The sequence below is a fragment of the Canis lupus genome, chromosome 15 (assembly GCF_003254725.2).
Source record: "Canis lupus dingo isolate Sandy chromosome 15, ASM325472v2, whole genome shotgun sequence".
Lineage (NCBI taxonomy): Eukaryota > Metazoa > Chordata > Mammalia > Carnivora > Canidae > Canis > Canis lupus.
Genome location: NC_064257.1, coordinates 37,450,245 through 37,522,333, shown reverse-complemented (window position 1 = coordinate 37,522,333; position 72,089 = coordinate 37,450,245). Strand labels below are relative to the sequence as shown.

Genomic DNA, 72,089 nt, shown 5'->3' with positions numbered 1-72,089 from the left:
TTTTTCTTTTTTCCCTTTTTTCTTTCTTTCCCTCTATAAAAAATAAGATTTACTTCTCTTTAAAAATTTGGCTGATATGATCTCCTGGTGGGAGAGAAACTTGTGCTTACCAGCCAAATGATAAAATGACACATAAAAACAATGATGTTGATGAGCCTGGGTGGCTTAGTCGGTTAAACATCTACCTTTGGGTCAGGTCATGATCTTGGGGTCCTGGGATTGAGCCCCATGTCAGACTCCCTGCTCAGTGGGGGGCCTGCTTCTGGCTCTTCTTCTGGCTTGTGTTGGCTCATGCTCACTGTTGTGATCTCTCTCTCCCCCATAAGTAAATAAATAAAATCTTAGAAAACACACACACACACACACACACAACCAAATAATGTCAAGTGTTGCTAGGGGATTAGCATTAATTAACCTTGTATACCCCCTCATGCTCCTATGCAAACATACAATGAGTAATGAGTGGGACTCTTGTTCTCCTTCCAAGGAAACTCTGCTTATCCTTTTTTGTTTCTAAGAAATGTTTTTTTTCCCCCTCATCCTAATCATGTGGTTTGGATAGAAATGGTCATATTCTTATGGATCCCATCAACTTGTCCTCTACTCTTATTTAGGATAAATATGTAATCTGTGTTAGGCCAACTGGAACACTTCCCAGCTTTTAGACTTTGGGATGAGAGAAAGTGAGATGTAATGCCTGATTACCTTGGTGGCCATGTTTTCTGAGAGAAGGAAATATGTGAAAAAAAAAAAAAAAGAAGGAAATATGTGTGCAGGAAGGAGAGGTGAGAGATAAACAAAGTGTTTTGGCATCTTTTGGGTCCGTTGTCCTTGAAGCCATTTGCTCCCAGACCTTCCTGTGGGAACATGGGTTAAACGGTTACGCTCTGTTTAAAACTAGTTGAAATTGAGGTTCTGTCCCATGCAACCTGTATTGTTATCTATTGCTGAATAATAAATCACCACAAAAATTGGTGGCTTAAGACAACAGTGCATGTTTATCATCTTATTACTCAGTTTCTGAGGATCAGGAATTCAGGAGCGGCTTGGCCAGGTAGTCTTGCCTTGGGATTGATTAATTCATTCAGATGCTGGTTGGCGTGGCAGTCACCTGAAGGCTGGCTGGAGCTGGAGGATCTGTTTCCAAGGTGGCTCAGTCACATGGTGGGACACTGGAACTGGCTGTCAGTGGCAGGTTTCACGTCCTCTTCATGAGGACCTCTCCACAGGGCTGTTTGTGCCATTACAACATGGCAGATGGCTAACCCTCAAAAAAAGTAATCCAGGAGGCCAAGGTGGAAGAGGCAAATGTCTGTTATGACCTAGCCTTGGAAGCCACACACTGTCACTTCTGCAGTGTTCTGTTGTTCATATAGGTAGGCCCTGATCCAGCATGGGTGGGAAATATTCAAGGACATGAGCACCAAGAGGTGAAGGCAACTGGGGGTTGTCTTGGGGGCTAGAGGAGTCCTGATTGGTTTATTATAGTGACAGATGACTACCTCAAGGTTAGGTTTTGTACTATATGAGTATTCCGGTCACTATGATTCTCAAGGTAATTACCATTATTTATCACCTATCATCTTTCTGGAGGTTAAATTCACATCTTTCTCTCTCTTTTCACTGCATATATAATATACAAATGATTCACGAACAGAGGAGTTCCCTTTTTGTCTAAATAGAGTTTTCATTGGTGGTATGTTCCTTACTAGGTGTGTGTGGGCAGGGAGGTGTGAGCTGATGACATGGAGAAGTTTGAGAATAAACTGCCAAGCTCCAAGTTGTGCCATTTTCCCAGTTCATAGATGGTACAGTTAGGATAAGAGGGACGCAATTAACATATCTGGCTTCTAGTTCTGAATTTGCGTCCACTAGCTGCATGACCTTGGTCTCTTAACCTTGATGAGGCTCTTTCTCCATGTTTAAAAACGGGATCGATATTTTTATCTTGTAGTGAAGTTCTAAGGACTCTGCCATATAATGCTTTAAAACAATGAGATTCTCTTTGTGGTTTCAGAAAGGTACCCTGGTATCGGCTTGGGAATCAGAAATCACACTTGGGTTCTGGCTTAGCCACTTGTTGGCCACATGCTTTTATGAGGAATTATTTATCCCCTCTGAGTTTCAATCTCCTCTTCTGTAAACCCTGAGTTAATAATAATGACACCAGCTTCATGCAGGTATGGAGTTCAGCTGAAAAACTGCTGCCTGTCAAAGTTTAGGAAGCAACTGTTGCTATGCTTATGTTTCCATTACAGAAGGATTGGAATACAAATTTACTGTATCTTTTATCTCAAAGTCAGCATGGCTAAGTAATTTATTTAATGAGTAAATATGTATTGTAAGTAAGTATATGGCAGGTGTGAGCTAAGTGCTATGTATACAACAACAAACAAGACATTGCTATACCTGACCCTTTAGAGGTCAGAGCTTGTGGGGGAATGACAGACAGTCCAGAAATGACAAAGCACTGTGAAAAATGGTGTGGGTGGGCAAGTGGGTGCTCTGGGAGCACATGGGAATGAACAGACTTGTAGGGTCATGGAAGGCTTTCATGAGGAAGTAAAGTCTCAAGTAAGATCTGAAAGTTGAGTTGGGATTAGTTAGATGAGGGAAGCAGGTGAGAGTTTGGAGGAAGAGAGGCCCAGATGGAAGAAAGAACCTACCTAAAGAATGAGAGGTAAGAGAACACAGGATGGTCAGAAAATCATTGACTGTAGCTGGAGCCAAGAGACAGAAGCAGAGCCATTTGGTTTTTTGTTTGTTTGTTTAAGATTTTATTTATTTATTCATAAGAGACACACAGAGGCAGAGACACAGGCAGAGGGAGAAGCAGGCTCCTTATAGGGAGCCCGATGTGGGACTCGATCCCAGGACCCGGGATCACACCCGGATCCAAAGACAGATGCTCAATCCCTGAGCCACCCAGGCATCCCGAGGTACAGCCATTTGTGAGCTAGAGTTGCTCGATCATAAAGAACTTTCTAGTAGGCATACTAAGACTTTGCCCTGGATTTTGTCTTGAGGGAAATGAAGATTCCCTGAAGGATTTCAAAGCATGAGGGAAATGAAGATTCCCTGAAGGATTTCAAAGCAAGAAAGAGACCTCACTCCATATTTCTCAAAGAGGCTGCTAGTGGTATTTTGGGTGAACCAATCCTCTATTATGCAGATCATTCCACCTGGGGTTGCAGATTACTGGCTCCCCAAAGATGTCCATGTCCTAATTCCCATCACCTGTGAACATGTTACATTACATGGCAAAAGAGGCCTTGTGGACAGGATTCAAGTAATGGATGTTAGGATAGGGAGGTTCTCCTGGATTACTTAGATTGAGTGGGCCCAGTCTAATCACATGGGCCCTTAGAGTGGAAGAGGAAGACAGAAGAATCAGGGAAAGATGTGGTAGGAGACAGAGGGCATGAGAAGTATTCAGTCTACCACTACTTTCTTTGAAGAAGAAGGGGTCATGAGCCAAGGCATGTGGGAGACTTCCAGAAGCAGCAATGATCTCTGTTGATCCAGCAAGGAACCTGGACCTTCAGTTCTGCAATCCAATGGAGCTAAGTTTGCCTATAACCTTATTGAGCTTGGAAGGGGAGCTTGCTTCCTCTCAGGAGTGCAGCCCTGCCAAAGCCTTGGTTTCAGCCCGGTTAGACCTCTGGTAGACTTCGGACCCATATAATAACTGTGAGATAATAAGTGGGTGTTGCTTAAAGCTGCTGTTTGTGGCTCCTCACCACTGCTGTGATAGGAAATGAGAACACTAGGTTTCGCAGTCTCCCTGGCTCCTACCTCCTGTAATGCCAGCATGCTCCACACCCCCATGGAGTGACAACCCCCATTGCTCTCACACATTTCCAAATGCCTGCTGCTGCTGGGGGCACGGGTGGGGGTGGAATGGCTGGCCCCTGGTTGCGAATCACTGCTATGGAGAATTATGGGTGGGAAGAAGGCTGGGTGGAAGGCAGAGGAAGCAGTTAGGAGGTTGTGAAATCTAAGCTGAGGAATGAAATGGCCCGAAGGAACATAGTGGGAACATTCATGGGCATAGGGATGGGGATAACTTGAGATAATTAGGAGACAGAAGCAACAGGACTCATCAGTGGTGGTTTGATTAGCACTGGGGATGAGCGATCTCCTCTGTCCCCCTTCTCCCCTTCCACCACCATGCTTCCACTCCCACCAGCACCACATGCATCTAAAAGCAAAGAGCATTTTTGCAGAAACCTGACCTCCCCTCCAGTGAGCGAGAGGACACACTCTTGAAGCCATCAGCAATTTGTACCAGGATCGGCCACAGAAGGGAAATGACAGCGGAGCTATTGCAAACCCAAAAGGCCCCTTATGGCTAGAGGCACCCAGTTGGTGGAGCACAGTAATTGCTTGAACACTTTTCAGCTACTCCATGCTGCAGTTGACAATAGGAAATGAGGAGAGATTTTATACTTCCCAACAGAAGCAAGTCACGCATTCCAAATGGCTGGAATACAGTTTGAACCAGGGTGTTTGGCTAAGCTGACCAAACTGCTGTGTGCGGTTTGAAAGCATTTTACCCCAGAGATTTTTATTTATCCTTTGGCCACAAGAATCTGCGCCCCTTATTTACACCCAGTTACCCAACTCCTTGTATGGAATCCCTTCTGTGTGAAATACTTAGTGTGGTTTCTGCTTTCCTGTCTGGAATGTGAGGCAGGGCAAAGCAGGGCACACCACACAGCACACAGCACACACACAAGCCTATTTCAAACAGTGAGTTTGTTCTCACTCAAGATGACGCAGCCCACTGGCTCCCCAGCCCTACTCCGGTTTGTGCGGAGTTCTCTATCCTAGTGACTGGAAGGACAACCCTGCATAATTAGCCCCTAATCTTGGGAAGAGGAACACAGCAGAGCATGTAACCGGTTACCCAAAACAAATGCCAGTGTCATGGGAACCTTTGAAAGTTGGATCTCAAGGGGGAACTGAAAATTTCCCTCGCATTTGCATTTTCCCCCTACACTCTTGAAAACAGTCACGGTGACATCAATGAAACATCAAGTCGAAAAATGATTCAACATAATTCATGGGTCACAGCAGAGAATCTCGGAGTTCTTTGTGCTCTTTCATGCACAGGGATTGATGAATCCCGCAGGTTTTCTTGGCATTGGCACTTTAGGTAAGGTGTTCCACATGTAATATTCAGACTAATTGGCAAATATGTGATTCACACATGAAGGTTTTGCCTTTCAAAGTCCAATGAAAGTTGACCATAGTCTCCTGTCCCCAGTGGAACCGAAGTGGGTCATGTCATGGGGTAGTTTGGTTCTGTGTCTGATTAAGCAAAGCATTTCCCCTTTCTGCCTCTTGATGGACGTCCGTTTAAGTGGAGTCACTTCTTTTTCTTTCTTTTAAGATTTAATTCATTAATCTTATTTATTTTTAGATTTATTTGAGAGAACACAAGCAGGGGGAGGGCAGAGGAAGAGGGAGAAGCAGACTCCTCCGCTGAGCAGGGAGCCGGATATGGGGCTCAATCCCAGGACCCCAGGATCGTGACCTGAGCTGAAGGCAGATGCTTCACCCACTGAGCCACCCAGGCACCCTGTCAATTCTGTTCTTAAAAACAAAGTTATTTAATATTCAAACCACAATAACAATGTCAAGTTTCAGCTCTGAAGCAGGAAAACCCAGGGCTGATGCTTCTGGCTGCCCTTCCCTTCCCTTGCTTGTGAGTCATTTTCAATTCCAAGAGTTCCTCTTTGTTCTCTGCCCAGGCACGGAGAAAAAAAACCAAGGACAGAAAGCAGGCCTCCTTGTCACATGGTTTTGGTGTCATTTTCCTCATGCTGATGACTTATCGGTATGTGTGATTTTATAATTATAGCTGTTTATTTGATTTGATAGGCACACTGGTTTGGGAGCTAAAGGGATGGTTTATGTCAAGATGCTCTAACGTTGGTTAGCAATTATCTTTTGAATATTTAGGAATGGTGACAGCCATCTCTCCATTCCTGAATATATTTCTAGCATTGTCAGGGCTCCTGTCCCAGGAATGGAGGGAAAAGGCTCCCGTACAAGATGAGATAGCTAATAAAACTATAGTGGTGGGATTTTTTTTTCCTATAAAAGAAAATCCATAAGTGACAAAATATCTCACCAAGTCATTTTTCCTCCCTAGTGTCTTGCATTGTACATGTGCTTGGCACGAGCACGAATTAAGCTTACAGATTCTGTAAAACAGTTCATCCTGCTCTGAATCTAATGCCAGTAATTTTTCAAGGAAGTCAGCAAAATGTAGCCCAAGAAGGGAAACACTTCCATTATTTTATTTAAACTCCATTGTTTTTATTCAATTTACTACTGAACTGTGACTAAATCATTCTGTCTTCATATTTAATTTGTAACTTTGTGGTATCGTCCCACCACCCCCACCCCAAATGAGGTCAAGTCCTAAATCCTTGTACCCTAACATCCCAGCTGTACAGTCACATAAGAGGTTTGTTTCAGTAAAAATGATTATGGGTGTCTATAATAGAATTGTAATAACTCAATACTGTTTTATAAATTTTTGATTCACTCTGCATTTTTTATTCGACAGCTTGCCAAGTTCCAGTTTTTATCTGATCATCTTTGCATCAATAATACATGAAGCTGAGATCTTCTGAAAAGAGGATACTTCCCACCCGCCCCCCCACGCCCCCGCCTCACTGAATGCTTTGCTTTTGCCAGCAAAAACTTTGATTTGGATTTAATAATCCGTAGTCCTTTTGGTTTGATCACACTTCGCAGGAAACCCCAAAAAGAGCCGTGTGGCCACATCTCCACCGACGTGGAATCAATTGCTCCTCCTTAATAAATGCAGTCGTTGAACAGCTGATCCATACTATTGCTTGTTATGTGCCATTGATTAGAGGTTTGACAGAGTTGAGGTTTGAATGGCCCCAGGTTTCCCTATTCAGAGCCTCTCAACCAAAAAATGACAATCAACAAAACCTGTGCCACAGAAAAATGATGTTTCTGATTGGAATTCCTTGTCACCGCCATCGTCGTGCATTGTCACACTCTGCTCTTAAGTGATTGCAGTGGTGCTGCTGCTCTCAGGCTGCCCTCGCTCCAGCTGTTCACATTAGAGACCCCTGTGTGAGTCACAAGTCTACACAGCACCCACCTCCCAGCATTGTTGTAAATAATCAGCATCAGGAAAAGGAACTGAGTAGGAACTGGGAGTGTCCTCTAGCATCGTATCTTTATCTGTTATCTTATTTTCTGTCTCTAAGGAATGCAACCAAAGGCCTTTCAAAATTCAGCATTTCTGTTTCAAATAAATAATGAAATGCTGGTAAGTCAGCAAATTGTTCACCCAATGTGGTCAGGCAATTAAGTCAGAATCTCTGGGGGTGCAATGGGGGCATCTGGTGTTTTTCAAGGCTCTTTGGGTCACGTGGATGCGTAGCCAAGGTTGAGGATCAGTGCGCTCTAACCTGAAAGCTTGCCCCTCAGTGTTATCTGGGTGCTGGCCTCATGGGCTAGTTAGAAATTTGGAAATCTACTGAACCACCCAGACCCACTGAACCAGGTCTATTGAATCAGAATCTGCATGTTAGCAAATCTCCCAGGTGATTTGTAGGCACATTGAAGGTTAAGAAGAATTGACCTAAACGGATATTATTTTAAGAAACATCCCTCCATTAAGCAAGCCAATTACTAAACAGATTGGCCTCTTTCAGGGTTTGTGAAAGAAGTGGGGTGTAACCGTGGGGTCTGTTGTCAGGCAGTTCTGGGTTTGAACCCTGGTTATCCCAGTTCTTAGCTTATCCCAGACTCATCTTAGGATGAGTCTCTCTAAGCTTCAGTTTGCTTATCTGTGTCAGGATACTCATAACAGTACCCACCTCTATAGGGCTATTGAGAAAATGAGTTGAAAGATTTCAGGTAAAGTGCTTAAGACAATGCCAGGTGTGTTGTAAGCAAGTGATATATTTTAGTAGTTAATACTAATACCAATAAAGTAATACTCTTCAGAGACTCTGCAATTGCTCAGGTATTTAAATGCAGATAATAATTCTTTTTTATTTATCTCTTTACCCTTAAAGCCAAGTGGGGCTCTTCTGAAAGTCAGCCCTAACGTCTACCCTTGCATTTGCAGCCCCTACTTGATCCCATTCATCATTTACAGAAGGGACAACAGGAAGGTTAATGGATGCCTAGGAAAACGATGCAGTGGTGAGCTTGACCAGAAGGCGGTTCCTAATGCCCGAGTCTGGGGGACTTCAGCTCCATTTTCTTTGGAAGCCACTGCCATTGTGTGTGAAAGGACTCACAAAGCAGGCTTCCATGTGGGGCGAACTCTGTTCACCTACATTTGGCCTGATTTGGAAAGCTTTCTTGGCTTTCTCCCATCCAATCCAAACAGGGATGGGAGATTTTATTAAAATGACTTGGGCCCAGCCTGCTCTGTGCTCTGAACCATTGAAGAGAGCCAAAAATGTCCCCCGGTGTCCATAGAAACATTGTTCTTATTTTTCAAAATTAATCCAGCTGAATTTGCAAGGCTGCCTCACCTCCATCAGAGCTGCAGACGGCCAGGACAAAGAGCTGTTTTGATGTTCCCAGCTGGGAACCCTGCCCTCAGCAAATACAGTTGATATAAATAAATGGTCTCTTGCCTGCCTACATTCATGCCCATCTGTTTGGAGGGCGTGGTGCCCAATCAGAAGTTGCCTAGACGCTCACCATGGGCACCGGTGCCAAGGAAGGACGATTTCATGGCAGACTGCCTGATGCTGGGAGTGCCATCTTTTTAGTAGTGGGTTCTCATCCTGTACCAGAACGGGAGCACTGGCACTGCGTGTTTCCTTACTGTTGGTCACACCTGTTGACAAGGTGGTGCCAAACTAAAAAAAGAGGGAGAGAAAGAAAGCTGCTGTGTAGGAACATCTTTGGGCTCCCAGGGCCTGGCACACATACTAAGACAGATTCTAATTAAGTAGAGAAAGTCTCTGCCCATGGATGTTCTGATGGGGCACAAGATTGGCAAGTCAAACTCTCCTTGGCTCTACCCCAGGGGCAGAGGGCAAGCTGCTCTCAGCTGGCAACTCTACCCCCACCTAATAGAGGGCATATAATAGATCACTGGTCTTTGAGGACATCAGGAGCCCAGCAAACCAGGGGAATAAATCGTGCTCAGCCCAACCCACCATCCCTTCACTCCACTCCCAATTTTCACCCACCCACTGGCAATGATAGACCTGATGAACACAACTCACAGGCTGTAAAAACCTGGGAGCTGATTTTATTTTGCGTTGGCTGAGTTTGAGAAAGGAAATGAAGCCAGTCAGGAGAAAGCAGGATGTGGGGACATTTTTATGCTGATAAAGGTAAGTAAATTCCCTTTGAGTTTGTTAAGCATGATTGGAAACAAATGCGCCTACTCAGGTCCCCAGAGGACCACAGGGGGTGGGAATCAGGAGAGAATCTTACAGCAAAAGTTAGGAAATTACTACTCTGTGGACTCTGTGGACCTCCTATGGACTAAACGCAGTGCTTCTCAGTCAGAATACTGTGGAGAAAGGGGGTGAGCAATCTCTATTGATGAGAAATTTGGGCATGCTACTTTGTCCTGTGGAAGGAAAACAAGTCGAGAAACTGCTGCCTGCAAGAGTTAAAGCAACATGCCTTATTTACACTTATAAGGGCATTTGTTACCAGTTTTTGGTTTCAATCCTGAATTTGCACGGTCTTATTTAACTGGGAAGTCTATCAGTTAGACCTGTGGCTGAATCTTGAGGTAGGCCGACAGTGGTCCTCCAAGATGTCTGTGTGCTAAATCCCCAGAACCTGGGAATATGTTACCCGATAGGACGAAAAGGACCTAGCGGTTGTGATTAATTTAAGCATCTTGAAATGTGGGAGATTATCCTGGATTATCTGAGTGGGTCTGATGTTATCACAAGGATCCTTATCAGAGCAGAAGGCAGTGTGATGAGGGCAGCAGAGATTGGGTGATGTGTTTTGAAAATGAAAGAAAGGGGCCCAAAGCCAAGGAATATACACAACCATCAGATGTTGAAAAAAGCAGGAAAGCCAGTTCTCTTCTCAGAACTTCCAGAAGGAGCCAGCTCTGTACACACCTTGATTTTAGCCCAGCAAGACGGATTGGTGGAGATGACAATTCCTCCAGAATTGTAAGAGGATAAATGTGATTTCTTTGAAGCCACTAAGTTTGTGGTAACTCGTTACAACAGCATTAGGACACTAATGCAATCCTCAGCCCTAGCGGCAGACTCAGGGTGGCCCAAGGTGAAAGGCCCCAGGCTACACAAAGCTTGGAGCAACACAGTCAATGGGTCCTCTGATAGAACCAACTAATTCAGTTAGTTGTTTATCCCTGTGACTCACTGATGTTTTATTCTCCCTCTTGAATACAAAAGACCATAATCAAATTCAATTGTTTTTGTTTTGGGTTATTGGCATTGCACAGTTCTCTGCTGAGTCTCAGGTCACACTCTTAAACTGACAACGTTTGGCCTACCACGCAAGAACACCACTCAGATTAACATAAGCACAGATAACGCCACCCTTCGTCACAAGCCTTCAGATCCCAAAGGTTGGGATTTAGAGCCTCAATTTAGATTTATGTTTGACTAATATTATATCCCTACTATGAGCCAGGTAGTCACATATTGACATTTGGAATCTCTCTCCAAGCAACACAGTGGGTTACCTTTGCAGCTACTGGACGTACACGCAGTGTGAAATAGCCATTATTGCTAGACGTTAATACATAACTTATTCCTCTCAGCAACTAACCTAATGCTGTAGGGCACCTGCTGTCACTGAATGTAAGCAGCAGGTGCCTGTCCATATACCCGTCCATCATTCCGTCTCAGCAGCTGGAATGTTCATCATTTGCCTGCCTGCAGTGGCCATGATGTGCAGAAAGCAGACACTGGGAAAACTCAGACTTTGCCTATGGCTAAATTATACTTCGGCCAAATTTAATATATTTTTGTAACTCACAGTGGGCCTACTTTGCTTTTGTTTCTTCTTGGGCACAATATAACACACAGCGTACATAGTAAGTCTGGACAATAAGTAAATAATTTGAGCTCTTTCCTGGACTAAGGCACACACTCCAAACTAACAAGGATCCTACGAAAAAGAAGATGTAGTAATTTAACCGTTTAACTTTTCCTTTAAGAAAATTAAAAACTTCTAAATTGTTTTTTTCAAAAAATTTTTGAGAAACTGACAATCTGCCAGTATTCTAATGTTTATCTCTATTGAATAAAGTTAAATTACATCTTTTCCAAATTCGTTGAGTTGGATCTAGGATTCCTATCAACTGGTCTATTTCAAAATGCATTTCCAGTATTTGGCATTCTGGAAAAATTACCCCCATCACTTCTTACTCTAATAGTTGGACCTTATTGTGCCAAAGTTTTCTTTTAACAATAAAAGTAAAAAAAAATATTTTTCTTGATCTATCATCTTTTTCTCAATGCTGTTTTCTTTTTCTATTTTGCTTACAAACTGAGTTAGTGATAATTCAGTTTTCTGTTGTGATGAGAGTCTCAGTTTTGGGGATGCCTGTCAGAGTGAAAGGAAAGCATCTCTGTAGAATTCTATAGACCTGAGAAAAAATAATTTATTGAGCATCTGGTTGCCCTGCTATCTTCCTTTTATTTCTTTTTGCCCTCCTCCCCCTCTTTCTCTTCCTTCCTCTCTCCTACAAAGTTGGCATCATATTTCCGAAATTGGAAATTTAAAGATGAACAAAATGAAGACTCCATTCTTAAATACTTAGGGCTTAATAAATAGTAGCAATATAGTGCAACTGTTTTGTTATGGAAGGGTGCAAGAGATACAATGAGGGTATGAGGAGGGAGAGATCATCTGTGCCGGGAGGCATCAGGGTAGGCTTCATAGAGGAGGGAACACTTAGAAGTTTGAGTAGGAATTCTGCAAGTGAACAGAATTGGGGGTTTATTAGTTTTCTATCTCTATGTAACAAATTGCCACTTTGTCATGGCTTAAAACAACAAACATTTTTTTTTTAATTTTTTTTATTTTTTATTTTTTATTTATGATAGTCACAGAGAGAGAGAGAGAGGCAGAGACACAGGCAGAGGGAGAAGCAGGCTCCATGCACTGGGAGCCCGATGTGGGATTCGATCCCGGGTCTCCAGGATCGCGCCCTGGGCCAAAGGCAGGCGCCAAACCGCTGCGCCACCCAGGGATCCCAACAACAAACATTTTTATCTCATAGTTGCTATGGACCAGGATCAGGGCATGGGTTAGTTTGTTTCTCTGCTCAAGATCACACAACACTATACTGAGGATGTCAGGTGGGCTGCATTCTCATCTAGAGGCTTGACTGGAGAATAATCTATTTTTTAAGCTCATTCGGGTTGTTGACAGCTTTCATTTCCTCATGGTGGTCTGACTAAGGGCCCCATAGTTTTGCTGGCTATCAGACAAAGGCTATCCTCAGGTCCTAAAAGATACCTGTAGTTTTTAGGGGCTGCCAGAAGTTCCAAGTCATGTGGTCTTCTCCTACATGACTTTTTACTCTGTTAAGCCAATAAGGACAGTCCATAGTCTAGTCTGCTGAGAGAATCATATATGATATAAGAAAATCATGAAAGGACATCCCATCACCTTTGACATTCTGTTGGCTAGAAGCAAATCACAAATCACAGGTCTCACCTGCACCTAGGGAAAGGGGATTATACAAAGGCATGGACAGAAGGAGGGCCTCACTGGGGGTCATTCTAGGGTTTGTCCACCACATGGGGTGATTAGAGGAATGGGAGGAACAGGTAGATAAGAGAGTGTGTAGGGAGTGAACAATGGTTCTGTATAGCTGCAATGGGATGGAGGAGTGAAGGAAGAGGGACTTGAGATAAGACTCAAGGCAAGTATAATCATTGCTAACATTTAGATAATGCTTACTCCATGCCGGAGTACTTTACATTTGTTAAATCATTTAATCCTTACAAAAACCCCATGGGGTAGATGTTGTCACCATTAATAGATGAAAAAACTCAGCAAAGTTAGGTAACCTAAGATTGTATAGCTTGCAAATGGTGGAACTGGATTCCAAGCGTCTGGCTCCTGAGTCTGTGTCTTTAACCAGTACACAACCTGGTCTCTCAGCAAGTATGGACAAGGAGGGAGGAGAAGATCATGAAGGGTCTTGATAAGGAATTTGAATCAGTTCCAGGAAGCAGTGAGGAAACACCACAGAGTTTTGAATCAAGGCTATGCATGCTCGGACTGACACACTGTCAACAGTACAGAGGAGGCACTGGTACAGGTGAAAGAACGCACCTGGTACAGGTGAAGGAAGATGAGTTACTAGATGATTCCCTGGATAAAAAGGGTGTGGGGCTGGGGAGGAGGGAACAGATAAGAGATCTCTGGAAAACGTACATGATCTGACTCAGTGACCAGTTGTGAGGGCTAGGCATGCAGTAGTGGAATTGAAGAAGAGGAGTGTGTCTCAGGTAACTTCCAGGTTCCTTGTCTGAATGATTTGGTGTGTGATGGAGCAGGAGACTCGTGCATTAAGTTCAAAGTTATTGGGCAGAGCAGGGACTATATTCTTCTTGTTCAGTGTTGCATCCTTTGGACCCAGCGTAGGTCTTTGCCGGTTATAAAAGCAAACATTTGCACAGTGCTTACACCATGCCATGCATTGTTCTAAGATCTTTGCTTACACTAAGTTGTTTAATCCTTACAACACCTCTATGAGATATGAGATATTATCACCCATATTTTACAAAAAGGGAAATTGAGGTATACCATGGTTAAGTAACTTGACCAAGTTCACACAGTTGCTAAGTATCACAGCTGGAACTTGAATTCAGGTGGGCTCTGTCCAGAGTCCATGCACTTCACCACCACAGAATGTCACATCCAAAACAGAATGCTCAATAGTATTTGTTACATGTTGTTGTGTTACTTCATGAACAAAGAACAAATACCTAAAATATGACATGATAAATTTGTCAGTAACCAAAATGGCCTTTGTATGTCTCCATGATCACATTTAGGAACTTGTATTCTAAGGATGTGTATCTTTCTTTCCTACTACTGTTGAGCTGCTCACATGTAAGGGCTGGGTTCTATTCTAGACATTTTCACTGTGTCTTGTGCAGTGCACTCAATAACCATTTGTGGAGTGAATTACTTTCTTGCATATTATATGTATAATTTATAATTTTTAAAATGTATTTACTACATGATCTCATTCAATATTGAAATCAACTAGAGCAGGTAGGAGCAGGGAGGTCCTGTTGTTCCCATTTTATAGCCATGGACGTTGAGACAGAGGAGAGTGACCATATGGAACCCCAAAGTTCAATTCTTTCTCACTATAACTTAAATCTTGGCTGGGATAATGGGGATCAGTGAAAATGCCAAATTCTCAGCTGAAATACTCAATATAATGGTAGTGATTCTTTGCAATTTTTCTCTTCATATCAGGGAATCAATAAGGACATGAGGACATGGGGTACACTAAAAAGTAAAAGGACACCGGAAAGTATTAGGACTGGCATTAAGTGATTAATTAATTAATTAAATGGCCATCAGAGTATAGTCTAAAGTATAGTCTAATTTATTAAATAAATTAATTAAAAATAAAAAGCTAGGGGAACAGACTGTGACTTCCACCTTTGCTTCAGCACATGCCCATTTCTGTCACTCTGACCTCTTATCCACTTACTAGTTCAAAATAAATTTAAGAAAATAACCCTCATCAACAATGTGGCTTTCAAACTACTCCACAGGTAGGACTAACAGCCTCTGTTTTTCCTTTCAAAATTCACCTTATTCATCCCTTAATCTATACCAATTGTCTCATTTCCTTCCATTATTCAAAGAGCATCTTTTTCCCCTGTTCTCTTCCTCTAAGATAACATCCTAAGAAATAAGATATGTGCCTTTCCCCCAATTTTTTTCTTTTTTGCTTCTCTGTCTCCTCCACAACCTTCTATTTTCTTCTCACATAGGATGATACCAACTTCTGCTTTAAGAATCAGTTCGGGAGTTCCTTTGGGGTAGGTGAACTCCTAAGAAGGCCCTCCATGGCCCATGCCTCAGTATTCATGCTCTTCTGTAATCACCCCTTGAGAATGGGCTGTACCTAGTGACTTGCCCAGCACCATCAAAAGTAATGGGATGATGATGATGGTGATGATGATGATTATGGCAGAAACAGTGGGGTGTCACTTCCATGGTAATTATGATGTTCCTCTTGCAAGTAGGCTCTCTCTTCTGTCTTCTTGGCTGGCGTATTTTGATGAAGCAAGCTGCTATGCTGGAGAGGTCCACATGGCCAGGAACCAAGGGCAGCTTTCAGCCAACAGTGAAGAATTAATGCCCTTATTATAAGAGTGCACACAGAAATGAATTCTGCCAATGATCACCGAGCTTGGAAGTGGATCTTTTCCCCAGTAGAGCTTTCAGATGAGACTGCATACCTGGACCAGCACTTGAAAGAAACCATTGAAACAGAGAACCCAGCTAAACCATGCCCAGATTTCTGCCCCACTGAAGTGATGTGATTATACATGTGTGCTGTTTTAAGCCACTAAGTTTTGGAGTAATTTGTTACAGCAATAAATTAACAGCTCCCTTCGAAGGAGCTTCCCCACACCCTAGGCACCTCTCCTTTATGCTGCCATCTGTATAGCTCTATTCTTGTACTTAGAACACGGTATTCTAATTATGTTTGTCTTTGTTTCCTGCTCTGCACGAGCTCATTGAGGGCAGTGACCTGATTTATCTCCTAGCACCGCACCTGGTTCAACAATAATTGTGTGTTAAGTAATGAACATATATTCAATAGCCCTCTTTGCTTCCATTGCTCTCCCACCAATCACCTGCAATTGGTGCCATTAGGGCAAGAGAAGATGGTTCAGCTCCAACCATCTCAGGTAACGGCTGTAATTCTTCCCGTGCCCCTGATCTCTTTGTCCCTTGGAGCTACATATCCAGGCAAAAATGAGAAGAACAGATTTGCAATATGTCATCTTTTATCATCTTCTAGGCTATCCTATGAACTGGATGTCAGGATCCAATGTACAATGAGGAAATTAATGTTTTGTATGGAGTTGCACAGCTGTTAAGCAGCAGAGTCAAACTTAGTATCTAACTGTGTCTGATTTTTAATTCAATGCAAATTTCTATTCATAGTGATGCCATGCTGCATGATCCCAGACAAAGTTTCCTGCACACTAGGATAAACTGGCTAAATGAGAATAACAACAAAGATAATGCTGTGTAAAAATAGTTATTGAGTTCTTGCTCTATGACAGGCATTGTTCTAAGAACTTTAAATGTATTTACTCATGAAATTTTTACAAAAGCTATGAGGTAGGTATTTTAAGATATGTGGCAATTACAACTGATGAAGAATATAAAGTTTGTATATTCTTCTCAACAAATGAACTGGAGGCTCGCATAATGCTCTGTGCTCCCGCTTGAGAAGATCTTCCAATTAAGCTTTCTTCTCTCAAAATAAACTTGTTTTACAGCTCCTTCCCATTTTAAGATAAGAAAACTGAGACAAGAAAGTGTTAAATAAGTTGCCAGGGTCATATGCTTAAGTGGCAGAGTGGGGATTCAACTCAGGTGGTCCGGGTCTGGTAATCAGCCTGGTTTTAGGGGACATGATTCATCTCAGGTAATTTTGACTTGCTCCTATAAGAGAGTAGAATGACAGAGCACTATTCACATGTATTGGAATCCTAGGTTCCCAAGATAAAATTAATTTGGAGATCCATTTCTCTTTTGTTAATGAGCATCAATTTTTCTCTGGAGAGAGGACCCCTCCTGTTATAGATCCTCACTGCAATGTAGGAGCTCTAATTAAGTCTATGCAAAGTACATAAAAAGGGAAATAATGAGAGTCTGCAATTCAGAAAGACATGACTCTGGTAGCAACCTTGAACACAATTTGGCCAGATTTTGTCCCTTCCTTTTAGCTTCCTATGGCTGTGAGCGATGGGAAGGAGATGCAAAACATAAGTTAATTTTTGAGAGAAAGCTTAATTGGAAGATTTTCTCAAGCAGGGGCACAGAGCATTGTGTGAGCCTCCAGTTCATTTGTTGAGATGAATTTATAAATTTCATTTTATTGTTTTCATCAGTTGTAATTGCCACATAAAAAGTCAAACAGTTCTGTAAGACTTATGAAAAAGATCAGCTCCCTGCCCTGTTTCCAGCCCTTGCCCTCCTCTGCCCCAGGCTACCTCTTTAAAGCCTTTTCAGCTGTCTGTCTTGATATTTACCTACATATTTTCAAATAACTTGCTCATACTGCTACCTCTTGATTATTTCAGTTTTAGACATCATTCGGGAGAAGGATTTGTCACTGGCATTTTATATGTCAAGTTAGCATTTCCTTTTCAGACATTTCCTCAAGAATAAAGAAAATAAGGCAAAGGGGTAATAGTCTCTCCACATAAAAATACATACAAATTTGTACAAAACACCTTGAGATAGCTGGGGCGGGGAGATAGAACAGCCGTAGGAGACAATGTAAGAGCAGTAAACAAGTAGTTGGGGGAAATATCCATCACTAGTTTTGAATAAAAAACAAAAACCAAAGCAAGCTCGAGGTGCCATTTGAAATTTAATATATTAACAAAAAGAAAGTTTCATGAAACATCCAGTGCTGGTGATTGTTGTAAGTCGAAACTCTCACATGTTTTTGATGGAATATTTTTGAAAATCAATATGACAATATGTACCAAGTGCCAGAAAAATGGTGATACTGTTTGACCCAATAATCTACTCCTGGAAATGTATCCTAAGGAAATAATATAAGAGAAGCAAAAACCTGTGTGTACCAACATGTTCGTTGTAGTATTGTTTATAAGAAAGAATTAGAACAAAAGAGACCCCCCCCACACACACAGAGCCAGTTTAAATACAGCGCTCCATACATTAATATAAATCACTAGCTGGATTACTATCCACCTGTTAAAAGTGATAAACTTGAAGGCTTTATGAAGACATGAAAAATATTTATGACATCTTGTTAACTGCACAAAGCTAAACACAAAATAGCATATGCTCTCTGATTTTCATCATGTATAAACAAGTACACATATTCACAAGAGTGGTTGTGGGATGAGGGATGTGAGTACTGGAGAGGGATGAACTGATTCGAAGTCTAGGCCTTCCATTTACAAACTGTTCCTTGGGCTTTAAAAAATGCTTCTCTTTACCTTGTTTGTTACATCTATAAAATTGTAGAAAATATCAACTTTTTCTAGTGTTGGTGTAAACATTAGAGAAATATGTGATTGGTAACTAATATCATACCCAACATACAGAGCAAGGGCTCAATAGATGGTTATAAGTATTGCTAACATGTGGACCATATTCAGGAGGCTGGGGGAGCAATGTTAGGGACTTGGAACCATGAGTGCTCTTGTGCCCCTTAGAAAATTTTAAATATTAATGTTTGTGTATATATATATATATATATATATATACACACACACACACACACAAACTCAAATATTTATATATATATAATACATGGATCTATATACATTTGTAAATTATATGTTTGTGTGTGTATATACACACATATATAATTGCTATATGAACATTTTTAATTCAACGGAATCACACGGAATGTCTTGGTCAGTAACGAAGGCCCAGGATTCTGAAGGTGTCCTAATGAAATGATCCCAGAGTGGTGAGAACGCAAGGGCGAGAGCCTTGGTCTGTTCCACCTCTGTTCTCTTTTTATCGCCCTTGGCTCTCCCGGCTCTTTGTTCTCCTGTGGGCCATTGCTGCTGGAACTGGTGCATTCCTGCTAAATGGCATTTTAACCCTGGTATTCCCACAACTCTCTGCTATTTCCTTAACTGACATTTGCATGGCAGATGGCGCAAATGGCCTAGCAAATATATACTGGGTCAGTGTTAAAAAACTGCCAGATTGATGGCTTTGTTGGCTCTGTGCCTCTACACAGAGACATGACTGGAAATTGCACAGAGACTCAATTTTCCAGACCAACTTGTGGGCTTTCTGTTCCTCCCTTGCTATGGGCGATCAGTAGGACAGGTGAAGATGGCACTGGTCTGATTGGCTTCACTTTTAAATAGACACTGATGTGGGCAGATGGGTTGGCACACAACGTGCTGGACTGGGAGCTAAATCTTTCTACTTCTAATCCTGCCTACATCAGATTTGCTCAGGAATGGAAGCCAAATCTTAACCTGTTAATTTCCAGAGTGTTCCATAGGATAACACTGAGCTTCCTTTGAGAAGTCTCATGAAGGCTGATTTAGGAAGATAGAACATTTCATCTAAGCGGTTAAAGACTGGTTTACTTAAACCTTCTTTGTCCTTAACCACCTTCGGGGAAGAATAAGCCACTGTCTTGGCTTGTACCTCTTCTTTGGCCCTTAGGATTTTCATCTCTGTAGCACAAATATTTCTGTGTTTGTGATCTTCCCAACTAGACTCTAAGTCCTTTGAGGACAGACTAAATCTCACATATGGTTGTCTTCCTTATGGCGTCTGATAGGATCTCTTGCCAATGGTACTTTTCAGTGCCTCATAAAAAGCTTTGTGAAATAAGTGCTGCTGGGCTGGTTCATAATGCTAGGACAGTAGGCGGTTAGAGGAACCCCTGCCCTGGGTCTCCTGTGCCTATAGCCCTATTATTGGAGTAAAGAGTCCAAGGTTTTATTATCTCAATAGCTGACAGTGAACATGACGTGATAGGCAAGATTCCACCTGGACGCCTCCCTCCTCCACACCTACTAGATCATATTCTTCATACACGTGACTCCTGAATTTCTTATGCCAATGGCTCCAAGCCCATTTCCAGGACCCACAAGTCTCCCAAGGAAAGACAATCCGAGTGTTTGTATCCTTAGACCTGGAGGGTAGCCCAAGGGGCAGCAGTTTGCGGTGGTGGGGGGGGGAGGTAGAGCTGGAGCCTGGAAATGAGACCCAGGAGGCAAAGGAAGGGGGTGTTGGGGCCTGGAAGCAACGGTGGTGAATAGCAGGTGTGCGCTGTGTTGATGATACTCCCCACGCTGCCATGTTCAGGTACAGCTCCTGGTGATCCAAGAGTCTAAATCGGAAGCTGGCCTTCAACTTTTCATACTAAGATAGAACTGTATGACAAGATATATTTTTCAAAGCAGACAGGTAGAATGTACTTTATTTCACATGTGTTAGTCTGATATATAACTTTTAAAAATACAGATGTATAGTAGTAGGCTTCTTCCATTTGTATTCTCACTCCTGAGCCTTGCAAATTTTAAGGGCAGGCTCATGTCAATGAATTCAACTCGCAAACTAGTATTGAGATGGAAAGGTGATGTCGATCCCTACATTTTATCAACTTATTTAACTTTGCTATAGATAGGTACCTTTGAATGTAACAAATAACAAAAAAAAAAAAAAAAGGGTAAAAGACCACCACTCTAGGCATATTTTACTTTCCTTATATGAACTTGAAACCACATGGAGTTGATCCTGCTTCTTTCAATATTGGGAAGTTAGGGAAGAACCTGAATGTCAGAATAGCTTGAAAAACAATACAACTTTGTTACATATAATCACCCAAACTGATGACCAACCAGATATTGAGAAATTGAAGTCCTACAGGTCTCCTTTTGTAAAAAGATGATTAGCTCATTAATGGCTCTGAATGAAATGAAATGGCTCTTAAAGCCCTTGAAAACAATATTTTCTAAAAGAGATTAAACATTTCATCTGTGTTTTTTATAGAGCTTATTTGCTTATGTCATTTCACACCTGACCTTTAGTTTTCTAGGATGAGGTGAACTTCGGCCTCATTCTAGTAAGAATGATGACCAATTCCAAGATGAGCAGGGCCCAACTGGCAGAGTGTTATGGTGCTGATTAGGGTCTGAGCACATGACAGGGTAGGTAGGATTCCAGACCCAATGTCAAGCATCCAGTTCCTCCTCTGGGATACCTTTGGGAGAGCACAATCATCAAGATAATGATTATTACAATTTATAGAAACATTTTATTGTTCCTTTTCAAATGATTTTTAAAAATCCCACTATAAGCAGGAAGAAATTAAATTCAGAGGGAAAACAAGAACTTTATAGGCCATCTGCTCAGACTTTCAAATTTAAATTTTATACATAAGAGCACATTAGCTGTGGGGAAAGAATGTGATCACATTTTGTAGCTGTCTGAGCAATGAAGAAATTTCCCTCGTTGGGCTTTCTGCATGGAAATAAAAGGAACCGTTTTGCTGGAGAAAATGAAATGGCTTCGGTATGGGGGAAATTTGCTATTCACCATTTTATATTTATGGAGTGCTGAACTTACACCATCCTTTATAAAATATGAAGTAACAGTCCATGCCTCAGGGGTCCAACAGGTGACGGTAGACAAACAGTATTGGAGAGCACCTCGCAAAGAGAAACCCGAGCCCCTGACAGCCTGTTAGTGGTGGTGAGTAACAGGTTGGATGGGCGGGGGGGGGGGGGGGGGGAATTCAGCACGACAGGGGGCCCACCTGTGGGAAGGGGGACACACATGCAGGAGGGAGGGGAGGCCGCTCCTGGGCAGCCCTCCTCCTGTGCCCAGGGCCTTCACCTTATCGCCTGGTCCTAGTGGCCTGTGCCTTTAGGAAAGTGCTTTCTCACATGGGAATGGAGAATGGGAGGATGCAGTTGACAGCATGAGAGAGTCAAGGATCCCAGGGAGCCTAAGAGTGGGTGACAGCAACACTGCTTGCAGTGGCTGCTGACCCTGGGAGCTGCAGCTGGTCGCTTCCCTAGGAATGGTCAGGACAGCATTTGATTAGGTCAGGCTACTCCTGCTGCCTCAAACTCACCTGTCTGATGCTCTGTGACAAGGGGAAGAGAGGTCGTGGCGAACACCAGGACAATTAGTGTGCACCGTTGCTTTTTTCACTGCCTGCCTTCTTATCCAGGCTGTGATCACCAGAGAAACCTCCATCCTCATTTGGTCAGATGAAGCCTGGCAAACAAACCCCTGCTTTGTTTTGTTGTCAACAGATAAAAGAGGCACAGTGAACATCCATCCAAACCGATGGAAGGAATGTTGACCCTGGTAGGCAACATGGTCTTTTGCAGCCGACCTTAAGAGCGGATACCTTAAAGCACCTAATTTAGAGAGGTATGTGAGATCATTAAAAAAAAAAAAATACTAATTAAGGAAAACCAGCTACAGGAAAAACTGTGAACTGAGGGTCATGAAAAACAAATTAAATTCATCTGAGTTGGTGCTATTTTAGAGAAGCCTAGAAAGGCTTAAATTAATCTGATGATAAATGAATGAAAGGAACATAGAACTCAAAAGGAATGACAAGCACTGAATATCAAACTTTGTTCTATCATAAGATCTTAAGAGCAAAATAGCAGAGTGGCTCAGAGGCCAGCCTCAGTAGTCAGACCACCTGTGTTTGCATTTTAGGTTTCCTGTCTTCTCGCTGTGTGACCTTGGATACATTCATTACCCTCTCTGTGCTTTTAGTCGCTCATCTGTAAAATAGGGCTAATAATGGTACTCAGTTCACATAATTTTGAGGAGGGTTAAGTGAGATAACACATAAAAAGTATGTAACAGTGTGCCAGGGATACTGAAAAATGCTTCCTAAATATTAGCAGTTTTTTTTTGAAAGATTCTTTTATTCATGAGAGACACACAGAGAGAGGCAGAGACACAGGCAGAGGGAGAAGCAGATGCGGGATTTGATCCCAGGACCCCAGGATCAGGTCCTGAGCAGAAGGCAGACACTCAACCACTGAGCCACCCAGGTGCCCAAATATTAGTGATTTTAATCCAATGATTTTCAAGCTCTGCATCAGAGTCCTAAGATTCTACAAGTCTGATTCAGGAACATGTGTAAGTTTAAGCAGGGAAGGATAAGCAGGGCAAACTTGGCTTCCATCTTCAACCACCATAGTTGCTCAGCTTTTGTATATTTTGTTTTAATTTCCATTTGCCATCCTATTTGAACAAAATCCTGATAGTTAAAACAAAACAGGTCATTATAATTCCCCTGTGATCGGTCTGCTTTCCTGGTTGGGTCAGGAATCTTGTCCCTATCTGTCAGTCATCCTGCCTCTTCTTGAACCTCTGCAGATAATGGGCTTTCACCAACCCCTGGGTCTTTACAGTACAGGGTTGTTCAGATGATTAGAACGTTCTTTTCCATGTTGACTTACCTGATTTCCACCCTCAGCTTCTAGTTTTGCTCTTTAAATATGGCCGAATTCTCTTCAGAAAGGATCCCTTTGGATATTGAAAACATAAACTATTATACCCTTTGAGATCGTCAGTTGCCAGAAGCAGAAATTGGCTCTGGCAAACCTAAAAAGGAGATAAATTTCGTGGTGAGCCAGTAGGCCTGCTCATGGAATTGAAGAGACCTTTGAGAACCAGGCGTAGAAGAAAAGACAGGAGTCTGGGTCTTTCTGGAGGTGTTGGTGGCATGACCCACTTAGGTTTTCCCTTCCCACATTCTTCCGGCTAGCTATTCCGCCAAAGATGTGACTTTGCTTCTCCCCGCCCACCAGTTTGCCAGGCTGTCTCCAACAGGGGGGCCTGGAAAGGCCCCACGCACCTGGCATGTGTTCTCCTGAGCTCAGGGACTCCTGGGATTCTTTCATCTAGTGATCATCCTTCCAGTCATACTGCAGCATTGATTTACTTTCCAAGGCACCCAGGACTGAAGGCCTGTATTGAGCTTTCAATCAATTAAAGCCTCAGGAGTAAGGCTTCCAGATTTACTAATAAAACGTACAATGCCCAGTTTAAATTTAAATTTCAGACAAATGAGTATTATTTAGTATGAGTATGCCCCACATATTTTATCTGGCAATCCCACTTATTGTTTGTTTGTTTTTGAATAGAATTGGCTGTGGAACCAATGCTTGTTTGTCTCCTGCCCTTTATTTTAAAAGCTAGGCTTAGGAATTTACATTTATCTCAATTACATTCCATTGCATTCATTTCACGTTCTCTTTCCACCTTGTCAGAAGTTTTAAATCTTGATGCTATGAAGTCAGTGCAATCACTCTACTTCTCAACCTTGAGTCCCTAATTGGACACTGTGACCAGATAGGGAAGGAGAGCAGAAGTCCATGGAGGGAAAGGTAAAGAGAGTGATGGAGGGGAGAAAGGATGGATGGATGCTGGTAGTAGGGACAGAGCCAGTCAGAAAGAAGGCCTCAGCGTAGGAAACATTCTAGGGAAATTGGAAGAAGAGAAAGAAACATAAATAGAAAGGACAGGTATCAATTGTAGTTCAATGGATTGCAGGCAATGACTCAATTTAAGCAAAAACAAAAACAGAGCAATTATGTGAACCCAGGAGAGTCTTGCAAACCCAATGGGAGGCTTGAATAATGGGCAGGAATCACAGAAGCAGAGCAAGGGCTGTGAGGTAGAAACAGACTGGACTCAAAGCCATTGGGTTGTTGTCGGGCTGGTGAGGGACCTCCTCCAGGCTCCACAGCCTTGGGTCATAGTCAAGTTCTGGCAAAGAGCATCCCACTGGTCGACCTTAAGTCATAGCCATCCCACAGCAGTGCTGAGCGGAAGAGGACTTTGGCCAAGCCCTTTGGTCTCTGTGGTGGAAGTCTTAACACAGTCTCAAAAAGGGAGGCTGTGTCTTCTCTCAGTGTCACCCGTCTCTGTGAACACGGCACATTCCAAATCTGGTGTCATCCTTACCCTTCCCAACCTTTGATCCTTCATAGTAAAGACACCTACAGATCCAGTTGAGTTTCCTCCTTAATGTCTCTTTAATCTGTTGACTTCCTTCCATCTCTTCACCTCCGCTAGCCTAACCCATCACTAAGATCTCTAAGAAAGATTTCAGGGAGGAGTATAGTGATGAACTGTGGTAAAGAGGAACGTTAGAACGCGAGAGGGTGAGAGATACTGAGAAGATGATGCGGTTAACCTAATGTAGATCTTAGGGAGATTAAAGCAGAATTGGAGTTGAAATACTAAAGGGAGAGAGCGAGAGAGACATTGGGCAGCAGAATTCGCTCTGAACCCCCAACCCCAGACTTTTCTCCACTCTTCAGCCAGAAGAATCTTTCTGAAATGCAAATTTGAACATGACATTACCCCCACCCCCAACATCTCTCAGCTTGGAATATTTCAATGGCTTTCCATTGCCCTTAGAAAAAGATGGAGATCTTAAATCTAGCCTACAAGGTCTTAAATAGCCTGACCCCTAGATAGTCCTCTCCAAACTCTGTATGTGGGGTTGGGGGTGAGGATGTGTGGTAGTGTGTGTGGTAGTGTGTGTGTGTGTGTATGTGTGTGCACGTGTATGTGACAGAGTGGTTTCCAGTGGCAATGTCCACAGCAAAAGTGACTGTTAGGTAAGAATCAACTTCAAGGCTTAAGGTTAAGTCCAGCCTTCATAGAACCACTAGGGTACGTATAGCCGTGATCCTTGTACACATGTTTACTTAACTAGAGGCAAGTGTCTCGACCAGATGATGGCCCATATTTCTTTCCAGCTCCTTCTGTGATCTTTTAACTGACTACCTAGAAGTATTCTGGCCACTAGAGGGCCTCATTGTTTTTTTTCCCCTTGAAAGGCACTCAATAGATATGAACTGCAAACATTCACTGCATTCCAGCTGCTTCTGTGGTGTATGACCTGTGCAAACATTTTGACTATTTTGCTGAAAATATTTTGAAAATATTTTTATTATCATTGGGTAGTTTTACACTGAAAGTAGTTAACAATAAAAAACGAAAGTTTTCTTCTCTTCTGCCTAGAAACACCCACTTTTGACCTAACTTATGTCATCACACCGTGCCACTTTCTCCTCCCCTTAATTGTTGTGATCAATGGACCCCCCAGAATACTCTCACTTTGTTCCTTGAATATTTTAACTCATCACTCCTCATGCTCTTTAAAGCCCCTCTTGGCAAAATTATTGGAAACTTCAAAATTCACACAGTTCCCAAATCCTGGCCTCTTAGCTCTTTGACTTCTTCTCTGGTGATTATGTCTTTGAACATACCTCAGTCACCAGGGTTGTGTCCAGATCTTTCATCACCAATAATTGCATGTACTCCATAATCTTCATTTCTATCTTTCATCTTTGACTGCTGCCCAACATCTCTTGCTCTCTCCCTTTAGTATTTCAACTCCAATACTGCTTTAATCTCCCTAAGATCTACATTAGGTTAACCGCATCATCTTCTCAGTATCTCTCACCCTCTCATGTTCTAACGTTCCTCTTTACCACAGTTCATCACTGAAATCTCCTCCCTGAAATCTTTCTTAGAAAGACAGATATCATTGTGTGGGGCACTTTGATGGTGGGAGCACACAGTAGATATCTTCTGAATGTCTCTGTGTTCTCAGTCCAATAGCAAAGAAGACATAGGTGAGAGTGAAGGAAGGGAGGAGGTTTGTAAGTATGAGGGGGATCAAGATGGCTTGAAAGGGGCTTCTCAAACTTCAATGTGCATGGAGCTCACCCAGGGATCTTGTTAAAATGAAGATTTTGATTCATTAAGTCTGGAGTGGGGCCTGAAATTCTGCATTTCAAATAAGATCTCAGGTGATGCAGATGCCATTTGTCCATGGACTGCACTTTGAGCGGCAAGGTTCTAGGATAAGGTTTCTTAATCTTAGTGCTCCTGCCATATTGAACTAGATAATTATTTATTGTGGAGGTCTGTCCCGAACATTGTAGGATGTTTAGCAGCATTCCCTTTTATAGTTTGGCTCTGAGCCCATATATTCTCTGTCATATTCAACTGGAAATGCCCAACCTGGCCAGATCCTACTCTCTGCTCCATGCCTGCACCTGTATAGTTGAATATGACTGGGGAAAAGACACAATCATAGCATAAATCCATAAGCATTAAGCAGACCCTTAATGCTGCTCATTGTCCTTACTACATTTTCTTAATCTAGTTAGACACTTCTTTTCCTACAATAGTGGTTGTTAAGCAAGATTGATTTTACTCCCTCAGTAGATACTTGCAATGTCTGGAGACTTGTTTTTAAATTTTAGTTCCAGTATAGTTAATATACAGCATTATATTAGTTTCAGGTGTACAGTGTAGTTGTTCAACAATTATATATATTATTTAGTGCTGTAAGATAAAGGTACTCTTAATTCTCTTCACCTATTTCACCCATCTCCCTGCCTACCACCCCTCTGGTAGCCATCAATTTGTTCTCTATAGTTAAGAGTTTATTTTTTGGTTTGTCTCTTTTTTTTTCCTTTTTTGTTTGTTAAATTCTACATATGAGTGAAATCATATATTTGTCTTTCTATGACTAACTCCATGGATATTGTTGCAAATGGCAAGATTTCATTTTTTTATCACTGAATAATATTGTATATATAGACCACAACTTCTTTATCCATTCATCTATCAGTGGACACTTGGCCTGCCTCCATAACTTGGCTATTGTAAATAATACTGCAATGAACATAGGGATGCATCTATTTTTTTGAGTCAATGTTTTTGTATTTTGGGGGGTAAATACCAGTAGTGTGATTACTACATTGTAGGCTAGTTCTATTTTTAACTTTTTGAGGAAACTCCATACTGTTTTCCCTAATGGTTGGACCAGTTTGCATCCCCACCAACAGTGCTAGAGGGTTCCCCTTTCTCTACATCCTTGCCAACACTTTTTTTTTTTTTTTGCATTTTAAAATTTTGGCCATTCTGACAGGTCTGAGGTAATATCTCATTGTATTTTTTGAGTTTCATTTTTCTGATGATGAATGATGCTGAACATCCTTTCATGTGTCTGTTGGCTATACGTATGGCTTCTTTGGAGAAATGTCTGTTCATGTCTTCTGCTGTCTGGAGACATTTTGGCTCATCAGAACTGGAGAAGCATATGTTATTGGTATATCATAGATAGGGGTCAGGAATGCTGCTAAGCTAGTAGTGATCATATTGGGTCACTGTAATGATTACATAAAATAACTGGTTGACAAGGTGATCAAAATGTGAGGAACACTGTCAGGGTGTGCTTGTTTCTTTGTACTGACAATTATAGATGCTATCTAATTTAATCTCTACCATATCACTATGAAGTAATATCCTCATTTTATTGGGAACTGAGGCTCAGAAAGATTGAGGGCCTTTTCTAAGCTAGTGAATGCAGAATTAGAATGAAAACCCATTTCTGGCTGGCTATTTCCATAACCCTGTATTTCCACAAGAAACATTACCTTTTCCCCGATTAACACAGAGCCAGGCCTGCGCATGAGGAATCATTAAGAACCAATACTTACATATTCAGCTCGGCTCTATCAGAAGAGACAGTGAATCAAATGGAGGAAAAATGTCACACTGGCAACAAGAAAGAAACAACGATACTCTAGCTTAGTTTGAACCATGAGCCATCTTGCTTAATGATTCAACTACATGGATATACTTCACTAATTTACTCCAGCCTTTTCCTAACCGAGTGGGAAATAGCTGCCTTTTACATTTTCTGCTCCTGTTTTGTTTAATCCAACCTGAGTTTGTTGATACCTTAAGTGACTTATTAGTTAATTGGCACCTTGCTGGTAGTACAGATAATTGGTCCCTAGCCAGTTCTAGAGGCTGGGGAGAGATGGGCGAAATCTTCTGGAAGTGTCCATTGTGGCTGGGTGGGAATGTTGCCCCTAACCACCTCAGCAGCAGACTAGGGATTCCATGATCTTGCCCCCTGTAGGCCAGTGAGCTGGAGCTCCTTGCCAGATTTTTGTCTTTCAACATTGGACTCAATTCCTGCTGTGTGGCTGTCCATATCTCACTTTTACCAGCCAGGGTATCATTTCTGAGCTATGGTCCTCATTCGTAGTTAGCTGGTGAGTAACTTTCTCTGAGTCAGTGAACTTAGTGCAAAGGCCATATCAGGCATGCCCTGGTATAAGCCTAGTTCCATGAATTACCACTGGATGACTTGGGACGAGGGACAGAGTTCTGTTTTCTGCAAAGCGGGGACAGTAACACCTGTGCTACAATATTCCCGTAAAGAGCTTGCTGAGCTTCAGCCCAGTGCTTAATGCGTACTCCTCCCTGAGGGCTTGATGCTGTGCTAACCCCTTCCTAAGGGTGACTTCAGTTAATTCCCACTCACAATGTCCCTAAGAGGTAAAATAACATTAAAGTCCTCATTTTATAGACAGGGAAAGTGGTCAGAGAGAGAGAGAGCACTTGAATAACATGCATGCAGTCACACAGCTAGGAGATAGTAGCAACAGGTTTCAAACTCCAGCAGATGAACTGCAGAGCCCATGTTAGCCAGTAATGTTCAGAGTGAGCAGTTAATAGGAGGTGACTGTGTTGTCATCTTTGATGATGATGTTACTGTTTTAACTTTCTTATGGGGCTCCCTTCTCAACTTTCCAACTTCCTTGGGGTCTGTGTCTATATAAGAGGATGTTCCTTTGTATTTTTGCTCAACAGATATCTCTTAAAAACAGACTCTGTGCCATACAGTGTCTCACCTAAGACAAGTAAACCAGAAGATACGGTTCCTGAATTCCTGGAATAGTTCAGTGGGAGAAGATCCATTGCACAAAACGTGCCAGATGATGAATTAATTGAAAGTGTGATGAAGAAGTCAAGAGAGCTAGCAAAGTTGGTAACAAGGGAGCTCTAACCTTGGCAGGGGTATGGGACCAGGAAGGCCTCTTGGGTCAGAAGAATTCTCTTCCTCTTTCCTGGAAGCTTGTAGTGGAGGACGTTAGTTTTTTTGTTTGTTTGTTTTTTGTTTTTGTTTTTGTTTTTGAGGAGATCCAGAACAGACTAATCAGAGTTATTTTTATGCTAACTTTCTTATTAAAAACAAAAGGAACAAAACAATTTATGGGTTTTAAAAATCATATGACAGACCATTAAGAAAATCGAGTTAATGAAGTAGGTTAAATATGAGCATATGACAAAATTTCTTTCTTTTCTTATTGGAGAGAGAGGGAGAGAGAATTTTAAGCAGGCTCCACACCCAGCTTGGAGCATAATGCAGTGCTCAACTTCACAACCCTGAAATCGTGACCTGAGCCAAAAAAAAAGAGTCAGATACTTAACAGATTGAGCCACCCAGGGGCCCCATACGATAAAGTTTCTTAGAAATTTTCTCCACAGGAGTTTCCTTTTGCTTTGGAAACACTCATCGTCCCTCCATTTATGTGAAATTTCATCCCATCTACTCGAGTTGCCCTGCCCTCATAAGTTTGGGAATTGGGGAAGAGATGCTTTGTGTACAACCACTATGGGCCTTTTGCCTCCAGCTGTTCCCAAATCCTAGACTGTTCCTTCAAAACGCAGGCTTTATGCTTTTGAGGGCTTTCTTCCAACATACATTTTATCATCCTAGATCTGTTTTTTAAAATTTACATTTACTCAAGATGTTAAAATACTTAACTCAGGGGGATCAGTTGTTTCCCTGTAAAATGTTGTAGCTCTGTATATTATATTTCCACTTAAAAATATGCAGAAGGATTTGTAAAATATTTAGGCTAAAAGATAACACAAACCTAATTTATCACATGCTATAAATAATAATGAAGCAGTTTTCTAATTAGACATTGTTTCCCCAAATAAAGACATACCACAGCAGATTATTTCTGTAGCCCCTTTTAAAAAAAAAAAAAAACCAGTTCATCAGCACATCTGAAATCCATATACCAAATTGGCAGAAAATCAAGATACTAATTTTATATGGGAGAGGAAAACCCCTAGAGATTTCCATTTAAATATGTGCATCCTGGATCCATTTCAGGTTCTGATTTGAAATCAGGGGTTCGATATTTTATGGCAGATTATAGGCAGAATCCAGAGAATTAGATGAGACATTTTCTGACTTGTATTATCTCCTTGATGAACCAAAGCCTTGCTTTCAGATTCATTTTCAGTCTGATTTCCCTGTTGGATACGTAATGGATGCCATGGTGAGAAGCCGGCAGGAAAACTCCAGGGAAGAGGTCAGAAACGATGCTATCAGAAAGAGAAATGCCATGGGACAAGGACTAAAAATTGGAAACAATGAGAGAGGGAGGGTGTGTGTGTGAGAGAGAGAGGGAGAGGGAGAGAGAGAGAGAGAGAGAAAAGAGAGGGCTATATCTATATCTACATCTATATCTATATTGAGAGAGAGCATTTGCATGCAAAGAAGAAAAATATAAGAAATAATACATGGAGTACTGCCACTAACATGATCATTCTGGTTCCTCTTATTTAAACTCTCTTTAAGCCTTCGCTTGTAATTAATAAGAACTGTTATTTAAAAAATTTCAGAAGGACTTCTGTTTAGTGTTGAAACATAAAAGAAAAATATTGGCCTTTCATCATCTCCAAGAGAAAAAAAAAGAAACCCACACGATTTATGTATATACTTTGGAATCAAAGCCCCTTTTAAGTCTCTTGGAGCTGATCATAAATAGAAGCCAAGTCTGATCTCCTCAAATAATAAAATAGTGGAAAAAAAGATAATGCACCCTACAATTTAAGCATTTGGACCACATCATTAAATGTGGTTCAAGTAAGTGCCATTAAATTAGTTCTAAGAATGCAATGCATTGGAATTTGTGTGGTTGGGCTGTGTTTCTCTATAGAAGCAACTGCTGATGAGAAAGTAGTCACAGGGAGACTCTGTATGGTTGCTTTCCCAAGAATGGTTTCCTTTGGATGGATGCTGTTGGCTATTGGCTATTCTTCCTCTAAAGGGGAATTGACAGGGACGCCTGGGTGGCTCAGCAGTGGAGCATCTGCTTTTGGCTCAAGGTATGATCCCGTGGTCCCAGGATCGAGTCCCACGTCGGGTTCCCTGCATGGAGCCTGCTTCTCTTTCTGCCTGTGTCTCTGCCTCTCTCTCTGCATCTCTCATGAATAAATAAGTAAAATCTTAAAAAAATAAAGAGAAATTGACAACTTTATTTTTCAAGTGGAGGAAACATGAATTATACAGATATTAGTGCTAGTACTCAGTTAAGCAGGTTACTTACTAGACAGTACAGTTTTTTTTTTTTTTTTTTTAGACAGTACAGTTTTGATGGAGGTGCAAGTTTATCCTGAGAAGGAGAAATCAGCTATACATTTGGTGATGAAAGTGGGCTGAATTTTTCCCCAGAAAGGTCAATTCAGATGCACAACCTGAAGCATGGAGCCAACATGTGGTGGAGAGCCTGCTGAAACTTAATACGTTTTCCCACTGAAGTACATTTGGGAGGTAGGGGGAGGGAGTTCAAATAGAGATAAACAGCAATCTAAGACCAGGGAAGCATCCTTAGAGACAATCATTTTTTAGACAGAAAACAGAAAGGCTTATGTATACAGCTGATATTTACATGAATTCCTCCCACTGATGCCTGGGACTTTGGAAGACAGACCAAGAGATAGGGGGGAAGCAGCTGTCTGTGCAGATGTTGTCAACAAATAGGATTTGGAATTCTCATCTTTTATGCAAAAGCCCATAACCAGCGACTTTTACCTGGGGAAGATGGGCATCAAACTGATCTCTAAATGCTGGTGTATTCAGGGCTTATTTCTGAGCTTCTTTTTTCATCTGTCTTTTCTCGCTAGGTGCCCTCACCCAGTCTCCGGCATGTAAATGCAATCTATGCTGATTTAATGTTTGTAAAGTGATGAGAGCCATGCCTTGTTCATAGTAAACACCATAGAAGTGTCAGCTATCTTTATTTATTAGAGCTAATTGCCTACTATTTCCATTTGGATGTTTGATAGGTATTTCCAAATTAAGTCCAAAATGGAATGGCGGGTTTTACTGTTCCCCCAAACCAATCTCCCCCGTGTTGTTTTTCCACCCCTGTAATAGCAGCTTGACCCAGTGACTCAGGCCAAATGCTCAGGAACTGTAGTTGATTACCCTTTTTCTTTTATTCTTCATATCCAATTCATCAGCAAGTCATTCCAGCTAAACCTCTGAAATAGAAAACAAATCTGTCCACCCCTCTCCATCTTCACTGCCACTCTTATTGAATAAGCCTCTCCCTGTCTCTTGCCTGGAGGACTGCAGAAACCTTTTACCCATTCTTTTTTGCTTCTAGTCTTCCATTATGGTCCATTCTGCATACAGTATCCAGAAGGATCTCTTTGAAACATGAATAGGGGTTAGGCTTATGACTCACCAATGACTTGGCATAAAATTAAGTCTCCCTCTGTTCTAGTCCATTTGGGCTGCTGCAACAAAACGACTGTAGATGGGGTGGCATGAACACCAAAACAACAAACAGTTCTGGAGTCTCGAAGTCCAAGGTCAAGGAACTAGTCTGTTTGGTGTCCGGTGAGAGCCCACTTCCTGTTCATAGACAGCTGTCTTCTTAATGTGTCCTCATAAGGCAGAAAGAGCGAGGGAGATCTCTAAGGTCCCTTTATCAGGGCACTAGCCCCATTCATGATGATTCATGATCTATTCACCCTCCCCCCAAAGCCCCACTTCCTAATACCATCATCCTGGGAATTAAAATTTCAACTTACACATTTTGGGAGGATACAAACATCCAGTCTAAGCCACCTTTCCATGAATTACAAAGGCCAAGCCTTGCCGCTCCCCACCTCCTCCATACATCCTATCTCTTGCTCATTGTACTCCAATTAAACTGGACTTCTTTTGTTCTTTTCATTTGTTCCCTGCATTGTTTCTCCCCCCACCATCTTCCACCCCTGTCTCTCATTAACAATGGATTTTTTTCCCTCAAAATTCAGGTTGCAGCTACGTGTGGTGTTGAAGGATTTCCCTGACCATTCAACTCATTCTAAACAAGCTCCCACCCCCCTTACTCAGGATGGGTCTGTCTCTGCACACATCACCAACTGAACTCCTCTCCTTCCTGTGCGTGTCCTACTGGCACACTGGTCATTTCCACCCACTGTTAGTGCAGGCTTCTGGAGTCCTGTTCGCTGCATCTTAGATGCTTTGGATAGTCCTAGAATAATGAAGAGACTCAAAGAATATGAATAAATACAAAATTATCCAGGAATCTGATCAGTGGGAGGGGCTAGAAACTGGAAGCTTGTTTAGGGAGAGCAGCAGCATGTATGATACGTAAGAATAATACAACTACAAGAGGAGGGATTTACTTAGAACAGGGGTGAGAAGCTCCTTGTAAACTCAAGCTCTTCACGTGCCGACTAGATCTCTCCCCTTTCCTACTCAAGGACAACATTCCAGAAGTTGCTCTTTTTCTATAAAAATCATACCCTTTTTTGGGGGGGGGGTGTTCTCCTGGATCATTTCCATCATCATACAAAGATGTGATTTTTCTTCCTTTCTTAAAACAAAAGTCAGAAATGACAAAGGAAACCAAAGCCCCAACTTTGGTTGGCAGTTTCCTCTGCCTATTTCTCTGCTCCCCATTAGGACAGAGTTTACAGAAAGGGATGCCTATTTTTCCTGCTCCAACCTCTCCTTTCCAACTCCTCTTGGCACCGCCTCCAATTAGGCTCTCACAGCTTACTTCCAAGGTGTGCATGGCTGCCAATGGCCTCCATGTAACTAGGCTTTGGTCCATGCCTGACGTTTCCCATCAGTAATTCTCACTCTGTCCTCAATTTTTCATGTGACTTCCATACTTCTTATTCTCTTGGCCACGTTTTTTTCTTCCCTGACAGCTTCTTCTCAGTCCTCTTTGCTGGTGTCTCCTCATCTCCCTCAACTATAAGTATTCAAGTACCTCAGGGCTCAGAGCTCGGCAGCTTCTTTTTCTATCTTTACTTACTTCCTTGGTGACCTCATAGAGCTTCATACTTTCAACTTCCATCTAAATGCTTACAACTCCCAGATTTCTATCTCTAGTCTGGACATTTCCTAAGTCTTGCCTATTCATCATCTCCCACAACATTAAAATGCCTGAAACAAAACCCCTGATTTTTTTTTTTCAATCAAATCTCCTCCTTGGGAGGACTCTTTATGATTCCCCAGAGTGGAAGACAAAACCTGGGGACCTTGGATCCATACTGGACAACCCCTTCCTCTATCCCCGAGATGCTACTTTTAAAATGAACCCAGAATCTGACAGTGTCTCTCCATTACTCTCCTGGTGAAAGCATTGTGTTTTGCCTGAATTATTTCAATATCTTCCTAATTGTTTTGCCTGTTTCCTTTCTGTCCTATTAGAATCTATTTTTAGCATGGCAATCTGAAAGATCTTTTTAAAACCTAAGTCATCCAAAGTCAGTCCTCTGCTCAGAGCAATGTTTGCCTTCTTGCTCAGAGTAAAAGCTAACTTTCCAATAGACCATAAGGTTCCTGGGAGCTTCATACATTGCCTACAATGGCACCTGGCACATGGTAGGTATTTAATAAATACTTAATAATTCAATAAATTAAAAAATAGACTCCTCAGAAAGAGAGGCAGAGCAATACAGTACAGCAATGATATCTTAAATTCACTTAGAAACTCCCAGTGAGGGTAAAATACATGTAGAATTTCTTGGCAAATGATTCTCCCTTTTGTGGTCTTTTCCCCATCGCCTTGATTTCCTGTTTCCTACTTCTCTCCTACTCATTTATTCCACTCCAGCAACACTGTCCTTCTTGCTGTTTTTCAAATGTGTTGGATATATCCTTGTTTTGGAGATTTAGTACTTGTTGCTTCCTTTGCTTGGAACTATCTACCCCAAATATCTGCATGACTTACTCCTTCACCTCCTCAAATTCTTTGCTCAAATGAATCTTTTTTGGTAACCTTTTTCTTGACCATCCTTTTAAATATTTTAATTTTACACTCATGACAGCCTCCTCTTCCCTAAAGTATTATTTCCATGCGACAGGTCCCTGTCTCATATTCTATAATTTTATACTTTTATTTGGGTAAATGTAAACTCCTTGAGGGATTTTGGTCTGTTTGGTTCTCTGCTGAATCTTCAACACTTCCATTAATGCCAGACATCGAGGAGGCTCTCAGTAGATGTGTGTTGAATGGATGAATGCGGTATAAATAAATGAACCCTGATGTGAAGGAACTAAAACCTTGGTTGGACAAAGAGTTTGAAAGACAGATAACTCAGGTACTGCAAATAACTCTTTTTTTTTTTTTTTTTTTTTTTTTTGCACATAACTCAGATTATTTCTCATGGCTGTGGAGAACTTGCAAGTCAGGTCACTGAACTGCTATTGATTGTTGTTGAGGAATGAAGAAATAAAAGGATGTGCCAGAGAACGATGGACATTAAGAAAAAAAAAAGTATTCTTATTTTCAAAACAGGGTAAAGCATAGATTCAGCAGACTAATATACTCCGAACAGGATTTTGGAATTGATCATTATATTCTGTGCCTAGGCACTAGAGGAAGTTTACCACCAAGATTGAATAAGAGTATACCAAGAACAAGTCATGTTGGCTAAATTAATTTCTTATTTGCTTTGTTGAAAACTAGAATGCCAGAGAAGCATGAGAGATAGAGTATATTTACATTTTAGTAAGTCACTAATGAAAAATCTCCCATTTTGGGGGAAATAAAATGGGGAAAAGTAAGCTACACCTGACATAAATCGATAGATTAATAATTTGTTTGACAATTAGTGGTTTCTATCAGCCTGGATAGAAATTCCACCCCCAAATTTTAATCAGTTCTCCATATTTTGCATGCTCCGTAAGCATGCTCCGTCCTCTCCTTTTCTCCTTGAAGCAGAGATCAGTGGTGTCCTGTGGCTCTCTCCCTAGTCCTAATCAACATATTTGACTCACTTGGAAGGAATGGCAAAATACACTGGACGACAGAATCTGGATCCAATCCAGTCTAGTCTGATTTGGAGAACAAGTTTGCCCCTGCCAAACTTAAACAAGTTGCCTGTGCTGGTGATATGGAACAGATATAGCTTAGTAGTAGCCCATGTGAAAAGCATTAGAGGTTTGATTAGGTAGGGTGGAAGTGAAGTCACTACAAGTAGGTCCCAGAGAGGATAGTCCAGACTGCTGGGGCAGCTTGCTCAGTGTGCCATGGCTCTGCCATCCTTGGAGGATGCTGTCCTTACCTGTATGGGTAAAATGGCTCCGTTTTATGTCAGTGTCCTAAACTATGGAAAGAAGAATATCTTGGGAAAGTGACTTCCTTTTTTAAAATAATTTTTAATTTACATGTGGTAAATTTCTTTTTGGGGGTGTGTGTTGTCCTATGAGTTTTAACATAGATACATACGTACATATATACATACATAAATACTTACATAGATAAAGATTTTTTAACCATCTCTCTTGATTCTCTGAGTAGAGATCACGGGCTTCTTCTGGTGTTTCCTTTTTGTGGTTCCATTTTTGGGCTGCTCCAGAGACCAAACTATCATATATCAGAGGTACATACAAACAAAGAAAAAACAACAACAACAACACTGCAGGATTGCTTTGGAGCCCGGAACTTCTTATCCAGTTCTCCTGTTCTTACTCACTTTTTAGAGTCCTCCAACAGTTGCTTCATGTATTTTGCCCAAGCTTTTTAGACTTTGTAAGTGGAGAGATGGTATGGGGTGTGCTTACTCCATCCTAACAAGAATTGAACCCTGTGATTTCCTCTTAAACTACGGTGACAGGACACTCTTCACTTCCACTCATACTCTGTTGGTAAGAACTTAATACCAGAGCCACACCCACCCAGTGGCAAGAGTGGCTGGAAAATGCATCCCCCAGCTTAAGGTAATGTACAAACTAAAACTCTTTTACCAAGAAGGAAAGAACAGCTTTTAGAAAACACTGGCAGTCTGCCACAGGGATGATAGTGAAAAATATATTCAGTGTGGCTTGAAAGAGTAAGATGGCTAAGAGGAGCTCATGCTACATGTTTATGAATTTGAAATAGCAGGTTAGAATGAGACTCTGCTTGCCTTCCTCAGTTCTATCTTGGACTCCAAAATAATAGATATCTGAAACTGAAGTGAGGGCTAGACAAGTCAATGTATGCAGAATTGCAAAGGAAATAGCTAAAGACTGGATTGGAATCTGGAGGGGAGTAAATGTGGGCAAGAAATTTTTCAGCAAAAGCTGCAACCTTTATCTTCAGCCTGCCAAGGGGAGCTTCCATGGAGCCACTTGGAGAGCTTCAGTATACACTCATTGCAACTGTTAGGGGGCAGGGGGAGGTTGGTGCCTGACTCATACCTGAGGTTAGAGGTGGCTGCCTAAGACTCGCTGATGCACCTAAGTTTGTTGAGATGAAGAGCGGACCATAGGTGGGCCATACAGAAAAGAGAACTGATGTGAGGCTATCTTGAATCCTGTCTAATGTGTCCACCTGGAAGAGAGGAATGACCTCAGCAGCAAGAACATGGAGGAGAATGTTGGGTTCTGGGAAGTGGCTCAAACAATGATCATTGAGACAATAAGCTGAAGGAGAAATATTTGTGGAAAGGTCCAGAGATTTTTCAGGAAAATGGTCTCGAGGGATAGAATTCTTTCTCACCCAAAGTACACAAAACACCCACAAAAGTAAAGAGAAAGCTTTCAACATCTGCCAAACATAGAGACAGCAAAGCCAGGTTTATGATTCAAGATCTTTTGTTTCATCTTATTTATTCTAACTTTGGAAAGGGCAGAAATTAGCTAGCAGGTGCAGAAACAGATAAGAAGCCACCCACCACCCACTATAAGCATATGAAATCCCCTCCCTTTTCACGCAGCACGCAGGCTTCCAGCCTGAAGCTGACCGAAGCTACAGAAGTAGAAAAGATATAATGGTTAGATCAAATTGATGATTTTGATTAAGTGGGCATTTTAATTACTGAATGAATGGAGTCTATGTTTATTATTTAAAGTGATTTTAGGAATGTCTGTTACTTAAGAATAAGAAAAATATCATGCTTTTCTTTACTATATATGATTACATTTTAAAGGGAAGGTAGGAGACAAAATAATGTTGCATCTTGATAACACTACAAATTATATCTTGTGAATATATCATAAGTATGGAGTATTTCAGATGCAAGAGAATAGAATCTGGTCTTATTTTCTCACAGAAGAATTTTGAGCATTTGTAGGCACTGTACATCAAGAGGAGCACAGAAAGGAACCCTTTACATCAAGTGACCATGGTAGTAGTGGGATTCAGAAGGATCATGTTCCTATTTTCCCAAACTGAAGGCCTATCATGAGGAAGAAAGATTAAACTTGCTCAGGAGTTTAACACATCAACTGGGTGGTAACTTCATAGAGTCATATATTTAATATGACTAAGACTTCTTTAGTGTTATGGGGCCCCACAGATAGATGGGTTGCCTTGAGAGATAGGAGCTTTGCATCACTGGAGATACACAAGTTTCATCAGATGATGGTGTGGCAAGGTTGCTCGTAGAGGGAATGCAAACACTGGGAGGGGTGGTTGAGACTATAGGTTCTATAATCTGTCCAACTGTGCTCATACTGGGTAGAAATTGTAATATTGAGTCTCAAACACTTTGAGTCAAATTTATAATTACATTTATTCTCTCCTGTAACAAGAATCTACTCTGTTCTGATCACTTCTGTCTATTTGAATCTCACAGGAAATCATCCAAGTGGAAAAAAACTCCAACAAGTTTTTTAAAATCATGAATCCATAACTGAAAAATCTCTTGAATAATGACAGTTTAGCTCAGTCCAAATGATAATTAAATTTGTGATTTATTTTATACCTAAAAAAAAAAAAAAAAAAAAAGCGCATTCTGGCTCCCCTGTCTCCCACCCTCTTTCATTGTTGCTTCCTCTGTCAATCACCTTCTCTCAGTTTCCCACTAGCTCTTTATAGCTCAATCCACAGAGAAAACAATCTCTGTTCCAACGTGTCCATGCCATTGTCTGGATATATCTCTCTGGAGTCCAGTGAAGGAAGCACAGCTGTTCCTGTTTAAAGATGCAACATGGGGTTCCATGTGCTTGCCTGTTCTCTTCAAGAGTTATTTATGTCAATGGCGCTTACACTTTTCTCAGATTCCACAATTGCAGGAAGCACATGGTGGGTGCTCAGTAAATAGGGAAACAATGATCGCCTTTTCACCTCTTATTTTGAGGTGCTACTGAGATACACCAGATTGGTGTCACAAAGAAAGTTGGATAGCTTTGAGGGGTGCTGGGCATTGCTTCCATTCTAAAATATTTACTGACCATATGGAACAGAGAGATAAAGCAAACGAGATCCCTGCGATCAATGTACTGGTAATCTAGTTGGGAAGATAAAATATGAGAAAATAGTCACAATAAAAGATATGAGTGTGCTAAATGTTGTCGGTAGGCTATTTGGCTTACAGATTTGGGGAGGACCTTGGAGATTAGTGACTTCATACTCTTCTGTTTACAATTGGATAAACTGAAGCCTTCCCAAGTCTCCTGCTGTCTTGACAATCCTATGTCCACATTACTTGAAGTTCTATCCCTTAACGTGATACTTATAGCTTACGTTCCCCGCAGCCATTGTCTTCTCCTTGCAGATGTCATTTTGTTGTTTGGTTAGAAGTGTGTCCAGTCTGAGGGTTGAAGCATGATTGGTTTCGGCCATAACTACCCTTCCTCTATGCCAATGATTGATATAGGGATGAAAGTGTGACGATAGGATTTAAGGGAAATTAGCTGAAGTTTTCTGAAAAAGCTTCTCATTTTCATTGAAAAAAAAAATAGGCAGGTGAAGAGAAGGTTCATTTTTGCTTCTTTCCATTTGCTTCAAGTGTAGATGCTAATGTCTAAGGATGTGACACCTAGAGTTGGGACAGACATATTTGCACCATAAGGGAGACATTTCTACACATGGTAGATGGCAGATTGGTGGAATCAAAGGAAGCTGGGGCCAACCTCTGTCTAAACTTCTTATTAGATAACAATAAATGTCCCTTTGGTTTAATTCTGTGTTTTGCTTTTATTCATAACCATAAACATTGTGAAATTTTATCTTCAGTAATTCTTCTGCTGCTGTCTTTCCGCCTCATTCACTTTATTAGAACCTCTGGAACCTGGATTCCATTGTCTCTATGCCTACCTGGAACCCTGGCTCTCACCAGAGGGTACTGAGTCTGTTGCAGCCATTTGAGAGAACTGTCATTCTCCATTCTCCAAATATCACCAGGATCAGAGAGGTATAGATGCCATTACCTTAGATGCCCATTGCCTTGGTAGGCCATTAATTCACTGCTATTATGAGAAAAACCCCTCTTCTGAGGAGGAGGCAAGAGGAAACAGATTGTGATTATACCTGATTATGCCTGATAATAACTACCATCTGGCCAAGACATCCTCTACCCCTGCATGTCATTGTCATGTATACTCCCCACTACTTTACTCCCCAACCCAGGAACTCATCCGTATTCCTTTTCTGAAGCCTCTGGCAACTGGTTCACAGGCTTCCTTTTTCTCCAAAATATTATCATCATCACAGTGACTTAAGCATCTAAAGAGATGCCCTTTCCAATACTTGAGTTCCAGAAATAGGTGTTCAATGCTCACTGAAATGGTCTTTTCATTATGCATAACACTGATGCAGTGATTTCAAAACATGCCAGCAAATTCCTTGACACCCCTTCAATCAAGAGGGGGTGTCTGTGTTTTCTCTCTTTGAATTGAGCTGGCCTGAGTGACTACCTATTAATCAATAAAATGCAGTACAAGTGATACTCTGTGAAATCAGAAGTTGGGTTAGAGAAGACCATGCAGTTTCTGCCTGATTCTCTTGAGATCTTCATCAAGGGGAGGCCAGTCTCCATGCGAGAAGTTCCACTACTCAAGAGACAGCCACGCGGAAGAGGTCATGAGTGGGGGCGCCAGCCGATAGTCTCAGCTAAGTCTGTCACCGGGCAGCCTTGTTAGTAAGCCATTCTGGAAATCTAGTTGAGCTTTCAGATGACTCTGTCGCCCAGCCATAGACCAGCCAAAGGGCAGAGACAAGCCATGCCTTCTGTGCCCTGTCTGAATTTCTGATACAGGATTTTTGAGCATATTAACATGCTTATTTCAAGCTGGTAGGTTTTGAAGTGTGGATTTTCCCTGCTACCTGAAGGTAGAGCATCCCTCTGAAAACTTTGTAAGCCAGAATGGCACAAAGCCAAGTTTGCATTATGCCATTTCACTTTGATAAAAGACCTACATTGGTACCTGGTTTTTGCTAACTGAAAGAAATCTGAAGAGCATTTTCACTTTTACAAAAAACGAAAACAAAGCAATGCAACAAAACTTTTCCAAACCAGTGTAGATCTTTTGTGAAAACAAAGTGGCACAATGCAAACTTTGGGAAAGCTGAAGGGCACGTCTATTTGTTTTGGAGTAATAACAGGATGTTGGCCATTGGTTTTCAAGGGAGTACAGTTTATTTAATGTTCATAAAATTCTCAAGAGAGAACCTTCCAAAGCAGGGAGGGAGGAGAAGACAGTGATTATACCTGATTGCACCTCATAATGTCTATTGGATTTTGAACATCGTGATTGTGCCAGGCACGGTGCTTTGGTTAAGAATGTGGATTTTGAAGGATGCCTGGGTGGCTTAGTGGTTGAGCATCTGCCTTTGGCTCAGGTTGTGATCCCGGAGTCCTGGGATCGAGTCCCGCATCATGCTCCCCTCAGGGAGCCTGCTTCTCCCTCTACCTATGTCTCCGCCTCTCTCTGTGTGTCTCTCATGAATAAATAAATAAAATATTTTTTAAAATGTGGATTTGAGGTCAAACCAATATGGATCCCCATCCCTGCCCTGCTACTTAGCAATTGTGTTTTGGGACAAAAAAGCCTCTGTACCTTTCTGAGTATCAGTTTCCTTATCTGTAAAATAACATCTCATGGAATTTAAAAACAATTTCTTATTTATTTATTTATTTATTTATTTATTTATTTATTTATTCATAAGAGACACACACACAGAGGCAGAGACACAGGCAGAGGGAGAAGCAGGCTCCCTCTAGCGAGCCCGATGTGGGGGCTCAATCACAGAATCCCGGGATCACGACCTGAGCTGAAAGCAGATGCTCAACCACTGAGCCACCCAGGCGTCCCTCATGGAATGGTTTTGAAGAGTAAATAAGATAATATGTATAAAGCCATTGGCACTACAAATGGTAGCTGTTTTTGATAATAAGATAGAATAATATGATTTGTATAGGGCAGCAGTGAGAGATGAAGTTTAATGGAAGTAGAAAGTTTTTAAGTAAAACATAGTTTATTATTTTTTACCAGGGGACCCCTTTTTGTTGGTATATTTGTTTTTTCTTTCCTAGCCCTTCTTTACTGGTTATAAATTATACTTAAATGTTTAAAGTATTAAATTTAGTTTGTACTAGTCATCTTACTCTGATATGAGACATAAGAAAAAATCTACAATTTTATATCACAGACTAGAACAATGATGTTGGGCAAGAAATTTTGGAATCTGAGAGAATTATGTTTTTTTATTATCTTAAATAAAAGGCTTTTTAAAAAATCAATTTGATCTTTTGATTATGTGTGAGGGAGTGGTTTTAGTTTCTAAATATTATATTTGAGACTCATCATAATATTTATCAATTTAATTTAAAAATACCTACTTAAGTATTTCAGGTATAAAGCAAAGAGCAGGAAAAATAACATTTTTCACTGAGGACCTCCCTCTCGGCCAGATGCTAAACCTTCGTGTTTGAGAAGCTGAGGTTGGTAGGGTGGTGCACAATGAATCAAAAGGTGGAACCGCTGGGCAGGGGGCTAGTCAGGGGTATTTCAATTCCAGTATTACTGGTAGGTAATGTGGTTGTGATTCAAACACGGGTAGGAGACTGGATGGGAAGGTGTGGGCATGAGAGGCTCCCGTGAAGGAAGATTTGACAGGCCCTGGTTTTCCAGGAGTCCTATGGTCAGATTTCCCTCTCCCGCCTCCAGTACCATATCGTAAATCAGTTTTTCCTTTTCCTTGGGGGAAAAAAATAAAATTAACAAAGAACAACTACTAAACAGGTTACACTAAGATATGTGAGCAATTTTGTCAGAAATATCAATTCTACATATTGCAGCAAAGGAAACATGGAATGTTTGCCAAGTTCTTGTGAGAAATCTCTGTCTAAAAATTGTGCCAGCTTGCTAAATATAGATTGTTATGGAGAACAGAGCCAATTGGCCTGTTAAATCCAACTCAAAGAGATGATGGGGTTATGCTGGATCTTACCTCACCAATCACTTCTACCCCAAGGGATGTGGGAATGAGGTCAGGGCACTTTTCTCCCTGGAGCCAGACAGCTTCCCAGCTTCTGTAGCTCTTCTTCCCCTCAAAAAGTGGCAGGAAGTATCCATATGTCCTCATACACCTGAGAAAAGAAGAAATCTCTTATGCAGATGGCTGAAACAAAGCTGTGTATTACTTTTTTTAAGTAAAAAATCCAAAAAGGGCAGTAGAGAAATCCTTTGAAGGCTCTTATAGTGTCCTGAGACTTCTGTTCTGTGGCTTTTTAAAGAAAAAAGGCCAGTCTGGCTCCAAGGAAGGAATTACCCCTGATATTGGAAAGCACCTAGAAGTGTTAGTAACTGACTGAATGTAAAGGAGTCCAATGGCTCAGCGTGAGAGCTGTAATAGGAAGAGGGGTTGGGTGAGGAGAAAGGGACATGTAGTTGGCTTTGGATGTCATGAAAGTAAGCATACAAATTGCTGTTTGGGAGGGTAGTTTGAGTCCCTGTGAAAGCATAATGCGGGAGGAGCTGCCTGCAGAAGAAGGTGCTGGACTACTGCTGTCGTGAGTTGGATTGTGCCCCCAAAAAAGATGTGTCTAAGTCCTGGTATTTGTGAATGTGACCGTATTTGGAAATAGAGCCTTTGCACACGTAATTAAAGATCTTGAGCTGAGATGATTATGGATTTAGGATGGACCCTAAATCCAAAACCAGTGCCCTTAGAAGAGAAAGGAGAGGGGGATTTGAAATGCAGAAACACAGAGAAAGCAAAGATGTGAAGCACAAGCAGAGATTGGAGGGATGCAGCTAGAAGCCAAGGAACATTAAAGGACTACTGCCAGCCACCAGAAGCTAGGAAGCAGGCCTGGAACAGATTTTCTCTCAGAGTTTCCAGAAGGAACCAATCCTGACAACTTGATTTTGGACTTCTGGCCTCTATAACAGTAGGAAAATAAATTTTTGTTGTTTTATAGCTGCAGTTTGTGGTAATTTGTTACAGCAGTCTCAGGAAACAAATACAACCGCCCACAAAGGCACCCACGCAAAGAGGAGACCCAAGATTAGAGGAGGGGGTGTTGGTAGGTCCAGAAGTATGTTATTCAAATTTAATTTTTTTAAATCACGTGAAATATAAAATCCAGGTCCTCAGTGTCCCTAGCTGGTCACAATTCAAATGTGCAATTGCTCCACATGGCAGTTATCCAAGGGGACAGGACAGATATAGTACATTTCTGTCATTGCAGAAAGTTCTACTGGGAAAAAATCACTCTAAGAGCCACAGATCACACTTTCATTTTTATGGACAAGTAGCATGCATGGGGACTGTGGGCTTCAAATCTGTCTTTTCACTCACACCTGCACCAGAAGATAGCAGTTATCACTGGTAGTGTCACTTTTGATTATGAAGGAACAACAGCAGAAGGGTGTAAATATAGTACAACCACCTGCTTCAGGCTTCTTCCCACCTACCATCTTCCCGAACAACAAACATACTAAATGATAGTATTGATAGACAATTCTCTTCCAAGATGACATCCCAAATCACTAGGACAGAAACCATCAAACATGTTCTTATCTCTGACTGCTATGGGAGTCGTACCCAGGTGAACATATTTACTCCATTCCCTTCCTTGTATATGTCTATTTTCCCTTAAAATTTTAAGAGGGATTTCCCCTTTATAGCAATTTACCTTCTGGTGGGCTCTGTAGTTATTGAGAACAGCAGGAGCTCCTTGATGGGCTTAAAAAACTAGGGAAAGATTCGTAACAGGAGAATGATGTGCTGTACACTTGATTGTCCCCAGAAGAGGAATCTGGCAAAGACATTAGGATGATTTGAAGGGGTAAAGACTGTTGGTTGTGTGGTTTTGATGAAAATGGGAAAGAAATTATGCTCTGAATTGCAAAAGCTGCTGTCACCGAGATCCACCTGTTCAGAACTATCTTTAGCTGCATTCAGGAACAATTTACCCACATAACCTTTCCTTCCCTTACTTGTCTCCAGGTACAGATATGGAGGAATTTGCAACATTAAAAAGGGAAACAGCATTACAGGATTGTGTGTGTGTGTGTGTGTGTGTGTGTGTGTGTGTGTGTGAGAAAAAGAAACAGAGAGAGAGAGAATTATGGGATATACATGTGTGTATGCACCCTAAACACATTACCTTTTCACCCCAAATCCCTCCCTCCCTTAGCTCTTAGAACCACATGTGCTGTTCCCTAAATATACCAGGCTCTGCTGTGTCTCCATCTTTTGTCCTTATCTCCCCTTTGCCTGGAATGCTGATCCATGTCCTCTCCCTATAGCAAATTCTGACTCATTTTCAAGGTCAGTACATAGGTCACTGCCTGTAGAAAACTCCCTTTTGTTATCCTCTTTTCCCTTTGGAAGGTATTCTTGCTTCTCTTGGTTTTTCCTCTTGACTGTCAAACACATTCATCAACCACACGGGATTTGAATTCATTGCATTGTAATAACAATGCAGTGAATTTACTTTTTTATCTGTGGAATTGATTCCAGGGTCATCACCAATGGACACTCAAGGAAAGCATGCTGAATGGATACCTGAGCTGGGAGGCAGACTTGGAAGTTGAATGGGAAGGTGGTGAATCTCAACTATTCTCATTTGACAAATACTATTATGACCTGTTTTCATTTAGTAAACTTCGTTGGCTTACAGCTTAGTGGTAGCATGTCTTTTTACAACCAGATAAATTGTTCCTCAGAAGTAACAGATCTCTGCATTCTTCTCATCCGTCAACACGCATTTGTCACTCACACCTACCCACCCCATTCCCATGGCAGTTTTCCTTGTCTTAGTAAATAGCACCCCCTCACACACACATATACACATTCAGTTGTATAAGCCAGAGAGCTGGAGTCATCCTTGATTGTGTTCCCTTCTCTTTGTCTCCTCCTGCCATATCCACTCTGTCAGCACAAACTCTTGACTCTATCCTCATGTTATTTCTCTTTCCTTCTTACCATTTCCACAGCCACCACCGTGACCACCCACAAGTAGCTCTTGCTTGGATTATGGCTATAGCTTCTTAATTGGTCTTCCCATATCTGTTCTTCACAGAGTGGCCAGATAGACATAGCAACATAAATTGGAGAATTTCACTGCTCTGGCAAAACATTTTAATGGCTTCCCACTGTCCTTTGAATGAAATTGAAATTCCTGAGAATGGGCTAAGAGGCCTTCTGAGGTCAAGCTCCCGACTGTCTCCCAGCTCCTCTTAGACTTCTTTCTCCATTGCATGTCAGTCTCTTTCACACTGAATTTCTTTGTTCACTTCAGAGCTCTCCAGACTCTTCTGCTTGGAACCAAATATTTGTTGCTCTTGGAGCATTGATTCCTCCCCAAATGTTGGGCTTAGTTTTTATGTAACTTCCCCAGGGAAGATTTCCCTGATTGTCGTTCAGTAATATCCCCTCTTGTTCTCTTTCCACAATGTATTTTGTGTCCTACATAGTACTCCCAGAAATTTTCATGAGTTCAGTTATTGGGTATTTGTTCAACTATTGTCTATTCTCCTTCTGGGCTTTAAGCAGCACAAGGACGGAGAACACGTGACTACCATGTTCGTTCAGTCACCATCATGGTGCCTGATACAGACAATATGGTCCATGAAACACACATTGAATGAATGGATAAGTGAGTAAGTATCCAGACTCATCTTACTGTTCATTGGCCATCATAACCCTTCTCATGCTTTCAGACTTATCTCCAATGCCAGCTCTGCATAAAATCTTCTCCAATCTCTCTACATAAAATAAATCCTGACTTCGAGTTCCTATATTGTTTGTTTAAAGCTTTGATGTTGAGAAGCAACATATGAAGTGGTTAAGAGAACAGGTTTTAGAGTAAGTAAGAGTTGAGTTGAATTCTTGTCTAGCATTTGTCACCTTTGTGATCTACTTGGGTGAGTAACTTAAGCTCCCTGACTTTTAAAAAAATTAATTAAATTCAATTTAATTAACATATGCTGTATTAGTTTCAGGGGTAGGATTTAGTGACTCATTGGTTGCATATAACACCCAGTGCTTATTACTTCAAGTGCCCTCCTAATGCTCATCATCCAGTTACCCCATCTCCCCAATCCCCTCCTCTCCAGTAACCCTCAGTTTGTTTCCTAGAGCTAAGAGTCTCTTGTGATTCTCCTTCCTCTGTTTTAGTCTTATTTTATTTCTCCTTCCCTTCTCTTATGTTCATCTGTTTTATCTCTTAAATCTCACATATGTAAACTCCCTGACTTAAAACTTCATTACACCAGGGAAACTATTTTCAATCTCATTTGTATAAAGTGCTTGGCACATAGAGGGAGACTCAATCATCGTTGATTGCTAGTATTATATTGGTTCATAATTTTCTATATATTTTTATACAAAAGTTTTGAAAGTAAGAACTAGTGATCCCTAGGTGACATGATTGAAGACATTTGATGGCTGTGGATCAAGTCAAAAGCAGCTCAGTATTGGAGAACATTCTAGGTTCTGGAGCCATAGCAACCTAGTCTCAAATTCTCAGATTTGGGCAGCCCGGATGGCTCAGCGGTTTAGCGTTGCCTTCAGCCCAGCGTGTCATCCTGGGGACCCGAGATTGAGTCCCACATCGGGCTCCCTGCATGGAGCCTGCTTTTCCCTCCGCCTGTGTCTCTGCCTCTCTCTCTCTCTCTCTCTCTGTCTCTCATGAATAAATAAATAAAATCTAAAAAAAAAAATCCTCATATTTACCACTTATTGTCTGTGACCTTAGATACATATCTTTTCCTTTTAAAATTCTAGTTTTCTGATGTGATTGGAATGATACTGTCTCGACAGGGGTGTTATCCATACGATCTCAACAGAAGTCCAATAAATACAACTTATGCAAGGGCCAAGAGCCAATACATAATCATAGCTGCAGAAAATACCTTTAATACCAATCTATTTCATTCAACCAGGATAGAAACTTGGTCAAACTCAACATGATCAAATCTGACATGACTAACAATGCTCATAGAACTCCTGTCAATTTCTTAAAGCAGCCAAATTTACCAGAACCATGACAAAAAATAATTTTCTCAAATTGATGAATCCAATGTAAAGGTCTGGGCATTTCTCCAATGCTTGCCCATCTGTCCTAGGTAGTGGCTTCAACCACCCCTGCAACAGCTGTGGGTTCAAAGTGAACCTTGACTGGGACTGGATTAACACTAAAACAAGGTCTGTTACAAAGATTTCTGATCAGTTGGTAGGCTCAGCTTTTTGAAGAGATATCTGAGAAATTTGGAGACAGATAAAAACAAAGTTTTCTTTAAAAGAGAACAATAAACAATATCCTCCAAGAAATGGGTATTCAGGAATTTCTAATGTTCAATTATTGAAAAACATATGTAAAAATATTTTTAAAAATTTAAAAGGACATTTTCAAAGGAGAGGAACTGGGGTTGTGTATTGGGTTGAATAATATCCCCCTAAAAATTATGTCCATCTAGAATCTACAAATACGCCTTTTTTGGGAAAAAATTCCAAATAATTTAATCAATGTCCAAGCAGGTGTCATCAACTTAAGGTGAAGTCATATTGGATTAGGGTAGTTTCTGTATCTGATGAGACTGGTGTCTTTATAAGACAGGAATTTGAACACAGACACACAGACATAAAGGGATGATGGTTATGTGAAGATGGAGCCAGAAATCAGAGTGAAGCTTCCACAAGCCATGGAACGCCAACAAGTATAGCAGTTACTATAAATGACAAGATAATTCTTCCCTAGAGTCTTCAGAGGAAGTGTGTCCTTGCTGGCGCCTTGATTTCAGACTTCAATCCTTCAGAACAGTGAGAGGATAAATTTCTGTTGTTTTAAACCACTTGGTTTGTGATGATTTGTTCCAGAAGCCCTAGGAAACCAATACAGGCTGAAGTCTTGAGTCCAAGACCATGAGCCCTGCCAGACACTAGGTCTGGCTATATCCTTGAGCAACTTCTCCAAAGCCTCAGTTTTCTTATTTGAAAAAGACACTGACATCAAAGGCAGACAAGAACAGAACAAGAAAAGAAAATTACAGACCAATTTCTGTGATGAACTTCGATGCTAAACTCCTCCACAAAATACATGCAAATTGAATTCAACAGCATATTAAAAGTTCATACACCATGATCAAGTGGGATTTATCCCTAAGATGCAAGAATGGTTCATTTGCAACAACATGAACGGATATTGAAGATGTGCTAAGTGAAATAAGTCTGTTAAGGAAGGACAAAAACTACATGATTCTGGTAATGTGAGGGATCTAACAGAGTCAAAATGATAGAAGCAGAAAATAGAAGGATGGTTTCCAGAAGACAGAGGTGGGGTGGAATGGGGTTCCATGGGAATAAAGTTACAGTTACACAAGATGAATAGGCAGAGATCTGCTGTGCAACTTAGTGTCTATAGTTAACAATATGATGCTGTGCACTTAAAATTTATTAAAAGGGTAAATCTTAATTAAGGGTTCTTATACAAAAACCAAAAAAAAAAAAAAAAAAAAAAAGCAAAGGGACACAAGGGAACTTTTGGAGGTGATGGATGTGTTTATTATGATTGTGGTGATGATATCACGGGAGCATGCATGTATCTAAGCCCATCAAATTGTATACATTAATATGAGCAGTTTCTTTTTGTGAATTAGTTATTCCTCAATAAAGCTGTAAACAAAAGTGTTGGTGAATTATAGAGATATTAATGAAAGATCTTTGAAGTATGAAAGAAAGAAAAAGAAAGAAAGAAGAAGAAAGAAAGAAAGAAAGAAAGAAAGAAGACAGAAGAAAGAAAGAAAGAAAGAAAGAAAGAAAGAAAGAAAGAAAGAAAGAAAGAAAGAAAGAGAAAGAAAGAAAGAAAGGAAGGAAGAAAGAAGAAAGAAAGAAAAAGGCACTTGGGTGGCTTAGTCGGTTAAATAAGTGTCCAACTCTTGATTTCGGCCCAGGTCATGATCTCGAGGTTGTGGGATGGAGCCCAGTGTCCGGCTTCGTGCTCAGCAGGGAGTCTGCTCGAGATTCTCTCCCTTTCCCTCTGTCCGTCCCCTCTTCTCTCTCTCTCTCAAAATAAATACATAAATCTTTAAAAGAATTTTAAAACAGAGAAAGAAAAACAGTATGTATAGAACTCCTCTTTTGTCCTGTTTCCTATTGCTAACCACCTTACTCTAGATGCAAGTGCCTCAGCTGCCCGGTGCGCATCTCACATTTTGCGCCAGGGCCTCTCTGCCTGTAGCCACTTGGGGTTCCTGCAGGACCCACTGCTTTTAGGTCTTGCAGCCCTGGAAGTGTTAGGATGCCAGTACCATACAGGACAACTCTTGACTGAGAGAGGTAGAATACAGGGAGAAAATATTCTGCTCCACAAAGTCTCAGATCATTCCAGAGTGTTTTATGCACAGCTCCTCAGAGCTTCCCTCACCTGCTAGAACCCCAGTGGCTCACAGAGTAAATCATCCAGATAACACAACCCTGGGTTGGTATTCCATACTCCCCTATTTCACTCTCCCTAATCCTCACTCCTTTTCCTTGTTCCCTTCCCAAATTAAACTGCCTGCACACAGCCCTTATCATCACTTTCTGCTTTTGGGGGAACCTAGGCTAAGACACAGAGAGAATCACAGCACTGACCTCACAGGTTTGTTCCAAAGATGAACATTTAAACATATGTAAAGTGCTTAGTCTAGTGTCTGGTGCAGAGAAAGCACTCAATAAATGTTAGCCATTTTCCCCATATGAGATGGAATGTTCTGGAAGATGAATTTGAAATGCACTCTCATCAATCTCTCTTTCTAAGTGTTGAGTGGATACATAACAGTAAAAGTCGTTTGTGGTTTTCAGCTTCAGCTTCCATCTTCATTAACACAAGTGGGGCTGTAATGGTAGAAAACAAGATATCAAATTTCACTCCCCCTTATGACACCCACTTGAAGCCCTGAACCCAAGAACTAAAAGCAAAATAAAACTATTTACCAGCCAGAGGGAAAGGAGAATAACAGCATGTGGCTTGTAAACTTAACAAATGTAATCACAGTAATTGAGCAGCCCAGGAAATAATTTGGCCAGCATAATTATATTACAAATTACATATTGCACAATTAAACAATTACATTTTGGCCACAAATGGAACTCCAAATATACAATTTATGGTGAAGTGGAGAGGTAATTTAAAATGAGAAAAGAAAAGCAAAGGCCCAGAAATGCATTTACATTTATATCCATATTAGAAGGAATATACAAAGCAAACTAATAAAGAAAAAGGCCATTGTTTTCAACAGAAAAAAACAAAACTGAGTTGAATGAATTTGCCAAGTACTATGCAGATGCCTTACCACTCTTTGACTTTCTAGCATATGTAAAATCCAGTAGCCCAATTCTTTCTTATTAAGGAGAAATTTCTGTATTAGAGGTTTTTGATTTGAGCTATTAAACTGGATGAATAAAGTCCTGAATTTACTGGGAAATTCCAAAACTCAATCATTAAAAACACGTTGGAAGAATTTTATCTTATTTTTCCTTGACAAATACATTCTTGAAGTACGCTGATTAGAATATGCCAGAAAAAATAAATAAATTGCCTTCCTCACTCTGCTCTTCGCACTTCTTGGGAATTTGGTTATTTGGTCTGACCCTCATCAAATATTGACTATGAGCTTTCTACCTGCCAGGATGTATTCTAGGGGGTATGGTGGGGACCTTAGTAGACATAATTTGCTCTTGAAATGTATGTTAGATGAGAGCAAACAAACTTTAAACAAATTATTACAAATAATTCATGAAATGATTACAAATGTGTAAAATATCAAGAGGTAAGGGTGCCAGGTTTTGTGAATGCACATATCAGGGACTTCGAACAAAGCCTCATGAGAGAATGGAACCGATCGGGGAGAGGGAGCCCGAGGAACTATATTTACACTGAAACTTGAAGATGCCCAAGAAATATAGGACTCATTAATTATTTCACAATTAGCAGAGGGTAAGGAAGCCCTTCTGGAATTTTTTTACTGGAGGCTCAACACTCCACATCCTGTTGTTGATGGAAACCATCTGAAGGCAAAAGCTATTGGAGAAAATATTCCTCTGTCAAAAAAGAATCTTAACAACAATAAACCCCTCGGTAATTTGGGGATGAGTTCTCTAATCATTCTTGGTTTGCATCCTGCAGGACCAGTGATTTAATATGTCCATTGGATTTTTGATAAATGCTAAAATATCCTGACTCTTCTTGCTTAGTGCTTGGAGTTCAGGGGCCAGATATAAATAGGGTTTTTTGAAAATTGACCAAACGGTACTCATGTGGTCACCATTGATGGAGGGCTTTGCTGTGAGCCAGAGTCTCTGCTGAGAGCTCTGTCCTCCTCGGTCTTCACAACAGTTGATGGAGTGGGGGCTGTTCTTACCTTATTGTGCACATGGGACAACCGGGGTACAGAGGATAAACAAATGGTCTCAGGACCTCAGTGAGTGGCACCTCTGGGAATGAAGCCAGCATCTCTCTGACCCAAATGTCTACTCTCTAGCATTTGCTACCAAGTCTTTCACCTACAGAGGGGAAAAAAAAAAAAAAAAGGAATGGAAAGGAAAGAAAAAGAGCAAGTGCCTCGCCAGCAGGAGATTTGCTCCCACCATCTAGGACTGGCTTTTGAAGTGTGGTCCTCATGGTCAATATCACCTAGAAACCTGATAGAAATGCTTGAGCCACTGAGTCTGAAACTCTTGGGGGTAGGACCCAGCAATCCGGATTCTACAAGCCGAGGTGGATCATGATGCCAGTTAAAATCTGAGAACTGCTGGTCTAGGCTACTGTGGAGGGCCCTCCGTATATTTGCTCGGGGTCTGACAATCTCAGCCGACAGGGTGAATCTGACTCCTTTCCTTTTTTTAGTGGGGGATAGCCAATATCAGGAAGTAGATTTTTTATTAAAGATGCAGATTTGAAGCATATTCCAAGCTCTGAGATTTCTCTCTTTACCTCCTACCCCACATTGATTTATAACTGACCTTTTTGGTTCTCAAGCTTTTATATTTTTGATTTATAGCTGCCTTTTAAAACAGATGACCTCCTTCAGAAACTTGCCCCCTCAAGATCCTGGCTTTGTTTATATTTGAATGTGTGTATCTTAGTTGGAAAATGTGGGAGACCCAAGTTAAAATGTGAAAATCTGATTGGATCCTGGGAAGTGTAGATCTTCTCAGTGAAATTAATGAAGGAACTTTTTCCCCAAGACAGGGAAAGCAACACCACAGGGAAGAAGCAACTAATAAAAACAGGAAATCAAAAACCCCAGGGAAAGGGAAATAATAGGTAGGTGGAATTAGGTCTTTCTCATAAAAAGGAAAACAACATTGGAGTGAGATGGGAAGCTACTGGTTAAGTGACATGACCTGAGTTATGTTTTTTTGGTTAGTTTTTTCCTCTTCAGGTAAAAACTGCTCTGAGACTCAGCATTACATGACTTACAGGTCATATTACAGAGAAAGAATGACATAAGGATGGGTTTTGTGGGTCACCTATCCTGACCCAGGCAAGGTAGTGATCAAATGAATTGGAATATGCTGCATACCCTCTCTGCATCTTGGGGGGTTTGGTGTACATTAAACATTCGCTCAGCACACAAACTCTGCTTCAATAAGTGTTTCTCAAAGTTATTTGATCTTAGAACCATTTTATAAGAATATCTATTAATATCCTGAGAGCATACTGATCTAAAGTCTTCAAGTACCACCGAGGTCAGTGGGGCTGAATCTGTGAGTCTTTAGTATTCAACTCACAAATTGACACTTGTGATTGGTGCTGTTCTGGCTCACTGTTAGAATAGACGGTGGGTCTGCAGGTGTGGTGAATGAAATATGAATCGGGCTCCTTAGGCAAAAGCACTGAGACAGATATTGAGGAAATGGTATGATCAAATATTTTTTTAACACTTTCATGCTGGGTTGAAAGTCCATCTGCTGGACGCTTCTGCTGGATGAAATTCTCATAGATGGTTTGCTGGTCCACGTTGGAATATATTTCATGATAGATTTTTTGCTCTGTATTTTTTCTTTTCTTCTCTCTTTCTCTTTCTTTCTTCTTTCTTTCTTTCTTTCTTTCTTTCTTTCTTTCTTTCTTTCTTTCTTTCTTTCTTTCTTTCTTCTCTTTTCTTTCTTTTTTTGCCTAATTTGTGATGAAGGTAATAAGACTCCACCTTGGCTAAGGAGCTTTGGGGAAAACATCGTTCCTGGAAGCAGCAAACAAGACTAGGAGAATAGCGGAGTCAGTCCCAGCCTCTTTGTGCTTGCCAATGAGGTCTTCAACTATAACCTCAGCCTTGCTCATTTGCCAAGCCAGATTTGCTCACGGGCTTCTTTACCTGGTGTGTGAGATCCTCCATGGCCAGGCCTCTGTCAGCCTGTTCGGTCTTCTTTCTTATACCTTGCTATCTCCCCTGACACCGAGCTTCTTCAGTCCTTAAATATACCATGTTCTCTTTCTCTCTTCCCTGAGCCTCATTCCCTCAGCTGCAAACACCTTCCTTCCTCATTCCCTAGCTAATCCCCAGTCCTCTTGTTTCCCAGTGTTATTGAGCTGTAGTTGATAGACAGTACTGAATGAGTTTCAGGTGTACAGCACAATAGTCTGCCTTACGTATACTGTGAAATGATTACCACAATGAGATTAGTTAACCTCCATCATCATGTAAGATACAGTTTTTTTTAAAAAGATTTTATTTATTTATTCATGAGAGACACACAGAGAAAAAGAGGCAGAGACACAGGCAGAGGAAGAAGCAGGCTGCATGCTGGGAGCCTGATGTGGGACTTGATCCTGGGACTCCAGTATTACGCCCTGGGCCCAAGGCAGGCGCTAAACCGCTGAGCCACCCAGGCGTCCCCATGTAAGATACGATTTAAAAGAAAAGAAAAAAATGCTTTCTCCTTATAAATGAGAACTCTTAGGATTTGCTACTCTAACAACTTTCATATAGATCATACAGCAACCTCATCCTCTTTTACATCTCAGTTTAGATATCACTACCCTCGGAAGCCTTTTATACTTGTTAGGGTGGTTTTTTTTTTTGTTTGTTTGTTTGTTTGTTTTCTAGTTGCAAGTGGTATAAACCAAATCTGTTTTTAAGAAGAAAAGTTATTAAGTGGTTCATAACATTTTGGAGCATCGGCTTGACTTTGGAATCTGACTTGACTGGAACTGCACCTGCTGCCAGCATTGATGCGAAACCTCATTCGGGAAACTGACTTTCTGACCAGTTGACCTGCTAAAGCTTGGGTACCTTGAAGGCCAAATGGTTCTGTGGCAGGTGGCGGGGGGGGGGGGGGGGGGGCTTTGTATACATCTTTCTCAGATCTAAATCAAAATCTCTCTGAAATGAGTCTCATCAGTGTAGCTCAGGAAACACACCTGTGCCCTAATAACAAAAGGGACTGGGGTGGCAAGTTTTCTGGGTCCTATTTTAGCAAAGAGGGATACATAAGACTGAAGATTTCCTGAGGAGTCAAAAAGAGATCAAAGATGCTAGGCTGGCAGCTAACATGACACATGTTCACTACTTATTCACTGATTTTGTAACTCTGGGTTAGGTGCCCCCAATGCATTATACTTTCCATCCTGGCATCTTACCCACCCCCCTCCATATTGAAATCAGCTTTTTATTATTTTATAACTTTCCCCAGACTGCCTATAAGAGAAAGGACTCAATTTGTTGTTGTCAGTTTCTTTTTATTCACAATTACATTCCCAGTCCCTAGCTTATATTGTGTGCACACAGTAAATGCTCAATAAAGATCTGTTTAGAGAATATATTTGGCTCCATTAGTCTGGACTTCATAAACCTGGCATTCAAGGAACTTTCATTTATAGCTGCTGTATTTTTTCCTTTTGTGACTCAAGCCAACCTTCCTTTACCCCCCTCCCAGCTTTATTGAGATATAATTGACAGATAAATTACGTAAGGCTAAAGTGATGATTTGATACACGTATGTATTGTAAAACGATAACCACAGTGAGGTTAGTTAACATACATGTTCATCACCTCATACAGCTACTTTTTTTTTAGTGGTGAGAACATTTAAGATCTACTCTTTAGCAAATTTTATTTTATTTTATATTTATTAATGAGAGACACAGAGAGAGAGAGTGAGAGAGAGGCTCCATGTAGGGAGCCCGAGGTGGGACTCAATTCCGGATCTCCGGGATCACACCCTGGGCTGAAGGTGGCGCTAAACCGCTGAGCCACCCGGGCTGCCCACAAATTTTAAATATACCACACAACACTGTTAACTATAGTCATCATGCTCTGCATTAGAACCCCAGAATTTATGTATCATTTATCAGCAGACACTTAGGCTATTTCTATGTCTTGGCCATTGTGAATAATGCTGCAATGGAGACAAAGCTATCTCTTGGAGATAGTGTTTTTATTTCCTTCAGATCTGTACATGGAAGTAGAATTGCTGGGCCAGCCTTACTGTTTAGCTTGCACCCAATTCTATCATTGGATCAAGGAAAATGACCGTGAGATCTGACATTTTTGTTGAACTGGGCACTGGAAATCCCTAAGCTTTTGCCAGCTTTTTATTACTTCAAGCTCTTTTCTTGTACCGTCAACCATTGACTAGAACTTCATTCCCAACCAGAGCTATGACTCAGGAGCAATACTTTCATTCCTACCAGCCTAAGCCCTACACTGTTCCAGCCGGCTGACCCCTGTTCCCACTATATTAGTTTCGCTTGTATATGTCATTCCAGTGCTGTTTGCCTTTCACATTTGGATAGGCCTGATAGTTCAGTTTACTCTGGTAGTTCTAGGACTCTCAGTTCCAGTTTATCCCTTTTCTACTGGCCCAGCACAAAGGACCTAGTGTTCCTTGGAGTCCAGTTCAAATGAGGGGGGATGGATGGAAGAATATAACATTCTATTTTAGCCTATTTGAATTTGAGCTAGGGTGCAATATCTGGGTACAAATGCCAAATGGGCAGTAGTAGGAAATATTGATCTTGAGCTCATGAATGAAATCATAGCCAGAGCTGAGAATTTGAGAGTTATCAGGAAAGGAGAATAGCAAGAGTAGGAAAGAATCCCAAAGAGCTAATGTAGAATGGGAAGTGAGGCAAAGACCAAACTTCCAGTCTGTTTGCAAGATGGAGGGAAGAGCTTGTTCAGATGAAGAAGTCAAAAGTGTGAAATATGAAAGAAATAAAGGATTAAGTGTGGGGAGATAAAGAATATGAAGTAAAGGATACAGCTGAAGGGATTTTCTTAGAAAGAAGTTGGGGGGAGGTGGCAGATATCCTTGTAATGTGAAGGAAAATAAGCCAGAAGTGAAGAGCCAGAGAACTAGTGAAGTGGGGAAGCAGGGGTTCTAGGGGATTTTCATGGCTGCTAGCTTTAAGTTTTTCAGATCTGCTGAGAATTACATGGCTGAGATGTCCTTAAGGCCCTGAAAAGAATGGAGACCATCTGAAAGAGCTGCTGTAAGGAATAGGAAGGAGCTATTTATGGATGCACTAAAGGATCAGGATCTAACAAAGTGGAATATGTGAGTTTATAGCAGCTGTTTTCACCACTTTGAGGTGATAGCAAATTATTCAAATTTTAAATTTTCCTGAAATTAATAATATTTGAGGTGTGGTTACAAGCTTAAAAATAGCAATAGCAAAAATGAGATATACTTCATATGATTTCAAAATAATTTCCAGTGACTCACATTTTAAGTTTTCTTGGGAAAGGTTAAGTGTGATATACTTCAAAAACAATAGGGCTGGCAATGGAACTAGACTGTTTTGAATGTCTCTGGCATACCAGATCTTGGACTAGGTGCTTTATATGTGTTGTCTTACTGAACTTTCACAGAATCTCTGAGAGGAGGCAACTAATATCTCCATTATGAGGTGCAGAAAATGAGATTTACAAAGGCGTTCTAGTCAAGTCACTCATCTAGTGAGTGGAAGAGAGATGATTTGAACCCAAGTCTTGGAATGCCAACATTTGGACTCTTGTCACTTCTCTATGTTATTCTTCAGGGAGACCTGAAAATCATCTTATAACTTTTGTCTTTTATTATATCCACATTGCCATCTAGGTAATTTCTGATTCTATGAAAGAAAGAAAAGTTTGTTAGAAGATATGGTTGGGTCTACTAGTCCTCAGAAGGTAAGCAATAATAGACAGTAGAGGGAAAAGATAGATGAAGGAGTTTTTAGAATGATTTCCAGAGATGCCATTGGGAAATACTACTTTCTTCTTAAATATGCCAGAAGATTTCAAGCCTTGAAGTGGATTCTAAATGAGAAGTGAGAAAGATAAACCTAGAAAGAGACCTCACATAGAATCATCTTTTATGTTCATTTTCATCTAGATTGCTTTATCACATCACTCTAATTTCTCCCTAGCAACCAAAAGTAAAAAACTGGAGTAGAGATGAACTCTTCATAAGACTAATGTCAAATTAGTAGGACTACTAAAGTTAAAAGCAAATGTGATCAGAAAATCCAAAGGAATGTTCAAGCACATTACAAAAACTAGGGATTTCAGCAAAATCACTGGATAAATGATTAATATACAAAAATCAATTACATTTTTGTTAGAGCAATTAAAACATTAAAATCTAAAAATTATCATTTATATTCGATTTTAGAAGTATCAAATACTTAATATATTTACTTAATATATTTAAAAATTCTACACTGAAACCTTAAAAATTATAACATGGCTGAGAGACATTAATGGTGTCTTAAATGGAGAATTATGCCAGGTTTATGGATAACAATATTTTTAAGATGCAACTATCCTCAAGTTGATCTATAGATTCAATGGAATCTCAATTAAAATCCAGCCAGTTAGTTATTTCGGTAGAAATTGACTAGTGGACCCTAAATTTTATATGGAAATGCAAAGAACCTATGATAGCCAAGAACAAAGTTAGAGTACTTATAATACTATAATGTATATAATAATATATATTAATATATGTAGGTGATTTATCACGCATAAACTTTATCACGCATGTAGCCTTTGGGGGTTTCAGTTTTATGGGGAAAAGATTGTCTATTAGATTTTTTATCTTCAGCAGGCCTAGGTTTTTGTTTTTTTAACTTTTCCATTTGACATATCAACTATAAATATACTTTATATTGTATAGTTATTCTACTGGGCAAAGTATCTGAATATTAAGTTTCAGTGCTCTGTTAATTTTTCAGAAATCCTGCCTTCTCTGTCTTTGAACTATTTATTTATTTGTTTGTTTATTTATTTTTTTATTATAGAGAGAGAATGAGAGAGCACGAGAGTGGGGGAGGGGGTGTGGAGGGGCAGAGGGAGAGGGAAAGTCTTAAGCAGACTCCATGCTGAGTGTGGAGCCCAATACGGGGCTGGAACTTTTGACCTTGAGATCATGACCTCAGCTGAAACCAAGAGTCAACTGCTTAAACGACTGTACCTCCCAGGCACCCCTTGATATTGTTTTTAAGAAAAAAATTAAATTCCGGACTTTTAGTTATTTTTCAGCAATAGAATTTATCAAGGTGCCCAGATAACTTTATTGTTAGGAATGAAAGTCCCTTGTACATGTTAAGTTTGAGACACATTTTAGAAACCCAAGAAGAGACAATGAATAGAAAATTGGTTTTACATGTCTAAAGTCAAGAAAGAGGTCTATACTAGAGATATAAATTTGATGTTATTGGTGTAAAGATAAGACTTAAAGTCATAAGTCTGACCAGATCCCCAAAAAAGTGAATATAGGTGGAGAAATGGTCTAAGGACTCTTGGACACTTAAAAGTTTAGAGATTGGGTAGGTGAGGGACCAATAAAGACTAAGACACATTAGTAAGGTGAGAGGAAACTGGGAAGGTGTAGTCTGCTGGACCATAAGTGATGAAAGAGTTTCCAAGAGGACAGAATGATCAAATGTACAAATGCTGCTGAAAGTTCAATTAAGATGTACTGGGCTCTTTGGCTTCAACAACCTAGAAGCCAATGACCTTGAGTAGAATAGTTTTGGTGGAGTGCAGGGGGAAAAGCCTGTTTTGAATGGGTTGAATGCAAAATAGAAAGAGAAGAAATTGAAGCCAGCAACTACCAATATGTATTAGTACAAATCAATACGGACAGAGAAATGGGGAAGTAGCTTTAGGACATGTGGAGGTAAGAGGTCTTTTTTTTTTTTTTTTTTTTTTTTTGAGGTCTTTTTGAATCTAAGACAAATGACAGCATTCTTGTACATCTGCAAGAATTACCCAGTAAAGAGAAAAAGTAGATGAGGCAGCAGAGACGGAAACAATTTCTGGAGTGATGTTTTTGAGTTGGCAAAGTAGAGGGGATTTCACACATAAGTGAAATCTGGCCTTAGGGAGAAACATGGGCAGAGCATACTCAGGAGACAAAAGAAACTTTCTGAGCACATCTGTGAGTGGGTGGATAGTTGTAGTGGTATGAGCTTGTGGGAATCATATCTTCTGATTTTTTTTTTCAGTAAAATAGGAAACATGTTTATCAACTGAGAATGAGCAGATATTAGAACTTGGAGGAAGAAGGAGGAGGCATGTAACAGTAACCTAGGAGAGTGAATGAATGTGGGGCTGCCAGGTAGCCCAAAGGCCACTTGAAGGGAGAGGTTATGGATTTAAAGTGAAATCAGCCAAGGTAATTGTGTTTTTCTTTAGCTCTGTTCAGTTGTGTGTGTAGTGTATCCCTGCACTGTGCCTACCTCCACTCCCAATGCCAACCCATCCAGCTTGGTGGCCATCTTTCATTGCCACTCAGGACTCATGCTTGGCAAATGCGAGGTACCAAGTTGTGGAATCACTTCTGGCCAGCTGCCCAAACTGAAGTGGCTGGGCTTTTCAGGAGGAAGCAGTGTCCTGAGATCTGGGTCACCGAAGCAGAGGGTGAAACTAAGATGGCAGTCTTAGGCAAATGGGGTGAGTGGAATGGGGCAGAAGCTTTCCGCTTTGCTAGATAAGTACCCACATAATATTCTTGTTCTTGTCTCTTGGGCCACAAAACCTAAAATATTTACTATCTGACAAGGCTCTGAACTACAGAACTCAGCAAGAATTGTGATACATTAGTGCTGGAGAGAGTGACAGTGAGATAGGAGTGAAAAAGCCTCAAAAAATTAGGGAAAATAGACTAAGGGTTATTAGTTGACTGCACCAAGAAGGGTAGTGGATAGAACAGTCAATGGCATGAGATTAAAACTTGAGTCCTGACTCCCTCACTTTTTAAATATTCGTAGAAACCCGGGAGTGAGAATGGCCAAGTAATGGCAAAGGTTACTACAAGGAATAAAAATACAGTTTCAAAAGAGCTTTAAAAAGTCATTGTCTTACCATTATCATTATGGAACTATAAATGGTTATTGTGTTGAAGTAGGATTTAATGGACACTTGAAAACTTATAAAAAGGTTAAGTATATAATCAATAGTGAACCATCAATGTAGAATTTTTAGTAAGTTTTAATGCAGTTCTGAAACCCAGCTTTCCTATAAACTATTCTATGTGTCCTTGGTTTCAACTCTAATGTCTTGCTCATAAGTAAACTTGCCATGCAAACTATTCATTGCCTGTAGAAACAGGGTCCACAGAAAGCTAAAATTAGAACTACCATCCAAGGAATTGTTATTGAATATTTCAAACAACTGAGGCTCTCCTCCATCACCGTCATGGCAAGGTACATACAGGTACATAAATGGAATCATTTTTAATGGATGGGTGCTTTTCTAGGCTACTTTTTTTCTTTTTGAAAATTATCTCCAAGGGCTGAATTACACCTGTGATAGGCAGCCTGAAATGATGAAGAGCACTGAATTTAAGTCTGAATTCCCAATCCAACATTTCCCAGCAGTGTGATATTGGGCAAATAACTAACCCTCTTTGGACCAAAGTTTCCAAGGCAGTAAAATGGAAATAGTATTATTAAAGCACATTGGATTATTGTGAAGAATAAATGAAATGTGTGTGAAGGTTCTTAGCACTATCAGGCATATGCTGGGTAAACATATGAAGTAAGCCTGAATCTGAACTAACAAGATGTTTCATTGATCTTCAGACAACATTCTTCCAGGGTCATGACTTTTTAAAATGAGTTTATAAATTTGTGGAAAAGAGGCATTTTGTTGGAATATTCCAAATGGCTATTATGTGTTGTTTAAGTCATAGGGTAGCACAACTAATAAGCATCTCTAAGATGGAATACAAAATGTTATGGATAGAAACTGAAGTCTTCATACTCATTTATTCTATATAATAGGCCAGAAAACCGATATACTCCAGATAAGAGTGCTGGTAACTTAGGCCCACTGGAGAATCCATGTTCTATTTAAGAGCATCCAAATGCTTTTAACAATATGTTCCCTCCTCCCCTAAATCATCAGATATAGCTAGTGGGCCATCATTTTGTGGCTGTGCATAGACCCTGAGATCTGTGCATGGACCCTGGTGTTGTTGAATGAAATTTCCAGATATTTATGAATATCCTCTTAGTTTTGTTGAGATGCACTGATTTCTATTGCTGAGAGCTAACTAGCAGCATTTTTAACTTTCATTAAAATTAGATCTTTCACTGTATGGCCATTTGTCATAAAGAGACAAAGGTGCTGTCACCTAATGGGAATTTTGCACAACTCAGTAATGAGCTGTGAACAGCAAAGGCCTGTTGAGATATAATCCTGGGATTAGGCTGACTTCCTACCTAAGTGGTTTGTTCTCATAAGCTAATTTCAAAATCACCTGAGACTCAAAATTCTGCTTCAGCAAAATAAAGATTGAGTGTAGTAGGGCTGAAATTTTGGGATCCCTGGCTGTAGCCATAGGACCTGGTTTGGTTGAATTGCTTGACTTCTCCAAGCTTGCTTTCTTCTGGGAGTTTTGGCTTGGCCAGGCCAGTGAAGAGTAGTAGTAGACAAGGGATGAGAGGTCCTGGTGAGTGGTTAGCCTTATCTAGGGAAAATTAAGTTCAAACCAAGAAAATGCAAAAAGCAAGACTGGACTTGAAAATTGGAGATATACCCACAGAGGTCAAGAGTCTAGTAGAAGCAGAAATGGAGTAGGAAGCAAAGAGTAACAGTGAGGCAAGGCAGAGCAAGAGGGGCCAGGCATTTCCTAGGAAGCAGGGGCTGTAATGCTTGGTTTTACCACATGTTAAGAGCTTTCTGATTTGAATCTCAGTTGCCATGGTTTAAAGAGGAAATTGCAAACTAGGGGCCCAGATCAAATTCAGCCCATATGCTAGTGGTAATAATGATAAGAAAATAATGGCTAGCTCTTACTGAACACTTCATACACATGAGGTAAGTTCTAAGTATTGTATACTTATTAGCTCATGGGAACCACCAAATAAGCCTTGAGATGAATACGAATAGTATCCTCAGTTTACAAATGGGGGAACTGGATCAACAGTCAGTTAAGTTGTAGTACCGGGCTTTAAATGTAGGTAGACTGGTTCCAGAGTCTATACACTTACTTACCTACCATCCTATCAAAGGGGTCATATCCTAGTATTAGGGAGAACACACTCAGAGCTTGCAGAATGAGGCCCATACTCTGGTCTGGTGAGGGAGTAGTCCCTAAAAACCAGCTTCCATGCAAAAATAAAAACAGTTTCCACCCCTTGACTACTTTCTTTATGTGTCTCTTGGTCTTGTTCTCACATGACTTTCTTGAGCATCTTTTCATCGCCCCCCCTTTTTGTATATATATTTTTATTGGAGTTTGATATGCCAACATATAGAATAACACCCAGTCCTCATCCTGTTAAGTGCCCCCTCAGTGCCCGTCACCCAGTCACCCCAATCCCCCACCCACCTCCCTTTCCACCACCCCTTGTTCGTTTCCCAGAGTTAGGAGTCTCTCATGTTCTGTCTCCCTCAGTGATATTTCCCACTCATTTTCTCTCCTTTCCCCTTTATTCCCTTTTACTATTCTTTATATTCCCCAAATGAATGAGACCATATGATGATTGTCCTTCTCCGATTGACTTACTTCACTCAGCATAATACCCTCCAGTTCCATCCACGTTGAAGCAAATGGTGGGTATTTATCATTTCTAATGGCTGAGTAATATTCCATTGTATCTTTTCATCTCCCTTAACTGTCATCAACAAATCATCTTAACAGATTACTTTGAAGGGATATGTTTAACATATTACCTTCACATTTCTTTGAAAGGGCTGTCCTTTTGTTGGCAAATTGTATTTTGCCCACCCAGTGTTTTAAAAACATCAAAAGCAGTTGCCAACATTTTAGATTTGAGAGATTGCACATTCAAATCTTGATTTCCAACTCTTCTTGAGAAATTGGACGACCAAGAGAAGTTCAGGATGGTGTTCTTGCTAACTACTGACATGATGTTTGGCAGAGCTGGTGCTACTACTCCCCAGAGCTCTGTCATCTGCATCCACCTCTGCTGTATTGTTCACTGATGGCACTTGATTTGCCTCAGGAGGACTTTGTGATCCCTAGTTTAAAGGTCCCAGGTGAGTTGATAGCATCGAGTATAGCAGAGTGATGTTAGGATCGTAAGGAGAGATATGCAGAAAACAATTGAATTTAAAATTATAAAGTGGGACTTAAATAATTGAAATGAAACTCCTCAGCTCTATGCATCTATTTGTATGATTTTAGAGTTTTGAATTTTATAAATAATGGCTAGCACCTATGGAACCCTTTCCAGTAGCAGAGAGAAGGCTATGCATTCACTAAACTGGTTCACTTTGTGCCAGTGCACATAATGAAGGTTTTGTTGGCCAGTGCATTGACACCTAGGCAAGACCTTAAGACTGGTTCTGAGGAAAGTGATGTGTGTCATTACGAGGTCTAGCCCTCAAGATCATTCCAGATATAATTATTCTCTTTCTTCCCTTTCCATGGAATCTTGGATACCATGAGTTAAAGATTATGGCATTACATGATAAAAGGATTTAGGGCACAGAATTATTACCTGGAGAACAGCCAGCTGGCATCGACCATCCACACTAGAGAAATTATCTTCTATTTTATTGGGCCACGGAGATTGAGGTTTGCTTGTTACTGTACCTACTGGCAACTACCATGACGAATAGTCTTAATATTACTCTGTTTAAAGCACTTTACATATAGGAGTTCATTTGGTTCTCACAACTACCTTGTAAGTTCTCTGCTATCCCATTTTGCAGATAAGGAGACTGAGGCATAGAGAACTCAGTAACTTGCCCAAGGTTATAGAGCTAATCAGTAGCAGAGCCAGGATTTGAACAGAGGCTGGCTAGCTTCAAAGTCTTACCATTGTCCATACTGTCTCTCAGCAAATTTCTTCTGAGGACATGCGAAGGTCCAGGCAAAACCAAGGCTCTGGGAATACAAAGTCCATAAATGCACACTGTCCCTATACTCAAGGAGCTCACAGTATAACAGAAGAAGTAGTTTCACGCATGATTAGGTAAACTGACATACTTATTGAATGACTGATTGTGTGTCAGACATTGGGGTAGGGGAAGAAGTTTACCCACTGTGAAAGGTGGTAAGAGGGTAAGTGAGGATGGAGATCTATAGGAGGGGTAAACCACTTCACACAGGAAAGACAGGGGACATCTCATGGGACTGAACGGTCTGCTTGGCTCCTGAGAGCTGCTTAGGCTTTTGCCAGGGTTTGAATAATTCCAGGGGCTTGCTAGGCATGTCCTGTTTCTCCTCGAGTACATGCAACCTGAAGCTCTCTCCTCTCTGACTTATGAGCCTTTTCTTTACCCAGTGAAGTGATCATCACTGCTTAGTTATTTTAGGAACAGGAACAGAGAACAATTAAAAAATCATCAATTACTGTAAATAAACCTGACAGTCAATATCCCTCATGATACCATAAACCCATGCAGCTATTGACTCACTAACAGGTGAATAATTCTCTAGGATCAATGATGACAATAATGCTTTGCTAAATTTAGAACCATCAAAATAAACATACAAGTACAGAGGGTCAAAACAATTCCTCATATCCACAGGGAAATTTTCATCAAGTTAATGTGCCATGATAAAGCAAAAACAAGTGGGAAAAAAAATCCACTTCTCCTTGAACGTACTCTTTTTTTTTTCCTGTAGAGGATTATAGAATTGTTTTCTTTGTTTCCAAACTTTATGACATTTCATGCAGCAATGATATTAGCTTAGAAAAATGATGACTAGTCAGCATCCACATGGAGGCACTCCTTTTAAGATATTTGTGAAAGAGTCCAATGACCTTTAGCATCCCACAGTTTCAGCTTGGTTATTGCAAATGTTATTTGTATTCCTTGGTTTTTGCTGTTCTCCTCATGTTATATACGTCTTTATGTCGTTTTGCATATTCTGCATCTGCAATGTATAGTGTTTGGCACTCTTTTAACAGTGAAGCTTACAGGAAGCTTAAATTTTCTATGACCTTATATATTCAAATACTTCTTACCATATGTAGGTACATGGAGCTACGTACTGCAATTAAGAGTGAGTTGAGAGAGACCTGCATCCTAATCCCATCTCTGCTTGGCCCTGGCCTTGGGCAATCTCCTTACCTCTCTAAGCCTCCATGTTCTCATCTATTAAATGGAGTTAATGTGAGAATCTTTCTCATATGATAGAAAAGCACAAATTAGTGGAAGGAATGTAGATAAGGATGAACAGAGAAATTTAAAAAAAGCACCTACAGTTGGGTTGAGGGAACACCAAAGACTCATGACATTTCCTTGCTCATGGCCTTAAATAATTTTCTTTCACCCATAAAATAAATGCCAAAGTCTGAATTCCTTAGCTGGCCTTCAATATCTGTATATTTCTCACTCCTTCCTAACTTCATCTTATTAAAGCAGTCTGTGTTTAGATTACCAAGACCTAGGTTCTAGCCCAGAATTTACCATTTATCAGTTGTGTGCTTTGAACAGGTTGCTGAACCTCTCTGAGGCTTAGTTTTCTCAAATGAAAAATGTGGATACAAGTATCTTCTAGGCAATGGGTTGAATGAAATGCTCAACACAGAACCCCTTATATCGTACACACCTCATAGAATACTCTCCCTCTTTGATTGTGTGAAAAAGTCCTCTATAACCTGTAAGTCATTTGGAAGAGTTATGTATCATCATCATTTGGACAGAGCAGCTGGTCTGAACAACACTGTATTTATGCAGCTTCAGAGACATTGTATAAATACATAAATGCCTCAGTAGAATGCAGATAGATTTCGCTTCCTGGCATCACCAAGTTTCTTCAAGTTGGCAGCTGCCAGTGAAAGACTATTCCAGTGGGATACACTTGAGAACGATGCCATTACAAAACTTAATTAGGACAAAAGGTATGGAACGGAGAAGATTAAAACCCCATGGCCCAGGACATTGCAAATTGGCCAGAAAATAGAGTGGGGAAAAAAGCAAAGAAAATTCTGCCCACAATAGGTTTTCCCTGGGCCTTTCCATTGTAAGACCAGTGACTTCTCCTTGGAGAACCCTCCCTACAGAGAACACTTTGGTTTTGGTCTGCACACTCTTCAGCTCTGTTGGGCTTTCTCTCTCATGAACTCCTTGGGTTAAATCAACTGTCACTTCTTCCCAGACTGACCACACATAGCTCTCCATGAGCTTGTAGAAAAGCAACTCTGTCCACCGCTCAAAGCAGCTCCTGCCTAATCCCATTATGTTTATGGGTGTTGGTCACATTTTGTTTACAGCTACAGACATCAGCATTTCAAGTCCTGTTAATACCCCCTTTGGTTCAGTTCAAATGACCTGTGAAAAGTACTGACTGATCCTTAATGGGACAGTCAATTCACCTTTTCATTCCAACACCAAAAAGTTTTCCACTTTGATATGTATAAAAATCACTGTGATAAATCACATTGAATCCCAGTTCTGTTTCACTTGCTATTAGACCCCATGCCAAATCTTGAAGGACCTGCATTCAATTTGCTTTCACATAATAGAAACTTTTTCCTTCTGAGGAAGGAAAGTTGCTTGTATTTTTCTGGTTGGTAAAAAAGAATTGCTCCTTCTCGCCCATGAATCAGGGGAAGCAGCTCCTCTTACAAATCCTGCAAATCCTCTGTAAGAACATGGTTTATGTTCCTGTCGATAAGGAACAAAACAAAAGAAATACAGTAATGGTGGCATTAGCAAGTCATAAAACAACTACTTTTGAATATTTATATTTTTAGGCAGTTTAAAATGCATGTTCTTTTTAAAAATAGACTGAAGAGATATACCATTTATTAAGCCTATACCAGGTGCAGGGCACATATTCAGTACTTATGAGATTACCTTACTTAATCTTCCCAACTTTATGAGATGATGTTATAGATATTGAGTAACTTCTCCAAAGCTGTGTATCTGCTCAGTGGTGGAGCTGGGTTTGTACTCAGGTCCACTTGATTTCAAAGTCCAAATTAGGGAACCCTGGGTGGCGCAGCGGTTTGGCGCCTGCCTTTGGCCCAGGGCGCGATCCTGGAGACCCGGGATCGAATCCCACGTCGGGCTCCCGGTGCATGGAGCCTGCTTCTCCCTCTGCCTGTGTCTCTGCCTCTCTCTCTCTCTCTCTCTGTGTGACTATCATAAATAAATAAAAATTAAAAAAAAAAAAAACAAAGTCCAAATTATCTCCGTCTACTCTGCTAACCCTCTCTAACTATATAAACTTAAAAGCAGAATCAATTAAAAATCAGAAACTCCCAAATCAATCGTATTTTTCTGCACAGATTTCTATTTGATTATAAAATGAACTGGTAACTTAGGGTGAATTGGAAAGAACATCACTTGTTTTTTTTAATTTAGGCTCTGTCACTTGCTGGCTGTGTCATCTCAATCAAGCATCTTAGATGCTTGAACCTTCCATTTTCTTATCTGTAAAGTGGGAATAATAATAATATCTACATTACACAGTTGTTATGATTTAACAAATAATACATGCAACTCTTCCTGGAGAATAACTGGAGAGTTGTTCAATAAAAGGCAGCCCTTCTTCTTCTTATACTGAGTGGACATTTACTTGGTGACGACACTGAAAACATTTACGCCAATTAATGCTAATATTTTGAACCAGAAAATTAGAAGGTTTCCTTCATAAAGAATCAAGAAAAAAATAAATGACTGAGAAATGGTTTCTTCATACACTAGCAATTCTAGTAGATGTTAAGGAATTGCTAATGCAACCTGCAAGGCAAATAGGTCTGTAAAAGGTCGAAATAACAAATGCATTCCTTTTCTTTCTCAAGTTTAAAATGCTTAGGGTAAAAATACATTTGTAGCTTTCTAGTGAGCCTTTTTATTCATTCCTTAAAAAAAAAGTCATGCCATAAATTTAACAGGTCTTAAGCTGTAAGTTAGAGTAATTTTTAAAGTGGTAGGCCAAATTATATGCATGCCACCTACTAGCATTTTTCTGAAAACACTAATGTTGCTCTAAATAGTGTCAGAATGGGCGATTTCTGAAAAAGCAGTAAAGAAACACTGCAAGCATTTTATTATTACATTTGATAGTCCTCTGGCTGAGCACTTTCAAATTGGGATTATTCTGGATGCTAAGAATAAGTGAAAACACACAAACATCATCCTGTAAATGACTTCTCCTTCTCCCTTCTTATTCTTTGATAGTAGGAAATATACAGAACACACTGAAAATTCTACTGCAGCCTCTTATTGAGGTGAAAAATTACTGGGGACTCTGCCTAATAAAAATCATTGCATCCAACCACAGAAAATCAGGAGTCAAAAACTCTAACCTTGAATTTTAGAACTTTTTTTTTTTTTTTTTTTTTTTGAACCTCAAAAGTGCATTTCCCTCTATTGGTCTATGAGAACACCATGCAGCACGATGGAACATAGGGAAAGGTGGCAAGTTCCAAGTGATCTTTGCTCTTCCACATCCAGCACAATGGACTAGAGTGAATGCTGGAATTTTGACCTTCCTCCTCCTTTAACCTTTCCCAGACAGCATGCATTCCATGTCTTTTTTTTTTTTAATGGAGGTCTTCCTAGTAGGGCATTCAGCTATTTGTTTTAAAGATTTATTTATTTATTCATGAGAGACACAGACTGAGAGAGAAAGGCAGAAACAAAGGCAGAGGGAGAGGCAGGCTCCCTGCGGGGAGCCGATGCAGGATTCTATCCTGGATCCCGGGATCACCACTTGAGTCAAAGGCAGGCACCCATCCGCTGAACCACCCACCCAGGCATCCCGCATTCCATGTCTTAATGAGACTTTCTCTCAGTTTGACAAAAATTCTCAGAATTTTTGAGATTTACATGTAAGGTTGAGACTGTCAAGAATCAAGCAGCTTATGCAAAGTGTCATGGAATTTAAGATAGAGCCAGGACTCAAACTGAGTCTTTTTTTTTTTTTCTTTAAATTTTTATTTATTTATGATAGTCACAGAGAGAGAGAGAGAGAGAGAGGCAGAGACACAGGCAGAGGGAGAAGCAGGCTCCATGCACCAGGAGCCTGATGTGGGATTCGATCCCGGGTCTCCAGGATCGCGCCCTGGGCCAAAGGCAGGCGCCAAACCGCTGCGCCACCCAGGGATCCCTCAAACTGAGTCTTTTGACCATCAGCCAGCCCATCACTTTGCCCTACAGGAGAACTAAAAGGAGAGTTTGTTTTGACAAGAGCACAAGCAAGAGGAGCCTGTGGACTGGATCCTAAAGCAGGTGTCAGAAAGAGAAAAAGGTGGGACTAGTCCAGTTTTGTCTCATTTCATCCAGAGCAGCCTCAGCCCCTGAGCAAACGAGATTCATGGTATGCTATCTGCTGAGATAAACTAGGGGAAACTAGGGGAGGCACATAAGAATGGGCAAATTTCCATCCTTGTTGTGATGGGGGAGACTAGGACAGTCACCCTCCAGTGCCTGTTCCCTCTGATGATAATAGTACCCACCTCACAGAGGGCCCGTCACTCTACATAAAATGCTTAGGGAAAACTTAACTAAATTACTAAATTGGGAGTAATAGCATAGCTTTATGAAAGAAAGTCCATTCCATCGTAGGAGTGCACATGTGCATTATTACAAATTTGGAAAATATCTTTATTAACAAATACTT

At 40.7% G+C, this 72,089-nt stretch overlaps 1 long non-coding RNA gene across 1 annotated transcript; it reads left to right on the top strand.

Moving 5' to 3' along the window:
- Window positions 1-21,245: 21,245 nt before the first annotated feature.
- Window positions 21,246-29,714, top strand: LOC112654316 (uncharacterized). Its single transcript, XR_003132921.3, has 3 exons — window positions 21,246-21,459; window positions 22,029-22,149; window positions 29,440-29,714. It is a non-coding gene; the product is annotated as an uncharacterized LOC112654316 (long non-coding RNA).
- The last annotated feature ends 42,375 nt before the right edge of the window (window positions 29,715-72,089 follow it).